Source organism: Bufo gargarizans, chromosome 4 (assembly GCF_014858855.1).
Source record: "Bufo gargarizans isolate SCDJY-AF-19 chromosome 4, ASM1485885v1, whole genome shotgun sequence".
Lineage (NCBI taxonomy): Eukaryota > Metazoa > Chordata > Amphibia > Anura > Bufonidae > Bufo > Bufo gargarizans.
The window spans coordinates 202,237,934-202,310,022 of record NC_058083.1 but is presented as its reverse complement, the minus strand read 5'-3'; the positions used below and the strand labels follow the sequence as shown (position 1 = coordinate 202,310,022).

The 72,089-nt window shown below is 45.6% G+C and overlaps 1 protein-coding gene across 1 annotated transcript; it reads right to left on the bottom strand.

Annotated features, from left to right (window-relative positions):
- Positions 1 to 41,087: 41,087 nt before the first annotated feature.
- LOC122936230 (transcription initiation factor TFIID subunit 1-like) lies at positions 41,088 to 60,191 on the bottom strand. Its single transcript, XM_044292326.1, has 2 exons — positions 59,697 to 60,191; positions 41,088 to 42,770 (listed from the first exon to the last, which is right to left on the bottom strand). The coding sequence occupies exons 1-2, from the start codon at positions 59,834 to 59,836 to the stop codon at positions 41,747 to 41,749; spliced, it is 1,164 nt and encodes a 387-aa protein (XP_044148261.1). The 5' UTR covers positions 59,837 to 60,191; the 3' UTR covers positions 41,088 to 41,746.
- Between the last annotated feature and the right edge of the window lie 11,898 nt (positions 60,192 to 72,089).

Here is a 72,089-nt window from a genome sequence, read left to right as displayed (position 1 = left end):
CGCATCGCAACTGGAAGCAAGTGCGGATGCAATGCGTTTTTCACTAATGGTTGCAAGGAGATGCTGTTTGTAAACCTTCGGTTTTTTATCACGTGAAAAACGCATCAAAACGCATTGCAACCGCGCGGAAAAAACTGAACTGAACACAATCGCAGACAAAACTGACTGAACTTGCTTGCAAAATGGTGCGAGTTTCACTGAGCGCACCCTGAACGCATCTGGACCTAATCCGTCACACTCGTGTGAAAGGGGCCTTAGCTTTTTAAGAACAAAAATAGCCATTTTAGCCAACATGGCACGCTATGGGATACAGGTAGAGTTTCTGCTGCCCACATAGAAAGTCTGGGGTTTATATCCCCACAAAGGACTTCCAGCCCCGACTGCAGTACCGCCTGTACTGCCATCACGGTGGCCCTGCTCAGGGCTTTGGGCAACATTGCAACTACATTTATCTTGAGATCTGGCCATTGTGGCTGCTACTAGAGTAAGATCTGCTTGTTTTACTAAAAGGCAAAGGAAGAGACCAGATGTAGGTGTGGGTAACCACACATGCCAAGCCATGTCCACCCATGACAGCTAATGGCCATGCGTTTTTGCTATCCAGATACCACAGTTGGGCACGCCACGTGCCATATTCAGCCAACCACACTATCTGGTCTTGTTAACGACTATTTACAGCCTGTGACCTCTAACTTCCAAATTGAGAATGCCTTAATTGACATTGGGAGTCTGCAGTCTTTGTTATCTCTGCTAATATAACATTTGCTATTGACGTGCGTGCATGGTAATAAGGTGTAACCTACCATAAATCTATGAAACCTGTGCAAATAGCTGATATACAAATGTCAATATAAATGGGAAGGGTGCCTAAGCTTCCATTACCATGGTTTTAACCCCTTAAAGATGCAGCCTAGTTTGGTACTTATGGCTTGGATTTTTCTTATTTTTGACCTCCAAATTTCAAAAGCCAAATTTTTCAATTTTTTTCCCCATTTACATAGCCATCTGACACTGCATCCCTGCAGATCAGTTGTTCACCAAAAGTCAGCACCGGAACTATACAGTTATATCATAGAACCAAAACAAGAAAAAGGCCTTGCTATAATGCCATAGTATAGGGCAAACGGGAAAACAACCGTCTAAACCTAAGCAGAACATCCAGGGTTTTCTGCTGACTCTTCAAACCTTTTTTTGTTATCTTAAATATTAAATATTCTGATAATCATGATTTGTTTATTATAATGAAATAAAATATATATTTTTAAATACATTGGGCATTCATTTGTTTGTTAGACAACACTTTAGGTTTATACAGTTATATCCACCTTGTAGTCAAAGGAACTGAAATCAGTAGGAGCAGCACTGGAGTAGGGAACTCCCTGCGCTACAAAGTTGATGGTGCTGGGTATATCCGGCGCTAAATTCTGTCAGTGGAACTACACCCAATCTGCTGATTAAGAGGGGTGCAGTGTGTCAGACCCATTCCAATCAGCTGTGATGGTCTATCCTGATGATAGGCCATCACTTAGTAAAGGCTGGACAGACCCTTTAAAAAGGGTGTCTTGTATCAGTTTTGTAAGCATCCACAGAACAAATGTGGCAAGTGGTGGTACCATCTGGATATAGAGGAGCAAGTTTGAAAATAGCTCCATATATACTAGATCATCTGAGTAGGAATAAAACTGTCAAGTGGCCATTTTTTTGTGAAACATGTCAGAAATACCAGTTCTCCAGGGAACAAGAAATGTAAATTGGTTCCTACCCCTGTAGTTGATAGTATACCTCTTTTGAAAGGATAGCTTTGGCTATTGTTGATCCTCTTGGAAAAAGTAAAAAAGGAACCAAAATATTCTTGTTATACAGAATTTTATGACACATTATCCAGTAGCTATTCCTTTAAGAACTGTCACTGCAAAAATAATTTCAGAACAATGGCATGAGTTGTCCTTTTTTGATTGAATACAGGGAGGATCCCCCTTTGAGTTGTTCTATCAGAGGTGACCAAGAGGACCACTGGATGCGATGAGAAAAGCTTAACCCCCCAAAAAAAAAAAATTAGCTCAACTTTGTAATTTCTAGGGAAGAATGAGTTGGCGGATTTTGTGGAAAACAACTTGACAGAGACATTGTTATGTCTGTATATTGCTATAATAAATCTATTAAAGAGAGTGTTTTTTGCCAGGTGATAAGGCTCTATTATTACTGCCAACTGAGAACAAATTGCTAGCAAGATAGCAGGGACTTTCTAAAGTCTTGTGTCAAACTGGTCCTGCTGATTATGAGCTTTCTGCGACTTCAGGAATAGAAACTTATTCCTGTTAATCTACTTAAAATGGGTTCATAGGCCAACTGTAGACATAGACCTGTACCATCCTATCAGAAGGACAACAAAAAATTCTTGAGCAGGCTTAAGGTGGACTTACACATACCAATGAGCAGCAGAAGCTTTCCTTCCAGACAGTCGGCTGAAGTGGAGGTGAAGTTTAGGGCTGATATGATTACTCGATTGAATCGAGTAATTCGACACACAAAAAAATCCTCGATGCAGTAAGCGCGCACTTTGACCCAATGATGTGTGACGTCAGGATGATAGTGCAGCACGTGGAGAATAAGATGGAGGAGCTATGGAACTGTACACCTACAGGAGAGGTAAGTATTTTATTTAACTGGTGCTGGGGACATGGCTAAGAGGGGCAGCTGGTGGCAATGTAGGGCAAGCTGGTGACTCTGGGGGGCAAGATGGGGGCACTGGGGGACAGCTGGTGCCACTGGGGTGGGGAGCCTGATAGCACTGAGGGGGCTGCTGATGGCAATGGGGGGCTGCTGATGTTACTGGATGGAACCTGATGGCATGGGGGGGCAGCTGATGGCACGTGGGGGGGGGGGGGCTGATAAGTTTTTATAAAGAAAAACATTCTTTTAATTAGTTTTTTGTTATTAGAGTACTCAATTAATCGTTGGATTAATCGATAGAATACTCGATTACAACAATCGTTAATAGCTGCGGCCCTAGGGAAGTGCTACATTTACATGCAGTGATCACTAAAGATGAGAGAATTTATCAAAAATTTCGATTCGGGCGATTCGTCAAATTTTTCCAATTTTTTTTTTATTCGATCTGAATTAATTCGAAAATCAGCTATTTTCCAGCTGCAGGGAGCATGTATCTCGGTATAGATCAATGTGCATTGTTGAAACATGCATAGCTAGTCCGCTGTGGTAATGAAACAGTTACTGTGCATCAGAATGACAGAGAGGTGACAGGCATCACTCTTAGAGCTCATACACACAACCGTATATATATTTTGCGTTCCACAAAACACAGATCCACAAAAAATCTGTGTGACATCTGTATTGCATCATTATTATTTTTTTTGCAGATCCATTCTAACAATGCCTATCCTTGTTCGCAAAATGGACAAGAATGAGACATGTTATATCTTTTTTGCAGAACGGCCACTTGGCCATGTCTGCAAAACACAGATCCGCAAAAAAATATGGATGTCGTCTGTGTGACATCTGTTTTTTCTCCTTTTTTTTTTTTTTTCGGAGCCGCAAAAAAAACGGAAAGGACACAGAAAAAGAATACCGTCGTGTGCATGAGCCCTAAGAGTGATACTTGTCACCTGCCTGTCATAGAACATGGGGCCTGTATGCAGAACCATTCACCCCACAAAATCAGTAGTTTCAGACCCCTACTTCACCCCAATTACAGAATCTAGGATTAACGGATTTACTTGTGTATAAAAGAACGTGAACCCCACAAAATCAGTATTATCAGACCACTATTTCACCCCAATAGCAGAATCAAGGATTAATGGGATTACTTATGTATAAAAGAATGTGAACAACCTGAAATCAGTAGCATTTAGTTAGTGCAGCGAGGTGTAATAGAATAGCTTCTCTATTAGCCAAGCCTTACACTGTTAAATTGGCCCCTGCTCTCCCCCTATAGTGTGGATAATGCCTCCCTATTGTATATCCCTACACTATCTCTAAGCTGTCCCAGAACTGCTTAAAAGTCATATTTTGTGAATAAAGTATTTTCTAATCACTGTCCCTAGTGCCTGTAACTTCTCTCCCTGCACTAAGTTCACTGGAAAAAGGCGGAGACTGGGCAGGATGAGGTATGTGACATCACAGCTGCTGCTGATTGGCTGGCTGCACTGCATTATGAGTGATCCCTCCTTCCCGGGCTTCCTACTTTCACTTTGTAACACGTGCAGTTGCCATTTTAGAGTTTCACTCATTCATCAGGTGTATTGCTGTACCTTTAAACAGGCAGATTGTCAGGAACAAGGGTTTCGCAGAAATGTTCGTTCCCGATAATCTGTCTGATTTTTACTGATAGACGTAGTGCTATTTTTTTTGCACTAACTACCTGCACTCAAGGGCTCACAAATTGTTCTATGTAAACTGAGTGTGCCTTATCAAAAAATACATTTTTTTTTTGGATACGTGCAAAAATAATTAAGAAAGGTAATAACTAAAAGAAGGCAAGATAGGGTTAAATAGCCAGGTCTCCTTTTTCTCTGTAAGGCGGGGGTCAGTATAATCGGCGGTTCTCATAAATCACTCCAGCCTATAGCTGTTTTCCCTGTCAATCCCTAGTCTCAGGTTAGGGAAGCCTAGCATGGCTGTATGTTGGAGCAACTGCCCTGAAAAGAGCGACCCCCAGTTTTAGGAGACCTCAGGCCTGGTCTACAACGTAACCCTCACATTCTTTCGTTCAAGTGTTTCTTGCTGGATTGCTTCTGTTAGATTGCTTCTACGTGTTTCACCTATTATATAGGACTCCTCAGGAAGCGATGTGTCTAGTCTCAGCATAAGAATAAGGCAGTGGCAATGTGACCTCTACATCATCATCATTCCTTTTTTTTTTTTTTTTACCCTAGAAGATTTTTTTTTTCTATGTTTTATTTAAAATATTTTTATTGAGTTGAGTTTCAATACACAAATTGGAGGATCCAGTTCCTCCTGAAAATAACATGTAATAAACATATCAACAGTAAAGTTTAAGTAACTCTAGATCTCTGTTATGGTTCTTTATGTAGCTTAGTCTGAAAAGTCCGTTACATCGGTCTTGAGCGAGTAATGGAGCTTAGATTAAAGGGATCTGAAAGGATATCTCTGGGAAATAGTGCTGATGAGGAATGATCTGATGAAGGATAATCTAGTGTAGAATGATCTGGAGCAGTATGATCTGGAGCAGGGACAGCGCAGGACCAAAGTGTTGCCAGGTAGGGAGTCATGTTGGAATTTGAGATGCCCAGTTTCTAAGTGAGTCATTGTTCTCTGAAGACCTTCCATTTATTCCAAACAATATTGAACTTTTGGATTGAGCGCATTTCCCATGCCGAGATCTCCTCAAGCCTGTATAGCTGATCAACTTTAAGAGACCATTGTTCGACTGATGGGAGGTCCACAGAGAGCCAACATCTCGGTATCAAAAACTTAGCTGCCATGATCAGATATCTAAACACAGCTGTAGGTCAGGGCTGTTGTGAGTGGATGCGTAAAAGTTAAGAAGGGTGGACTCAGGAGAAGTTTGAATCGTGGTCCTACATATTTGGTTGCATATTTGGAAAATCTGCTCCCACCATTTGTTGATACTAGGGCATGCCCACCAAATATGGAGGAAGGTGCCCCTTTCCTTCAGACACCACCAACAAGTGTCGGAGGCAGACGTCGAGAATCTGTAAGTCTTGTCTGGAGTTTTATACAATCTTATAACCATTTTCTTGGAATCTTACGCCTCTTGATGATTTGTGGGGGGAGGAAAGGATATATTCAATTTCTGAATTAGTTAAAGTGACATTTAGGTCTTTTTCCCATTGTCTAATAAAGGCTGGGGTAACCTTGATGGGGGGGATTCTGAGTTTTTCGTAGATTTGTGATATGAGTTTTTGAGGCTTTTGGTGGCTACTAATTAAGCTCTCAAACCATACCTGAGGTCTATAGAGGTCATTGAGACTCACGTTTTGGGAGAGATAGGCTTTTAAGAAGTGTAGAGAATTAATATACGGATAGTGGACCCCTATTTTTTGACCTAGGCATTCCAGTGTGGGAACCTGAGAGTCCAAGAGGAGTTCATGTATCCCTATAGAGGAATGCCTAATTGTAAGAGGGAGGCTACCGTATAGAGCTTTGGGGGTTAAGTTTAGGACATCTAAATCCTGGGGGATTGAGTACTGTGTTTTTTGGACCCAGTCCCAAGCAGAGAGAGTGGTTTTCACAAGCGGAGTGGCTTGGGTAAGGGCCAAGTGGGTCGTTTTGGAGCCCAAGAGTATGGCTCTAAATGAGGTGCCTAACATGTGTTGTTCCATATTCACCTATGATTTGTTAAGCGGAGCTCTCAACCAATCTACTACTCTGGCACGGAGGTTTGCCCTGCCATATAGATCGGGGTCCCGCAGTGCAATACCACCTAGGTTTTTGGGGCGGCTCAGGGTGTCGTATGAGAGTCGGGCTTTCTATTTATTCCAAACAAAGGATCTGAAGATAGATCTGAGGGACTTGTAGAAGGATTTAGGGATTGGGATGGGAAGGACCTGTTGGAGGTAAGTTAGTTTTGGTAGAACTAGGGACGTTAGAATATTTTTCCTTCCAAACCACGATAACATGGGAAATTCTAGGTTATTTAATATTTCTGGAATATTTTTTAGAAGGGGGGCATAGTTAAGAGAGAAAAGTTGGTTCGGGTCAGGGCTGATTTTCACGCCTAAGTATGTTAAATGGGGTGAGGACCAATTGAATGGGGAGCTTTGTTCTATTTTTTTCCTATGAGGGGTGGGAATGCCTAGGCTTATGATCAGAGATTTGTTGTGGTTAACTCTAAAGTTGGAGAGGGAACTGTAGATCTCTAGATGATGATACATTTTGGGGAGGGCTATATCTGGGTTGCTCGTAATGACAAGCAGGTCATCTGCAAATGCAGCAGTTTTGTGATCCTGATCTCCTAGAGTTAGTCCCTTAATCTCTTTGTCTAATCTGATTGCCTGAAGGAGCGACTCTAGTGTTAAAACAAATAAAAGAGGGGATAGGGGGCATCCCTGTCTGGTTCCATTTTTTATAAGGAAAGGGTCTAAGATTTTGTTGTTTACCGTGATGGATGCTGAAGCATTAGTGTACATTGCATCTATTGCTGACAGAAATGCGGTTGGGAAATTTTGGGTTATTAATGTCTGTTTCATAAAGGAACATTTCACTCTGTCAAAGGCCTTTTCAGCATCAGTACTGAGAAGGACCAGAGGAATGTTTTTGCATTTTTCATAATATTAAATGTTTAAGACTCTAGTTGTGTCTTTTCCTTCTATACCTTTTACGAAGCCTACTTGGTCCCTGTGTGTCAGGAGGGGTAGGAGTTTTGCTAATCTGTTAGCCATTAATTTGGCCAAAAGTTTGAGGTCCATATTGAGGAGTGAGATAGGTCTGTAATTTTGGCATAAGGTGTGGTCTTTGCCTTCCTTTGGGATGAGTGTGATATGAGCTTTGGTCATATCAATGGAGAGGGAGTTACCTTCCAACGTGGAGTTGAAAACTTTGACCAGATGGGGGCTTAGGATGTCTAAAAATGTGGCGTAGTAGGCAATTGGGAGACCATCAGGCCCTGGGCTTTTCCCTTTGGGAGATTGTTGGATAGCTTCTCAGAGGTCTTTGGAAGTAAAGGGAATAGTTCAGTTTTGTTTTCCAGTTTCAGATAGAGTACTGAGGTTTAGCTTGTCAAGATAGTTTGTGAGGGAAAATATGGGTTTGTCAATATTAGGGTTTGGGTTTGTAGAGTATATATTATATAAAGATTCATAGAAGCTTCTGAAGTGTTTAGCTATTTGTTGAGGATCACAAGTTTGAAGACCTGTAGGGTCTCTAAGTTTGTGGACATAGTTTATTAAGTCTTTTCTTCTTTAATCTTTGCATTACAAATTTAGAGGCTTTATTGCCATGTGCAAATATTTATATAAGGTAGAACTTCGCAGATAATGAGTTGAAAAGGTTTTTGATAGTGGTCTTATAAGCGGTTAGTTTGGTTAGGTGAAGCTGTAATAGTGATTGTTTATGTAGTTTTTCAAGGTGTCTGAAATTATTATGTAGATCTTCAATTTGTTTTTGTTTTTGTTTTTTTCTTTTTTAATGTGGGAACCCATACTAATCAGGTAACCTCTTATGAAGGCTTTGTGGGCGTCTCATAGAGTTTGGGGTGATATTTCAGGGTGTCGTTGAGAGTGAAGTAGTCTGACAGTAATTGCTGCAAGCAGGATTTGGTGTCTGGGAAGCCTAAGAGTTGTTCATTTAGACGCCAGGTCTTATGTGTGTGTGTTTATGTTGTCCAATTTGTCCTTTTAACATTAAGAATCTCCCCTCCGTATCTCTCTTCTGATCTAATAATTGAAAAGGAAAACCTCTTTGAAAGCCTATACTGACTCCTTTGGAATTAGATGAAGGGGAGCCACAGTGAAACCATTGGGAGTTGTAGGAATGATCGAGGTTTGGAAAAATGATTAATTTTCAGGTGTGTTTCCTGCAGAAATAACACGTTAGCTCTGTCTCTTCTCAGGACCCTGAAAATTTGGCTCCTTTTAGAAGGAGAGTTGAAGCCTTTTACATTATAAGAGGCTATTTTCACGTCAGTCATTGGGTATCTTTAGTGAGGAGAGACAAGCCAAGGCGGCTAAGCATGAGATGTTGAGGTATAAAAGTGACGGGGTGATACTTATCATTTTGAAGATGTGATTAGGGAGTTCCAGATCTTCCTTTGTTGCGTCCGTCCTGCTCCAGATGATGTGAATGTGCCCTAGAGTAGCAGAGATAACAGAAATAATAAAAAAAAAACATAAACTTAAAGCTAAACATTAACTTAGGGTAGTCTGGGGCATTGACTACCAGTGAAGTCATTAGGGGGATAGGGTGGTCCAAAAATCTTTGGCCAGCCCATCTCTTACTCAAACTTAGAGTGGTTATTGGACTGGGGTATCAGACAGGCCCAATATGTCCGGTCTGAGGCCCAGGTCCCTGGCCCTTGGGGAAAATGAGCAGCCCCCTGTCATGGGGGGATATCCATTTTCAAACCAAATGTGTGGGGGGAGGGGAAATCAGTGGTTAGAGGGTGGAGGTAAAGGGTGTAAAGGGGATAAGGGGGGAGGAAGGGGGAGAAAAGAAAGAGGGAGGGGTTTGAGGGTGTTGAGAATGGTTTGAAAAATTAGTGGGATCTTGTCTGGATATTGTAATAGAGCATTGAGGAGGTGAATGTCCAAATAGTATGGATATGTTGAGGGGTCTCTTCAGATGTTTTTCTTCTTTCTTTTAGGAATCTTGATAGATGGAGTCATCCAGTTTAAAGGAAAGCTTGGTGTGACCACTTCAGAAAGTGTCTCAGGCGAGACGTTGTGCTAAAGGTGTGTTTTTCTTCTTTTGTCACTGGGACTTCAGGGTGAAAGTCCAGCAATAAGGCACGTTGTGGAATCTGAGCCAATCTGTTAAGGTTTTAACCGCTTTGCGCTTTTTCAGGGTCGCATGTGCCAGGTCTTGGTAGATGTTAATCTTATTATTTGCAAAAAAGCACCTCTGATGACTCCCGTGCTTTAGACATTACTGCTTCCTTTTCCTGGAAGTTAGGAAATCGACAGATAATGTTTCTCCGTCCGCGGTTCTCCTGATCTTCCAGAGCAGTATGGATCACGTTCAGGTATGTTTGGCATTTATGTAGGTTGGAGAAGGTAGCGTGGTGGAAATCAACGATGGCCGATTGAGTCAACTCCAGGGCCTCTATTCTGGTCCCTACATGCCGGATGTCCTGGCGGAGGGAGGAAAGTTCATTAAGAACCGGTTCCATGGCTTTTGTCAGAGCCACCTTGAGGAATTTTCTGGAGATCGGGAGGCTTTGTTTTCTACCCGCCTCTTCTGCTTCGCCGTCTCTCTCCCCTGTTTCAGTCCCTTCCTCTTCCTTCCCGTCCTCATTGCGATCTCGCTCCCTGCTCCTGCCTCTAGGCGAAACTAGGTACACGAGACCAAGCCAGTATATAGATAACATTACTGACAAGTCCTACACATTATCTAATATACCTGCTGGCCCCACAACCTCTTTTTTAGCCCAACTACACACAAACATCCCCTACCAACTGAGGAACAAAACCCAGGGGGAACAGCAACATAACAAATCAAGACAAAAGATTCAAAATTATTAACCTCTCCTTACACCCAATCACTGCTTCTGATATACTCTCCTAAATAGAGGACTATCCTTTGTACCAACGGTACGATTTTACTGTTTTGAGTGGAATAAAGTCATTGCACTCTTTATAAGAAAGCTGCTCAGGCATAAACACTTTTTTCTACAAGACAAAAAAAAGTGTGGGGAGATGAATATGGATGTACAGGATCTCCAGACAACAAAAACACTGATGGATTTGGAAAGCGCCTGACTGTATAGGGAGGGTGCTTAGGGACTGATGGTCCCCCCCCCCCCCACCTTTTCCCCTTAGGGGCATTCAGGAATCTGGCCCCGTCTCAGTAATGGTTAAGTAGGTTGCAGATTAGGGTCATTGAGGGTTAATCCCTGGGGATCCTCCTTAGACAGGATGGGGGCGGTGCAGGAAATCCTGAAGGTCACATATACCTCCTCTCTGTCCTGGTCACTTCCTCTTGCAAGTGGAAGCAGATTGGTATGTACATACCCCTTTGCTCTGTCCACACCAGGAGTCCACAGGTGGTTCTGCCCTTTGGGCTGCTCCCTGGTGAGTTACATGAGGAGGGGAGGGTTAGCTGTGCTCTGTTAGAGCAGCCTGAGCTCTACCCTGCCATCCTCCTCCCCTGTGCCTGCTTCTGGGGCTTTGTGGAGCTGCTGCTGCGGTGTGCATGCGGCTCCAGCGCTTCAGCGAAGGTCCGGCGGTCTGCTCGCCGTTCCTCCTCCCCCTCTCCCCCCCGACTCTTATTATCCCCCAGCTTCCCGCGTGTGTGCGCCGTTTCTTTTGACCCATCCTTTGATGTCTGTGGCGCTGCGCTGTGTCTCCGCCCCCCCTTCCCAGCTTCTGTTCCATGGCGTTAGGGCTAAGCATGACGGGCGGGATTGTTTGTCTCCCTGGTAATGTAGGGCAGTATGGGGTCCTCACCTTCCCCCCCTGCTGCTTTGGACTGCCTTCTTTAGCTCCCATGGCGCAAGCTAGGTCGCTTCACCTAGCCCAGCCCCCTTCCCCTGCAGCGTTTACCGGGTCCCGTACTGGGCACCGCTGGGCAGGCGAGTTTTTTATATGTGGTGCTTGTTTTAGCTTCCCCCAGTCTCCTGTCCAGTATTATAGATTAACCCCTCGCGCTTGCCATGTCCGATTGTGGTGCACCTGTGCCTATGGCTTCTCAGGGGTATTCCTACGGTCCCAGCTTTGTGATCAGAGCCCCTTCCGTACTATGAGACTCTCTGGGTCTTATTTGTAGTCCATTATGGCGACCCCCCCCTCCTTCCTCCCCTTCACGCAGGCACAGGTGTGTTTTTTTCTTCCCTTAGGTTGCCTGGAGGCATGGCCATAATGGATTCCACATGCGCCAGTCCCGTCGCCGTTCCTGGGTTTCAGGGAAAAATGGGCGCTCCAGATCCTCAGGTGGCGCTTATCATCGTCTTTAGGACGGATGTCAGGCGCATCGGAGGAGTCTGGTTATACAATCACCGTATCGAGGCTGTTGCCTGACCGTCACTCCAGGGCTCGGCCTGGTCGCTGCAGCCCGTACCCGCTCCTTTGGAGGTTCCGTCCCTCTCCGTGACTGGTGAGTACTGCGGGGAGGATGGTTCTTGTGCAGAGTTAGAATCACTGGTAGAGGCGGTGTCCCTGCCTTACTACAAATATAAAAAAAAAAAAAAAATTACAAATCTCGATGGCCGCTCAATGGCTTCAGGGTGGGTTTACAGAGCCTGTAGGTTACCCGCACATATTTTCTTGGAGATTGGGCGACTCTGGTGCAGCCCTGAACAACAGGATATCATTAGTAGAGTTGAGCGAACACCTGGATGTTCGGGTTCGAGAAGTTCGGCCGAACTTCCCGGAAATGTTCGGGTTCGGGATCCGAACCCGATCCGAACTTCGTCCCGAACCCGAACCCCATTGAAGTCAATGGGGACCCGAACTTTTCGGCACTAAAACGGCTGTAAAACAGCCCAGGAAAGGGCTAGAGGGCTGCAAAAGGCAGCAACATGTAGGTAAATCCCCTGCAAACAAATGTGGATAGGGAAATGAATTAAAATAAAAATTAAATAAATAAAAATTAACCAAAATCAATTGGAGAGAGGTCCCATAGCAGAGAATCTGGCTTCCCGTCACCCACCACTGGAACAGTCCATTCTCAGATATTTAGGCCCCGGCACCCAGGCAGAGGAGAGAGGTCCCGTAACAGAGAATCTGGCTTCATGTCAGCAGAGAATCAGTCTGCATGTCATAGCAGAGAATCAGGCTTCACGTCACCCACCACTGCAACAGTCCATTTTCATAAATTTAGGCCCAGCACCCAGGCAGGGGAGAGAGGTCCCGTAACAGAGGATCTGGCTTCATGTCAGCAGAGAATCAGTCTGCATGTCATAGCAGAGAATCAGGCTTCACGTCAGCCACCACTGCAACAGTCCATTGTCATAAATTTAGGCCCAGCACCCAGGCAGAGGAGAGAGGTCCCGTAACAGACAATCTGGCTTCATGTCAGCAGAGAATCAGTCTGCATGTCATAGCAGAGAATCAGGCTTCACGTCACCCACCACTGCAACAGTCCATTGTCATAAATTTAGGCCCAGCACCCAGGCAGAGGAGAGAGGTCCCGTAACAGAGAATCTGGCTTCATGTCAGCAGAGAATCAGTCTTCATGTCATAGCAGAGAATCAGGCTTCACGTCACCCACCACTGCAACAGTCCATTGTCATATATTTAGGCCCAGCACCCAGGCAGAGGAGAGAGGTCCCGTAACAGACAATCTGGCTTCATGTCAGCAGAGAATTAGTCTGCATGTCATAGCAGAGAATGAGGCTTCACGTCAGCCACCACTGCAACAGTCCATTGGCATATATTTAGGCCCAGCACCCAGGCAGAGGAGAGAGGTCCCGTAACAGACAATCTGGCTTCATGTCAGCAGAGAATTAGTCTGCATGTCATAGCAGAGAATGAGGCTTCACGTCAGCCACCACTGCAACAGTCCATTGGCATATATTTAGGCCCAGCACCCAGGCAGAGGAGAGAGGTCCTGTAACAGACAATCTGGCTTCATGTCAGCAGAGAATCAGTCTGCATGTCATAGCAGAGAATCAGGCTTCACGTCACCCACCACTGCAACAGTCCATTGTCATAAATTTAGGCCCAGCACCCAGGCAGAGGAGAGAGGTCCCGTAACAGACAATCTGGCTTCATGTCAGCAGAGAATCAGTCTTCATATCATAGCAGAGAATCAGGCTTCACGTCAGCCACCAGTGCAACAGTCCATTGGCATATATTTAGGCCCAGCACACAGGCAGAGGAGAGAGGTCCCGTAACAGAGGATCTGGCTTCATGTCAGCAGAGAATTAGTCTGCATGTCATAGCAGAGAATGAGGCTTCACGTCAGTCACCACTGCAACAGTCCATTGGCATATATTTAGGCCCAGCACCCAGGCAGAGGAGAGAGGTCCTGTAACAGACAATCTGGCTTCATGTCAGCAGAGAATCAGTCTGCATGTCATAGCAGAGAATCAGGCTTCACGTCACCCACCACTGCAACAGTCCATTGTCATAAATTTAGGCCCAGCACCCAGGCAGAGGAGAGAGGTCCCGTAACAGACAATCTGGCTTCATGTCAGCAGAGAATCAGTCTTCATATCATAGCAGAGAATCAGGCTTCACGTCAGCCACCAGTGCAACAGTCCATTGGCATATATTTAGGCCCAGCACACAGGCAGAGGAGAGAGGTCCCGTAACAGAGGATCTGGCTTCATGTCAGCAGAGAATTAGTCTGCATGTCATAGCAGAGAATGAGGCTTCACGTCAGCCACCACTGCAACAGTCCATTGGCATATATTTAGGCCCAGCACCCAGGCAGAGGAGAGAGGTCCCGTAACAGACAATCTGGCTTCATGTCAGCAGAGAATCAGTCTGCATGTCATAGCAGAGAATCAGGCTTCACGTCACCCACCACTGCAACAGTCCATTGTCATAAATTTAGGCCCAGCACCCAGGCAGAGGAGAGAGGTCCCGTAACAGACAATCTGGCTTCATGTCAGCAGAGAATTAGTCTGCATGTCATAGCAGAGAATGAGGCTTCACGTCAGCCACCACTGCAACAGTCCATTGGCATATATTTAGGCCCAGCACCCAGGCAGAGGAGAGAGGTCCCGTAACAGACAATCTGTCTTCATGTCAGCAGAGAATTAGTCTGCATGTCATAGCAGAGAATGAGGCTTCACATCAGCCACCACTGCAACAGTCCATTGGCATATATTTAGGCCCAGCACCCAGGCAGAGGAGAGAGGTCCCGTAACAGACAATCTGGCTTCATGTCAGCAGAGAATCAGTCTGCATGTCATAGCAGAGAATCAGGCTTCACGTCACCCACCACTGCAACAGTCCATTGTCATAAATTTAGGCCCAGCACCCAGGCAGAGGAGAGAGGTCCCGTAACAGACAATCTGGCTTCATGTCAGCAGAGAATCAGTCTTCATATCATAGCAGAGAATCAGGCTTCACGTCAGCCACCACTGCAACAGTCCATTGTCATATATTTAGGCCCAGCACCCAGGCAGAGGAGAGAGGTCCCGTAACAGACAATCTGTCTTCATGTCAGCAGAGAATTAGTCTGCATGTCATAGCAGAGAATGAGGCTTCACGTCAGCCACCACTGCAACAGTCCATTGGCATATATTTAGGCCCAGCACCCAGGCAGAGGAGAGAGGTCCCGTAACAGACAATCTGGCTTCATGTCAGCAGAGAATCAGTCTGCATGTCATAGCAGAGAATCAGGCTTCACGTCACCCACCACTGCAACAGTCCATTGTCATAAATTTAGGCCCAGCACCCAGGCAGAGGAGAGAGGTCCCGTAACAGACAATCTGGCTTCATGTCAGCAGAGAATCAGTCTTCATATCATAGCAGAGAATCAGGCTTCACGTCAGCCACCACTGCAACAGTCCATTGTCATATATTTAGGCCCAGCACCCAGGCAGAGGAGAGAGGTCCCGTAACAGACAATCTGTCTACATGTCAGCAGAGAATTAGTCTGCATGTCATAGCAGACAATGAGGCTTCACGTCAGCCACCACTGCAACAGTCCATTGGCATATATTTAGGCCCAGCACCCAGGCAGAGGAGAGAGGTCCCGTAACAGACAATCTGGCTTCATGTCAGCAGAGAATCAGTCTGCATGTCATAGCAGAAAATCAGGCTTCACGTCAGCCACCACTGCAACAGTCCATTGTCAGATATTTAGGCCCAGCACCCAGGCAGAGGAGAGAGGTCCCGTAACAGAGGATCTGGCTTCATGTCAGCAGAGAATTAGTCTGCATGTCATAGCAGAGAATCAGGCTTCACGTCACCCAACATTGGAACAGTCATTGGCATATATTTAGGCCCTGGCACCCAGACAGAGGAGAGGTTCATTCAACTTTGGGTAGCCTCGCAATATAATGGTAAAATGAAAATAAAAATAGGATTGAATGAAGAAGTGCCCTGGAGTCCAATAATATATGGTTAAGGGGAGGTAGTTTATGTCTAATTAACACACACCACCAGGCCGGGCTTGAGGCTCACCGACAGCAACCACTCGTCGGTCTGTTGTTCTATACCCCGCCACAACTCCTGTGCGGTGTGGGGCCTGTCCCCCAAACATATGAGTTTCAGAATGGCCTGCTGACATTTACCCCGGGCTGTGCTGAAGTTGGTGGTGAAGGTGTGTGGCTGACTGGATGAGCAGGTGGAAGAAGAGGAGGAGGAAGCCGAGAAGGAGGAGGTGGCAACAGGAGGCAAAGAATGTTGCCCTGCGATCCTTGGCGGCGGAAGGACATGCGCCAAACAGCTCTCCGCCTGGGGCCCAGCTGCCACTACATTTACCCAGTGTGCAGTTAGGGAGATATAGCGTCCCTGGCCGTGCTTACTGGTCCACGTATCTGTGGTTAGGTGGACCTTGCTACAGATGGCGTTGCGCAGTGCACACTTGATTTTATCGGATACTTGGTTGTGCAGGGAAGGCACGGCTCTCTTGGAGAAGTAGTGGCGGCTGGGAACAACATACTGTGGGACAGCAAGCGACATGAGCTGTTTGAAGCTGTCTGTGTCCACCAGCCTAAATGACAGCATTTCATAGGCCAGTAGTTTAGAAATGCTGGCATTCAGGGCCAGGGATCGAGGGTGGCTAGGTGGGAATTTACGCTTTCTCTCAAATGTTTGTGAGATGGAGAGCTGAACGCTGGCGTGTGACATGGTTGAGACGCTTGGTGACGGAGGTGGTGGTGGTGGTGTTGGTGGTACATCCCCTGTTTGCTGGGCGGCAGGTGCCAACGTTCCTCCAGAGGCGGAGGAAGAGGCCGAGGCGGCAGCAGCAGAAGAGGCCGAGGCGGCAGCAGCAGAAGAGGTAGCAGGGGGAGCCTGAGTGACTTCCTTGGTTTTAAGGTGTTTACTCCACTGCAGTTCATGCTTTGCATGCAGGTGCCTGGTCATGCAGGTTGTGCTCAGGTTCAGAACGTTAATGCCTCGCTTCAGGCTCTGATGGCACAGCGTGCAAACCACTCGGGTCTTGTCGTCAGCACATTGTTTGAAGAAGTGCCATGCCAGGGAACTCCTTGAAGCTGCCTTTGGGGTGCTCGGTCCCAGATGGCGGCGGTCAGTAGCAGGCGGAGTCTCTTGGCGGCGGGTGTTCTGCTTTTGCCCACTGCTCCCTCTTTTGCTACGCTGTTGGCTCGGTCTCACCACTGCCTCTTCCTCCGAACTGTGAAAGTCAGTGGCACGACCTTCATTCCATGTGGGGTCTAGGACCTCATCGTCCCCTGCATCGTCTTCCACCCAGTCTTGATCCCTGACCTCCTGTTCAGTCTGCACACTGCAGAAAGACGCAGCAGTTGGCACCTGTGTTTCGTCATCATCAGAGACGTGCTGAGGTGGTATTCCTATGTCCTCATCATCAGGAAACATAAGTGGTTGTGCGTCAGTGCATTCTATGTCTTTCACCGCTGGGGAAGGGCTAGGTGGATGCCCTTGGGAAACCCTGCCAGCGGAGTCTTCAAACAGCATAAGAGACTGCTGCATAACTTGAGGCTGAGACAGTTTCCCTGGTATGCATGGGGGTGATGTGACAGACTGATGGGGTTGGTTTTCAGGCGCCATCTGTGCGCTTTCTGCAGAAGACTGGGTGGGAGATAATGTGAACGTGCTGGATCCACTGTCGGCCACCCAATTGACTAATGCCTGTACCTGCTCAGGCCTTACCATCCTTAGAACGGCATTGGGCCCCACCATATATCGCTGTAAATTCTGGCGGCTACTGGGACCTGAGGTAGTTGGTACACTAGGACGTGTGGATGTGGCAGAACGGCCACGTCCTCTCCCAGCACCAGAGGGTCCACTAACACCACCACGACCATGTCCACGTCCGCGTCCCTTACTAGATGTTTTCCTCATTGTTATGGTTCACCACAACAACAAAAATATTATTTGGCCCAATGTATTGTATTCAAATTCAGCAGGATATAAATTTGAGGCCTAGTATTTAGGCGCTGGGTGACCGGTATGGATTTAGTGACAGAATTAGACTTGGAAATGCACAGTAGCGTGTGTGTGAAGTTATTCTGAATGACCCTATGTGCACCTTGAATATTATATACCCTTTTAGGGATAGATTTCAAATAGCTCTGATATAGCAGAAACCACTAAATTATGAAATTGCTAAATTGGGAATTGTATTTCAACCCAGAACAAAAAATGTGCTTTGACAGACACTAAATGACTTTCCCATCCACAACAGGACAGCGGTAACGAGAGATTTAGCGGGATATAAATTTGAGGCCTAGTATTTAGGCGCTGGGTGACCGGTATGGATTTACTCACAGAATTAGACTTGGAAATGCACAGTAGCGTGTGTGTGAAGTTATTCTGAATGACCCTATGTGCACCTTGAATATTATATACCCTTTTAGGGATAGATTTCAAATAGCTCTGATATAGCAGAAACCACTAAATTATGAAATTGCTAAATTGGGAATTGTATTTCAACCCAGAACAAAAAATGTGCTTTGACGGACACTAAATAACTTTCCCATCCACAACAGGACAGCGGTAACGAGAGATTTAGCGGGATATAAATTTGAGGCCTAGTATTTAGGCGCTGGGTGACCGGTATGGATTTAGTGACAGAATTAGACTTGGAAATGCACAGTAGCGTGTGTGTGAAGTTATTCTGAATGACCCTATGTGCACCTTGAATATTATATACCCTTTTAGGGATAGATTTCAAATAGCTCTGATATAGCAGAAACCACTAAATTATGAAATTGCTAAATTGGGAATTGTATTTCAACCCAGAACAAAAAATGTGCTTTGACGGACACTAAATAACTTTCCCATCCACAACAGGACAGCGGTAACGAGAGATTTAGCGGGATATAAATTTGAGGCCTAGTATTTAGGCGCTGGGTGACCGGTATGGATTTAGTGACAGAATTAGACTTGGAAATGCACAGTAGCGTGTGTGTGAAGTTATTCTGAATGACCCTATGTGCACCTTGAATATTATATACCCTTTTAGGGATAGATTTCAAATAGCTCTGATATAGCAGAAACCACTAAATTATGAAATTGCTAAATTGGGAATTGTATTTCAACCCAGAACAAAAAATGTGCTTTGACAGACACTAAATGACTTTCCCATCCACAACAGGACAGCGGTAACGAGAGATTTAGCGGGATATAAATTTGAGGCCTAGTATTTAGGCGCTGGGTGACCGGTATGGATTTACTCACAGAATTAGACTTGGAAATGCACAGTAGCGTGTGTGTGAAGTTATTCTGAATGACCCTATGTGCACCTTGAATATTATATACCCTTTTAGGGATAGATTTCAAATAGCTCTGATATAGCAGAAACCACTAAATTATGAAATTGCTAAATTGGGAATTGTATTTCAACCCAGAACAAAAAATGTGCTTTGACGGACACTAAATAACTTTCCCATCCACAACAGGACAGCGGTAACGAGAGATTTAGCGGGATATAAATTTGAGGCCTAGTATTTAGGCGCTGGGTGACCGGTATGGATTTAGTGACAGAATTAGACTTGGAAATGCACAGTAGCGTGTGTGTGAAGTTATTCTGAATGACCCTATGTGCACCTTGAATATTATATACCCTTTTAGGGATAGATTTCAAATAGCTCTGATATAGCAGAAACCACTAAATTATGAAATTGCTAAATTGGGAATTGTATTTCAACCCAGAACAAAAAATGTGCTTTGACGGACACTAAATAACTTTCCCATCCACAACAGGACAGCGGTAACGAGAGATTTAGCGGGATATAAATTTGAGGCCTAGTATTTAGGCGCTGGGTGACCGGTATGGATTTAGTGACAGAATTAGACTTGGAAATGCACAGTAGCGTGTGTGTGAAGTTATTCTGAATGACCCTATGTGCACCTTGAATATTATATACCCTTTTAGGGATAGATTTCAAATAGCTCTGATATAGCAGAAACCACTAAATTATGAAATTGCTAAATTGGGAATTGTATTTCAACCCAGAATCAAAAATGTGCTTTGACAGACACTAAATAACTTTCCCATCCACAACAGGACAGCGGTAACGAGAGATTTAGCGGGATATAAATTTGAGGCCTAGTATTTAGGCGCTGGGTGACCGGTATGGATTTACTCACAGAATTAGACTTGGAAATGCACAGTAGCGTGTGTGTGAAGTTATTCTGAATGACCCTATGTGCACCTTGAATATTATATACCCTTTTAGGGATAGATTTCAAATAGCTCTGATATAGCAGAAACCACTAAATTATGAAATTGCTAAATTGGGAATTGTATTTCAACCCAGAACAAAAAATGTGCTTTGACGGACACTAAATAACTTTCCCAGCCACAACAGTACAGCGGTAACGACAGATTTAGCAGGATATAAATTTGAGGCCTAGTATTTAGGCACTGGGTGACTGGTATGGATTTACTAACAGAATTAGACTTGGAAATGCACAGTAGCGTGTGTGTGAAGTTATTCTGAATGACCCTATGTGCACCTTGAATATTATATACCCTTTTAGGGATAGATTTCAAATAGCTCTGATATAGCAGAAACCACTAAATTATGAAATTTCTAAATTGGGAATTGTATTTCAACCCAGAACAAAAAATGTGCTTTGACGGACACTAAATAACTTTCCCATCCACAACAGGACAGCGGTAACGAGAGATTTAGCGGGATATAAATTTGAGGCCTAGTATTTAGGCGCTGGGTGACCGGTATGGATTTACTAACAGAATTAGACTTGGAAATGCACAGTAGCGTGTGTGTGAAGTTATTCTGAATGACCCTATGTGCACCTTGAATATTATATACCCTTTTAGGGATAGATTTCAAATAGCTCTGATATAGCAGAAACCACTAAATTATGAAATTGCTAAATTGGGAATTGTATTTCAACCCAGAACAAAAAATGTGCTTTGACGGACACTAAATAACTTTCCCAGCCACAACAGTACAGCGGTAACGACAGATTTAGCAGGATATAAATTTGAGGCCTAGTATTTAGGCGCTGGGTGACCGGTATGGATTTACTAACAGAATTAGACTTGGAAATGCACAGTAGTGTGTGTGTGAAGTTATTCTGAATGACCCTATGTGCACCTTGAATATTATATACCCTTTTAGGGATAGATTTCAAATAGCTCTGATATAGCAGAAACCACTAAATTATGAAATTGCTAAATTGGGAATTGCATTTCAACCCAGAACAAAAAATGTGCTTTGACGGACACTAAATAACTTGCCCAGCCACAACAGTACAGCTGTAACGACAGATTTAGCGGGATATAGATTTGAGGCCTAGTATTTAGGCGCTGGGTGACCGGTATGGATTTAGTGACAGAATTAGACTGGGATATGGCCAAAAAATAACCACACTATTGCTGGTTAAATGCACTTGGTGTGACAGCTTGACCAACCACACTACTGAGGGTTAAATGCACTTGGTGACGGGCGCAGCTTGCCCCTGATGTAGTATATGGCCAAAAAATGAACAGATGCAACACGCCAGACCTGCAGGGTATGACGAAGTGAGGTCACAGTTATGGGCAATCGAGGGTACTCACTATATTTGAAGAACCCTGGGCAGGCGCGTGGCAGTGAAGGAGAGGTAGACACAGTTCCTCTGGGGCACGCTCTGTAGATAGGGACCAGGCCTGATGGTAGTTGAGGTGCCCTGGATGTTACAGGTATTTTGTGTGCCTGGGGCAAGGTCCCTGTAGTATTCGTGACGCCAGTGCCTTTGGCCGGTGGCACGCCGGTCGGTGGTTGGAAAGATAACGGTACACAAGTATGCAGTGAACCAAACATAAACTTTACTGGACAATCCAACTTTGTACAGCAGGGAGTAGTATAGTCTTCAGATTACAGTTCCACAAAAGGGGCTTATTCACAAGTATGGCAGGCAATAGACATGCAAGTTACACTGAGGGTAAATTCCACAAGCACTCCGCAGCAGGTTGCACTTATACACTGTCCTTTATAGAACTCCTACTCTGGCTTGATAATTCCCAAGGCCCGGATGCCTAAAAGGGTGGCTTATATCCTTGGTTACCTCCTTCCTCAGGTATTATGCTGCTTGCAATGGTTCCTAGGTTCCTCTGCCTATCAGGGGCACTTGGCTTACCCTGGGACGGCTCCTCCTATCAGGTGGATAACTGTCGGTTTCTCCCAGGAGGTTGAATCCTGCAACTGGGGTATCTCTTCAGAGCTAACTTAGGCTCTCTTGTTCTTCAGGCAGGCTGGAACTTCTCAACAGCCTCCTGGACATCACTAGCAGCCAGGGCTATCCAGCTGCATGTCAGGAGCAGGCTTACTGGCCTCTGTCTTCTCAGACTCCTGACTCTGCACTCTCTCTCCCTGTCTGGGCCTGGACATTTATACTAGGGGCTCCCTATCTCCCTCTAGTGTCTGGGATGTCTAACTACACCCAGCTAGGCCTGCTGCTGCATTAGACAGGGGTACATTGCATCTAACAACACAGTAAAACATACATTAAATGCAGAATAAAATATGACATTTCTGTTCCTTGTAAGTAAGAGTAATGCGCACACCAATTGACCCTTGTGTAGTGCCCACCCATACCTAGTGGGACACTACACAGACTATTGCTGGTTAAATGCACTTGGTGACGGGCGCAGCTTGCCCCTGATTTAGTATATGGCCAAAAAATGAACAGACTATTGCTGGTTAAATGCACTTGGTGTGACAGCTTCACCCTGATGTAGGCTTTAGCCAAAAAACAACCACACCATTGAGGGTTAAATGCACTTGGTGACAGGCGCAGCTTGCCCCTGATGTAGTATATGGCCAAAAAATGAACAGACTATTGCTGGTTAAATGCACTTGGTGTCACAGCTTGACCAACCACACTACTGAGGGTTAAATGCACTTGGTGACGGGCGCAGCTTGCCCCTGATGTAGTATATGGCCAAAAAATGAACAGACTATTGCTGGTTAAATGCACTTGGTGACGGGCGCAGCTTGCCCCTGATTTAGTACATGGCCAAAAAATGAACAGACTATTGCTGGTTAAATGCACTTGGTGTGATAGCTTGACCAACCACACTACTGAGGGTTAAATGCACTTGGTGACGGGCGCAGCTTGCCCCTGATGTAGTATATGGCCAAAAAATGAACAGACTATTGCTGGTTAAATGCACTTGGTGACGGGCGCAGCTTGCCCCTGATTTAGTATATGGCCAAAAAATGAACAGACTATTGCTGGTTAAATGCACTTGGTGTGATAGCTTGACCAACCACACTACTGAGGGTTAAATGCACTTGGTCACGGGCGCAGCTTGCCCCTGATGTAGTATATGGCCAAAAAATAAACAGACTATTGCTGGTTAAATGCACTTGGTGTGACAGCTTCACCCTGATGTAGGCTTTAGCCAAAAAACAACCACACCATTGAGGGTTAAATGCACTTGGTGACAGGCGCAGCTTGCCCCTGATGTAGTATATGGCCAAAAAATAAACAGACTATTGCTGGTTAAATGCACTTGGTGTGACAGCTTCACCCTGATGTAGGCTTTAGCCAAAAAACAACCACACCATTGAGGGTTAAATGCACTTGGTCGCAGCTTGGATGCACTTGGTCGCAGCACCGCACAAGACACAAAATGGCCGCCGATCACCCCAGAAAAAAGTGACTGACAAACGGTCTGGGCAGCCTAAAAACAGTGAGCAATTGAGTATCAGCAGCTCAATGATGCACAGCTGCAGATCGATCGATTAATCAAGTCCTTTGGAGGAGTTAATCTGCCTAATCTCGCCCTACTGTCGCAGCCGCAACCTCTCCCTACGCTAATCAGAGCAGAGTGACGGGCGGCGCTATGTGACTCCAGCTTAAATAGAGGCTGGGTCACATGGTGCTCTGGCCAATCACAGCCATGCCAATAGTAGGCATGGCTGTGACGGCCTCTTGGGGCAAGTAGTATGACGCTTGTTGATTGGCTGCTTTGCAACCTTTCAAAAAGCGTCACAAAAGCGCCAAGAAAGCGACGAACACTGAACCCGAACCCGGACTTTTACGAAAATGTCCGGGTTCGGGTCCGTGTCACGGACACCCCAAAATTCGGTACGAACCCGAACTATACAGTTCGAGTTCGCTCATCCCTAATCATTAGCATATATGGAGGTTTTCTCTGTTTATACGATAAAATAAAGAATAAAAGAGAAAATTACTAACCGAATTAATATATTCTAGGCATTAAAATATACGAAGGGTGTTATATAAAAAAAAAAAATGATAAATAAATGGAACTGAGTATATATGTATATATCTAGGTATTATAAAAAAAAAAAAAAAGAACATTAAAAAATTAGAATAAAACGGGATTAAAAAGAATGAAATGATACTAATAATAAATGATTTAACAATGTAATTTTATGGATATAAAAAAAAAATTGAATATATATTACGATGTATAACAGAAAATAAAATAAAAAATATAATAAAAAGAATGAATAAATACATATGTAAATACATAATCAGGTTTGATCAATGTATATATTTATTATGTATGTTTATATTCTCCTGCATGAGACGCCTTGCTTCTATCTTGTGTCTTGTTTATTGGCTAGCCTTTTTTGCGGATGTTGTTCAGGATAGATCAGTCCTGCCGGGTGTTCTCCCAATTTCCCTTTCAGCATGGAGTGTGGTAGTTTAAAAAAAATATAAAAAATATAAAAAATAATAATAATAATAAAGTTATGCTCCTATCTGTGGGCACTAGGCCGTGTGTATATAAAAAACTAAAACTAAAATATAAGCGTTTTATTTGGGCTTTCAATTATGACATACAGGGCATGGTTAGTACGTATATACGGAGGCGAGATGCAGTAATAGTAAATTAATCCCTCTAGCATTCAGCTCTATAGCCCGTGGCTATGGACCTTCCTTTAATGTTAATGGTTGTGAGTTCATATCATCACAGCCGCAATTACGGTTTTCTCTTTCTGCAGTCTATGGTACTGGTCCGCCGGCCCAAGGTTCCGTTGGTTTGGTTGATACCTAGTCCAGCTGGGTTGGTTGCCCTGAGGGCGGTATTAGTAACTGGTGCCACATGGTTTGCACGATGCAGGGCTGCCCCTTGTTGAGTGGATATTGTGGGATCAGTAGTCGCAGGTATAACTAAATGGTAAGCCAGGAGCGGATAACCAGGTCCGTTCGTAGACATCGCTCAGGGTAGAGCCTTGATACAACACCATTCATGGAGTTACACAGTTAAACTGCAGCCTTGATCTAAGTTTTGATGCGCGTCAGACCCACTGACGGGTCCTCTTGACAGGACTTCACAGGTCGGCATGGTGACCCTCCAAGCATTATTTTCATTGTACGGTAGGCGATAAGGGTATAGTTAGGGAGTATTTAGTTTGGATAGCCATGTCCCGTCTCATTCAGCCTTCTGTTCTGGCTGAGTGATATTTTCTCCAAGGTGTTTGTCTCTTCATTCAAGGCCGCACTGCGCAGGGGGTTGTTATTCCAGAATTTTTATATGGGGTAATAGTACTCGGGATTGGGGTCCGTCTATACATGCGATCCAGTTAATATAAAGGGGTGGGTACCTCCCTTCCGCCTGGTTTCGGTCCAGCTGGTCAGTTCGTTTGGTATTCTGTAATGACTTCACACATGGTGGGGCTCCAATTGTTTTTCCCTTTAGGTTAGGTTTCCCCCAGGCGGTTTGACAATTTGTGGGTGATTCGGGCCGGCGCTCGGGGCGCCCGGGGGGGGGGGGGGGGGGGTTCCAGACTGGTTTGTTCGGGTACGGTAAAATGAAATAAATCTGGTTGCATTTATTATCTATGCTAGCCTGAATAGGCACACCCCTGTTCTCTTTATAGAGCTTTGAGGCTACAATTCTGATTACTCCTACTGGGACACAGCTTTTTTCATCTCCACTGGGACTCACCCATATGATATGGGCTTATTACACTGGGACTTTAATTGTGTGGGACATCTAGGTCTCCAGAGAAATCGAGTATTTATCAATTAAGGATATTGTTTTGTTAGTTGCTTTTTAATTTTATGCGTGTATCTTACCTTCTCCAGAGCAAGGGGTGGCTCTCTTCGTCCAGAGCACCTAGCGTGATCACTCACAGTTTACTCTTTCCAAGTGCACTATGGTTTGACAATTTACCTTGGTCTTTAAAAAAAAAAAAAAAGAAAATAATAAATGATAACAAAAGAGAAAATACTTTTGGATTAAATATAACTATTCTGTGTCTAGTTGTGCGATCCTCTTTTGCGTGTTGTGGCTCGGGCTAATTGTTGTTTCTTTCAGATTTGTGGCGTTTGGCGGTTCGATGGCTGGCTTTCGTATACCTTCTGTGCGGTGCGGTGAGAGGAACGGAGGCTGGTGGACGCTCTTTGGTTTTTCGAGAGGTGGAAGTCTTTTGGACAGGGATCCTGGAATTCAGGTGGTCATAACTCCTTCTGGAGGTGGTTGGTATACAGTTCCGCCGGAGGCGCGGTGAGGCTGGTGACCCGTGCTGTGGTAATGCGCCTTTGTCCATCCCAGAGCTCTGGACCTCATGTGTCCTGACATATGGTTATCCCTTTCTCATCCACCTCCTCAGGCAGAGAGTCCATAGTCTCACTGCTCTTGCTGTAAATAATCCTCTTCTATGTTGTGAAAATACATTCTTACCTCCGGACGCAGAGAATGTTCCCCTTGTCACAGTCACAGTCCTGGGGATGAACAAATGGTGGGAGTGATCTCTGTACTGACCCCTGTTATATTTATACACAGTTGTTAGATCTCCCCTCTGTCGTATTTTTCTACAGTGGATGACCCTTATTTTGCCAATCTGTCAGGGTCCTGTAGTTTCCCCCATTCCAGTCATTACTTTAGTTGCCCTCCTCTGGACCCTCTCTAGTTCTGGACCCTCTCTAGTTCTGCTAGGAAACAGAACTGTACGCAGTACTCCATGTGTGGTCTGCCTAGTGATTTGGAAAGGGGCTGGACTATGCTCTCATCACAGGCCTTATTGGCCTTGGTTTTTAATGGGACCTGATGGTGTCTTCCTTTTGGGTGTTAATTTGGACAATTCCTTTTCTGGCCTGTACGTGAGCTAAAACAGACTCGGTTCTGCTGGGTGGTGGTCGGAGCCCCGTTGGGAGAACGGGCCTCCTCCGTGGCGGCATTTGAGTACAGCGGAGATATGGTGGTAGCAGATGGAGTAACTGCCCACTGGGAGTCCAGCGGTTGGCAGACAGCTCTGATGATTACGGTTTAACTTGCCCGCTGGGAGTCCAGCCTTTGGCATACCATTCCGATATTATGGTTTATTAAAATTTGCCGCTTTAATAAAGAAGCTGTGGCCAATCACCATCCAGCAATAAAGTGATACAGTTGTCGGTGTCTTTTGTTATGGGTCAAGGGGGTATAGGGGCCAAGGGTGAGTTAAAGGTGGTATCCCCTCCCCCTGTTTCCCTGGATACCAGCAGTCTACTAACAGAGGGGGGGGGGGGGGGAATGATTTGAGGGTCCCTTCATGAATCTGAAACTAAAAAGTGACCAAATGCCACCATCACTGCCTGATTCTCATAGCTCAATTTTCCAGAAATTAGTCCTAAAAGACATGGAAAAAATTACTCCTAAACTTAAGGATCCAGGAAGCTTGAGTTATGATGAATCTGTGGCTCTGATGAAACTAGAGCAAGATAAAAAAATATCGTGATAAAACCCGCTGACGAAAGGGGGAACGTGGTGGTAATGGACCTTCAGATATATGCCAAGATGTGCATGGACATCCTGAATGACACCAACTCATATAGGATCCTTGATCGGAATCCTGGTCCAGTTTTCCTCGAAGAGTTAAAAGGGATCCATAAAAAGGTGTCTCAGACAAAAAATTATTCACCAACATGAATTTGACTTTTACCAGACTACACCACAACAGCGACATTTTATTCCCTACCTAAGATACATAAGGGTGTTTCGCCACTTAAGGACCGTCCGATTGTATCCGGAGTAGGAAGCATCAGACAAAATGTTGGTATATATGTCGACCACATCATTAGACCATTTGTGGAAACTCTTCCCTCTTACATATGGGACACATCAGATCTCCTTCTGAGACTGGAGGGGGTGTATCTCGATGATGAGACTATTCTGGCATCCATTGACGTGTAGGCCCTGTATAATTTCATTCAACACCATCTGGGACTGAGAGCAGTGGGAAGTTTTTTATCCACAAGAGATGTGGCTTTATCGACACACAATCAATTTGTACTGGACCTCTTGGAGTTCAACCTAATGCACAATTTTTTCATCTTTAATAACTGATACTACCACCAGCTCAGGGGTACAGCGATGGGTAGCCCCTGTGTGCCGGCATACGCAAATTTACTCCTGGGCTGGTGGAAAGCTAACTGTTTCTGGTCAGATGATCTCAGCCATTGGTATGACAAAATCAGCCTATGGCTGAGATTCATCGATGATATGTTTGGGCTATGCAAGGGGATTCAGGACTTCTTCAACAAGTTTGTGTAGACTATCAATAAGAATGAATTAGACCTGAGATTTACATTGGTCTGTGACTCCAACACACTCCCTTTCCTTGATGGGCAAATACAGAGAGGACAGAATAATCCAATCAGCACTTCTATATTCCGTAAATCCACAGCAACAAATAGTCTCCTGAGATGGGAGAGCTCACACCCTTACTCGCTACGTAAAGGGATTCTGAAAGCACAGTACATGAGAGTACAACGTAACTGTTTAAATATGTCCAACTTTAAGAAACAGGCAAATGATCTAAGGGCAAGGTTCAGAGAAAGAGGATACCCAGATGGGGTCCTCAGAACCGCCTTTGAGTCAGCATGTGCGTCCAAGAGAGAAACACTGCTAATCCCCAAAAAATCTGAAAACACACAGAAACAACCAATAAGAATTATCGGTATGTTAGATAACACACATGAACGTGTTAGACAGATTATAACAAAACACTGGGACATACTATGTGATGACCCAGATCTTCGGGACGTGATTCGGCCGTACCCTCAGATTGCGTACATGAAGGGATAGAGTCTGAGGGACAGATTGGTCCATTACCACTATCAGCCTCCAGTAAGAGAAGGAGAATGGCTAAAACGATGCCCAAAAGGCATGTTCAGGTGTGGAAAATGTGTGGCATGCAGCCAAGCAAGGGTAATAAAAGAGTTTACATGCTCGAAGACAGGCACTGCATATAAAATCAAGGATTTTATTAATTGTAAGACAACAGGGATTGTCTACCTGGCACAATGTAGTTGTCCACTAGACTACATTGGGAAAACTAAAAGGGAACTGAGAAGACGCATCCGGGACCACTACAATGATAAAAAAGGACACGTCTGTGGCAAGACACATGACTATGATACATGGAGGGGACACAAACTGCATTAAATTCATTGGAATTGAGCATATTCTGCAGATGCAAAGAGGAGGTGACTTGGATAATAGGTTCCTGAGAATAGAGGCAAGATGGATTATTACAATGCAATGCACTGTACCAAATTGACTGAATGAGATGCTATCCATTAAGCCATTCCTATAATCCTGTCTGCATGAGTGTATGAACTAAGGGGAGATAGAATATGGAGACTACCCCCTTCTCTATTATTAAATAGGTAGGAATAAAAGTATACAAACCAAAATGACAAGGTGGCATTAGCAGGAGGTGCTCAAACCCACATGCAGTCGTGCATATATACAGGGGAGCAAATCCTGCACTTGTGGCCCGTTGCTAATGGCGATCCCCAGCAAAATGCATACGGTGGAGGATGCCCACGGCGAACCACAAGTACCACAATAGACATCTCACACAAGGTAACCAGTGCGGATGTCATAATCAATATAACAATATAACACAACAATAACAAATACAGGTGCACTCTGCAGTCTCACTAAACCCTCAAACTGATTTTAAAATTGAGAGATTAGTCAACATGTGCTACGGTGTAGAACATGTCTAAGCCCGGGCACCACGTCAAGGTTTCTCAAGTAGCCCGAGACCTAACACTCTCCTACCTGAGCCGTATGGGCGATACCAGGAGCCAGTGGGCAAATTACAGGAGCATGAGGCCGACTCACAAACAGCTCACCAGTTACCTCCAGCATGTAACCATGCTTGCAATGGGAGGAGGGAGGAGTCTGCGAGTCCCACTCAAGACTGACTGATATGGCCCAGGCCTCACAGGTGCACCTAAATGTGGCCTGTAGATGGAAAACAGGCACATTTAAATTGGAGTTTATACACCTCCAGGAATCTATATATACAAACCAAAAAGACAAGGTGGCATTAGCAGGAGGTGCTCAAACCCACATGCAGTCGTGCATATATACAGGGGAGCAAATCCTGCACTTGTGGCTCATCTACAGGCCACATTTAGGTGCACCTGTGAGGCCTGGGCCATATCAGTCAGTCTTGAGTGGGACTCGCAGACTCCTCCCTCCTCCCATTGCAAGCATGGCTACATGCTGGAGGTAACTGGTGAGCTGTCTGTGAGTCGGCCTCCTGCTCCTGTAATTTGCCCACTGGCTCCTGGTATTGCCCATACGGCTCAGGTAGGAGAGTGTTAGGTCCCAGGCTACTTGAGAAACCTTGACGTGGTGCCCAGGCTTAGACATGTTCTACACCGTAGCACATGTTGACTAATCTCTCAATTTTAAAATCAGTTTGAGGGTTTAGTGAGACTGCAGAGTGCACCTGTATTTGTTATTGTTGAGGAATAAAAGTATGTTCCTTTAAAACATAACAACAGTACTTAATACCCCTATAAAAACCACATGTGGAACTATAAATTTGCAAATACATTACTGACTAAATATCACCAATGTCCCCCAAAAATATATGAACTGATGAGGCGGCCAGGTGGGCTGCTTATCTGATGTGAGTGATGTTGTGCAGGAATGGGCAATAGTGAGTACTCCTGCGCTGTCCATATACCTGGAATCGCTCTGATGATTTGATCAGAGGTGAATTTGATAGCGGGAGCACAGGCCGGGGACGCATCGGAAGGTCCCCATGACAACAGACCCTCCCCCCTGTGCGTCATGTCCGCCTAGAGGCAGGAGCAGAGAGCCAGATCGCAATGAGGACGGCACTTCCGAATCCACCCCTGCCCACCCAGGGAAAGGGGAGGATTTATCTCTTTAAAAGGAAGGTGATGTAGAGGTCACTGCCCTATTCTTATGCTGAGACTAGACACATCGCTTCCTGATGAGTCCTATATGTTAGGCGAAACGCGCAGAAGCAATCTAGCAGAAACACTTGAACAAGAGAACGTGAGGGTTACGTTGTAGACAAGGCCTGAGGTGTCCTGAGGCTGGGGCTCAAACTTTTCAGGGCGGGTGCTCCGACATACAGCCATGCTAGGCTTCTCTAACCTGAGACTAGGCATTGACAGGGAAAGCAGCTATAGGCTGGAGTCATTTATGAGAACCGCCAGTTATACTGACCCCCGCCTGACACAGAGAAAAAGGAGACCCTATCTTGCCTTCTTTTAGTTATTGCCTTTCTTAATGATTTTTAAACGTATCCAAATGAAAGTTATATTTTATCTTTTGATAAGGCACACTCCGTTTACATAGAATAATCTGTCTGAATATTGCACCAGGTAAATCCACCTTCAGTTTATATTTTCTCCAAGACATTAAGATGATCAAAATAAGGATTTGGTATTTCAGCATACATATCCCAGCATGTGATTGACACTGGTAATGCCAAATCTACAAGGTTCCAGAAGACTCCAAGGGGTTGTCTTTTTTTAAATCCTTAGGGCGGGTAGCCAGGCTTCTAAAACAAAACAATTTTAACTCACCTGCTAAAGGTCCCTTCATTCCAAAGCTGGGGGTCCGTTCCCCTGGGTTTTAGATCCCTGTCAGACTGGCAGTGATGATCTCACATCCACTGTTCATGAGACCACTCGCCAATCACTGGCCTCAGCGATCACTTGTACATAAACGGCCTTTGATCACTGAGGCCAGTGATTGGCTGCTTGGATTTCCTGTATGCAAAACCATGACAGACATAAAGGACCTCGGTATACCATCACACAACTCTTTATATACTAATGGCAACAGCACGTGTCTAGATGTGGTGGCTTTTGGTGAGTGCCCGTCTTCTATCCCTTTCCATCAGGTGACCAAGAAGTCCAGAATAGTTAAATGTAAGACCACATTCCACAAATGCAATTCAATCTGTCAATTTATTAATCCGGCCAAAAAAAGTGTATCATATATAGCTGCACTAGCAACGTTTCAGGCCTATTGGCTATTTGGCCATTTTTTAAGCTGAGAAACACAAAAACATACATATATAACATATGCGAGATTTCATATATGGCACATAGCATTAGTGCTATAAACAGTATTTACCTGAGAGGTATATATGAACAATATGGAGCAACAGCCAAAATGGCTTTGCATTAGGCTATATTAAAGGGGTTCTCCAGCCTTTTAATATTGATGACCTATCCAGAGAACCCCTTTAAGAATTACAGTGATAATACAAATTATTAACATGCTTCCCTGATGATCAGCACATCCAGCAGCAGACACACACATTGCGCTGCTGGATGTGTTTTTGTCAAAATATATTGGTGGATTTTATCATATCAGATTGAGGGCTTAGTCCATATATAATGCTTGTATCTTTTGTGTTAGTGCATTATTATCTCTTGTTTTCTGTGATTTCTTTCCCCATAAAAATTTATTTATCATATTGTGCAGGATGTTTTCATCAGGATGTTGTTTTTATTTACCTTTCAGTGATTTTTGTTTCAGCGCTCCTCCCACACAAATGGTAGCGCGATGTGCGGCCTGAGCGCCAGAGATTAGCAGAAGAGTGAAACAGGGAGCAGACGCCGCAGACCCCCCCCCCCCCCCCCTCCTCCTCCTCCCCAATATGTCTCTCCTGAAAGAATTGCATACTGTGGATTGTTATAGCATATACTACTGTACATATTGTGGGGTGCTGTACTGTATACTGTAGGGTACTGCATACTGTGCAGTGCTATACTGTATACTGCATGGGGTATTATAGCATATACTGCATACTGTGAGGCACTATACTGCATACTGTGGGGTGCTATACTGTATATGGCATACTCTGGGGTACTGCATACTGTGGAGTGCTATACTGCATACTTTAGGATACTACTGTACATACTGTGGGGTTATACTATATATTGTATACTGTGGAGTGTTGTACACTATACACTGTGAGGGGCTGGGGGTGTTATACAAACCGGATTCCAAAAAAGGTGGGACACTAAACAAATTGTGAATAAAAACTGAATGCAATGATGTGGGGATGGCAAATGTCAATATTTTATTTGTAATAGAACGTAGATGACAGATCAAACGTTTAATCCGAGTAAATGTATCATTTTAAAGGAAAAATACGTTGATTGAAATTTTCACGGTGTCAACAAATTCCCCAAAAAGTAGGGACAAGTAGCAATAAGAGGCTGGAAAAAGTAAATTTGAGCATAACGAAGAGCTGGAAGACCAATTAACACTAATTAGGTCAATTGGCAACATGATTGGGTATAAAAAGAGCTTCTCAGAGTGGCAGTGTCTCTCAGAAGCCAAGATGGGTAGAGGATCACCAATTCCCACAATGTTGCGCAGAAAGATAGTGGAGCAATATCAGAAAGGTGTTACCCAGCGAAAAATTGCAAAGACTTTGCATCTATCATCATCAACTGTGCATAACATCATCCGAAGATTCTGAGAATCTGGAACAATCTCTGTGCGTAAGGGTCAAGGCCGTAAAACCATACTGGATGCCCGTGATCTCCGGGCCCTTAAACGACACTGCACCACAAACAGGAATGCTACTGTAAAGGAAACCACAGAATGGGCTCAGGAATACTTCCAGAAACCATTGTCAGTGAACAGAATCCACCGTGCCATCCGCCGTTGCCAGCTGAAACTCTACAGTGCAAAGAAGAAGCCATTTCTAAGCAAGACCCACAAGCTCAGGCGTTTTCACTGGGCCAGGGATCATTTAAAATGGAGTGTGGCAAAATGGAAGACTGTTCTGTGGTCAGACGAGTCACGATTTGAAGTTCTTTTTGGAAATCTGGGACGCCATGTCATCCGGACCAAAGAGGGCAAGGACAACCCAAGTTGTTATCAACGCTCAGTTCAGAAGCCTGCATCTCTGATGGTATGGGGTTGCATGAGTGCGTGTGGCATGGGCAGCTTGCATGTCTGGAAAGGCACCATCAATGCAGAAAAATATATTCAGGTTCTAGAACAACATATGCTCCCATCCAGACGTCATCTCTTTCAGGAAAGACCCTGCATTTTTCAACAAGATAATGCCAGACCACATTCTGCATCAATCACAACATCATGGCTGTGTAGGAGAAGGATCCGGGTACTGAAATGGCCAGTCTGCAGTCCAGATCTTTCACCTATAGAGAACATTTGGCGCATCATAAAGAGGAAGGTGCAACAAAGAAGGCCCAAGACGATTGAACAGTTAGAGGCCTGTATTAGACAAGAATGGGAGAGCATTCCTATTTCTAAACTTGAGAAACTGGTCTCCTCGGTCCCCAGACGTCTGTTGAGTGTTGTAAGAAGAAGGGGAGATGCCACACAGTGGTGAAAATGGCCTTGTCCCAACTTTTTGTGGATTTGTTGACACCATGAAATTCTGATTAAACATATTTTTCCCTTAAAATGGTACATTTTCTCAGTTTAAACTTTTGTTCCGTGATTTATGTTCTATTCTGAATAGAACTGTGGCATCTCCACATCATTGCATTCAGTTTTTATTCACGATTTGTATAGTGTCCCAACTTTTTTGGAATCCGGTTTGTACTATATACGGCATACTGTGGGGTGTTATACTGTATTCTGTGGAGTGTTGTACACTATACACTGTGAGGGGCTGGGGGTGTTATATTATATATACTGTATACTGTGGAGTGTTGTACACTATACACTGTGAGAGGCTGGGGGCGATATACTATATACAGTATACTGTGAGGTGTTATACTTAATACTGTGGAGTGTTGTACACTATACATTGTGAGGGGCTGGGGGTGTTATATTATATATACTGTATACTGTGGAGTGTTGTACACTATACACTGTGAGAGGCTGGGGGTGTTATACTATATACGGCATACTGTGGGGTGGTATACTGTATACTGTGGAGTGTTGTACACTATACACTGTGAGAGGCTGGGGGCGATATACTATATACAGTATACTGTGAGGTGTTATACTTAATACTGTGGAGTGTTGTACACTATACATTGTGAGGGGCTGGGGGTGTTATATTATATATACTGTATACTGTGGAGTGTTGTACACTATACACTGTGAGAGGCTGGGGGTGTTATACTATATACAGTATACTGTGGGGTGTTATACTGTATTCTGTGGAGTGTTGTACACTATACACTGTGAGAGGCTGGGGGCGATATACTATATACAGTATACTGTGAGGTGTTATACTTAATACTGTGGAGTGTTGTACACTATACACTGTGAGAGGCTGGGGGCGATATACTATATACAGTATACTGTGAGGTGTTATACTTAATACTGTGGAGTGTTGTACACTATACATTGTGAGGGGCTGGGGGTGTTATTCTATATACGGCATACTGTGGGGTGTTATACTTAATACTGTGGAGTGTTGTACACTATACACTGTGAAAGGCTGGGGATGTTATACTATATACTGTATACTGTGGAGTGTTGTACACTATACACTGTGAGAGGCTGGGGGCGATATACTATATACAGTATACTGTGAGGTGTTATACTTAATACTGTGGAGTGTTGTACACTATACACTGTGAGAGGCTGGGGGCGATATACTATATACAGTATACTGTGAGGTGTTATACTTAATACTGTGGAGTGTTGTACACTATACATTGTGAGGGGCTGGGGGTGTTATTCTATATACGGCATACTGTGGGGTGTTATACTTAATACTGTGGAGTGTTGTACACTATACACTGTGAAAGGCTGGGGATGTTATACTATATACTGTATACTGTGGAGTGTTGTACACTATACACTGTGAGAGGCTGGGGGCGATATACTATATACAGTATACTGTGAGGTGTTATACTTAATACTGTGGAGTGTTGTACACTATACACTGTGAGAGGCTGGGGGCGATATACTATATACAGTATACTGTGAGGTGTTATACTTAATACTGTGGAGTGTTGTACACTATACACTGTGAGAGGCTGGGGGCGATATACTATATACAGTATACTGTGAGGTGTTATACTTAATACTGTGGAGTGTTGTACACTATACATTGTGAGGGGCTGGGGGTGTTATTCTATATACGGCATACTGTGGGGTGTTATACTTAATACTGTGGAGTGTTGTACACTATACACTGTGAAAGGCTGGGGATGTTATACTATATACTGTATACTGTGGAGTGTTGTACACTATACACTGTGAGAGGCTGGGGGCGATATACTATATACAGTATACTGTGAGGTGTTATACTTAATACTGTGGAGTGTTGTACACTATACACTGTGAGAGGCTGGGGGCGATATACTATATACAGTATACTGTGAGGTGTTATACTTAATACTGTGAAGTGTTGTACACTATACACTGTGAGAGGCTGGGGGCGATATACTATATACAGTATACTGTGAGGTGTTATACTTAATACTGTGGAGTGCTGTACACTATACATTGTGAGGGGCTGGGGGTGTTATTCTATATACGGCATACTGTGGGGTGTTATACTTAATACTGTGGAGTGTTGTACACTATACACTGTGAAAGGCTGGGGATGTTATACTATATACTGTATACTGTGGAGTGTTGTACACTATACACTGTGAGAGGCTGGGGGCGATATACTATATACAGTATACTGTGAGGTGTTATACTTAATACTGTGGAGTGTTGTACACTATACACTGTGAGAGGCTGGGGGCGATATACTATATACAGTATACTGTGAGGTGTTATACTTAATACTGTGGAGTGTTGTACACTATACATTGTGAGGGGCTGGGGGTGTTATTCTATATACGGCATACTGTGGGGTGGTATACTGTATACTGTGGAGTGTTGTACACTATACACTGTGAGAGGCTGGAGGTGTTATACTATTTACGGCATACTGTGGGGTGGTATACTGTATACTGTGGAGTGTTGTACACTATACACTGTGAGAGGCTGGGGATGTTATACTATATACTGCATACTGTGGAGTGTTGTACACTATACACTGTGAGAGGCTGGAGGTGTTATACTATATACGGCATACTGTGGGGTGTTATACTGTATACTGTGGAGTGTTGTACACTATACACTGTGAGAGGCTGGAGGTGTTATACTATATACGGCATACTGTGGGGTTGTATACTGTATACTGTGGAGTGTTGTACACTATACACTGTGAGAGGCTGGAGGTGTTATACTATATACGGCATACTGTGAGGTATTATACTGAATACTGTGGAGTGTTGTACACTATACACTGTGAGAGGCTGGGGGGTGTTATACTATATACGGCATACTGTGGAGTGTTGTACACTATACACTGTGAGAGGCTGGGGGTGTTATACTATATAAAGTATATTGTGGGGCATTATACTGTAAACTATGGAGTGTTGTACACTATACACTGTGAGGGGCTGGGGTGTTATACTATATACAGTATACTGTGAGGTATTATACTGAATACTGTGTAGTGTTGTACGTGCAACGGGCGCCTTTCCCTAGGGCCCTCTATGTAATGCGATCCAGGTAAATGAATGCTGAGTAGTATAGTGCGGCCTAAAATGTCCCTTTATGTGTCACGGTGCTCCTACCTGGATATGGCTGGACCCCAGGCTTTGGCTCTAAAGCAATAAATAGGGGGAATAATTGAGGGATAAAATAATAACTTGAGTCCAGACCTTGAGATGAAGTTCAATGGCCGCTTTACTTTGCATAAACATTCTCCAAAACAGTTTACAGACTTTGTCTTGGTCCCAGCAGGATTTAGCATTAAAACTGGCAGGCAAACTCGACTCATCTACATCTGTTTCTCTCTGGCTCTGCTGTACTGACAGGCTGACTGTATGACTTTGTTTCTTTTTGACTGATGCACCTTCTCTCTGTAGTATGACTCTTAAGTTATGCCAGGGAACTATGCTCCTGGCTTCTGAGGATTCAAACTTTGGTCTCCATGGCCAGCAGAGCTTAGGGTGCTCTGGCTGGCGTGGGCACGGCCAGCAGAGACGTGCCCTGCATACCTTTCCCAAAGCATGGCGTAAGCTAGACTAACTAGAACTGCTCCCCACTCCCCACCCTTTCTGCAGAAAGTAGGACTAGCCCACTCCTCTCCAGAGGGGGGTTAGAATGAAATGGAAGGTTCCATTCTATCTAAGATAGCTCTGCCAGAAACGCTGCCACCTGCTGGTGAACTATGTACATTACATGAACAGTTACATATTAGCATTATTAGGAATGCACAGTGTGGAGGACCTGGAAATAAATGCATAAGATGACATGAGGTTAGACCATTAAAGACAGTAGCAAGGTGCAGAAGTGGTAACACCACTCTGGGGTGTTACTTACACTATACACTATCAGGGACTGGGGGTGTTATACTATATACTGCATACTGTGGGGTGTTATACTGTATACTGTGGAGTGTTGCACACTACACACTATCATATATACACTATATATGCGTTATAGTTTTCTTTAATATTTACCAGAAAAAAATAAACATGGGTCGGAACGTGAAAGGCGGGGTGGTTGGGGCAAATGGAGGAAGGGAGCCCCAGATGAGTAAACAGCTCCAGGCCTATGATGCACCTAATCTACGATAGATGTGAAGGAGCTTCGCATATCTTATAATCATATTCAACCTGGATATTGTAGGGTAGACAGACAATAAGGCCAGATGGAACTGACTGATAGCCCTAACTCGGATATCATGCACCGATGTGATTAGAAGCTGCCATGAAGCTCATTCACATACAGCATAGCAAACTCCTATCATTTTAAAATGGTTTTAGAGTAAAATATTGAGGACCTGTTCTCAGGATTCTGATTGGTTGGGGTTCAACTATGCTGCAGCCCCCATAACAGCTAACCAAGAACAATGCCGTACCTTGTATCATGGCTGTGCTATATATCTGAGCTCAGGCATTTTCACTTGAATGGGAATGAGTTGTGCCTAGATCACATGACAAATGAACCTGATGGCCTAGGAAGAGACTGGAGTGCCATAGCCGCTGATTGGTGGGGGCGCCAGGAGTTGCATCCCCATCGATCAGATATTGACGACCTATGGTGAGGATAGCTCATTGATATGTATATCCTGGAAAGCTCCTTTAATTGGTCGTAGGTCTACTGTATGTTCACCTGCTGCAGATTTGTAGCAGAAATTTCCATGACTGTCCTGTACATCTGAATGGGGTTTGCAAAAACATTCAGATGTACAGTAGGCAACCAGTTTTCAGTGGCAGAAAACTGCAACAAGTCTGCAAAATGTGAACACAGCCTGGATCATATATGCCAATCTGACATTGAACAACTCTGATACTGGGCACGTTCTGTGCTTCTAGGTATACACTTCAAAATGAGACTGATCTATAAGCTGTGTAAGGGCTTCTTCACACTATTTCCTCAGCATAGTTGAATGCTTGTAAAACAAAACAAAAATTCTACATTTTTTTTTTTTAGGCTACATGCACACGACCGTATGTGTTTTGCGGGCCGCAAATTGTGGATGACGTTCCATATGGCATCCGTTTTTTTGCGGATCCTTTTTTTTTTGCGGATCCATTGTAATAATGCCTATACTTGTCCGCAAACTAGAAAAAAATAGGACATGCACTATTTTTGTTGCGGGGCAACGGAACGGACATACTGATGCAGACAGCACGCGGTGTGCTGCCCGCGTTTTTTGCGGACCCATTGAAATGAATGGGTCCACATCCTATCTGCAAAAAAAACATAACGGACACCGAAACAAACAACGTTTGTGTGCATGTAGCCTTAGTTTCTGAATTTTTTAACTTGTTGGATTTTGCACATCCATGTTTTTTGGCTATTTTTCAAGTCCTATAGAGAAACTTATCCCCTGGAAAAAAACACAATATTCAAAGCATGTTGTATTTTGAAATAAAAATAAAAATGACAGAACCCAAATACGCTGTGTATGTAGACTTAGGGATCTTTCACACTAAGGCTACATGCACACGACTGTGGTGTGTTTTGCGGTCCGCAAATCACGGACCCGCAAAACACGGATGGCGTCCGCGCGCGTTCCGCAATTTGCGGAATGGCACGGACAGCCTTTAATATAACTGCCTGTTAGGACATGTTATTTTTTTATTTATTTTTTGCGGGGCCACGGAACGGAGCAACGGATGCGGACAGCACACGGAGTGCTATCCGCATCTTTTGTGGCCCTATTGAAGTGAATAAGTTAGCATCCGAGCCGCCAAAAGTGCGGCTCGAATGCAGGCCAAAACAACGGCCTTGTGCATGAGGCCTAACATAGTTTTGGTTCGCATCTAATCCGCATTTTTTTATGGGTCGGATGCTGATCCATTCAGATAAATGGTACCGCAAAATTTGCAGACAGCACACCATTGTTCCAGTCCGTTGCATCCATAAAAATCTAGAACATGTCCTATTCTTGTCTGTATTACGGTAAAGGATCGGATATTTCTATTGTGAGCCGGTCATTCTGTTCTGCAAAATGTGGAATGCAGACGGCCGGTATCCGTGTTTTGCAGATCCAGAATTTGTGGACCGCATAACAGACAACGGTCATGTGCATACGTTTTGCTATATACTTAAGACTAACAAATGGCTGCAGCGTTTTTACCTACAAATGCCATAAAAAAAGCCAATGAAAATGCCATGAAAAATGGAACGAAGTGTGAATCCAGCCTTGGGCATAATAAATAAATACAATCAATGCTGCATTTTCTGTATCCTATTAAGGGCGCGTTCACACGACCGTGTGAAGCCCGTGCCCGTATTGCGGACCGCATTTGCGGATCCGCAATACACGGGTCCCGTTCCGTGTGCTTTACACATCACGGATGTGGACGCATTCATTTCAATGGGTCTGCAAATCCGGAGATGCGGAACGGAACCACGAAACAGAACACTACGGAAGCACTACGGAGTGCTTTCTGAGGTTCCGTTTCGTGCTTCCACACCGCGAAAAGATAGAGCTTGCTCTATCTTTTTGCGGAAGGGAGGGATCGCGGACCCGCTCAAGTGAATGGGGCCACAATCCCTATGCGGCTGCGACACAGCAGGTGCCTGTGCTTAGCGGACCGCAATTTGCGGTCCACAGCACGGGCACAGGCTTCACACGGTCGTGTGAACAAGCCCTAATGTGAATAAAACATAAAAGTCAAAATGTCTTTTAATTCGCAAAATTAAAACAAGGGTTAGGAAACACAAAAATAAAAGGTAACTTTTTATACGGCAGAAGTTATCTAGTAAGAAATGATTATACAGCAGTGACCTCTCATGTCATCAAATAACCACGGTGGTAATATTTCTGGTGTCAGACATGTCTCTCACGGCCAGAGGGGTTACATAGAATTAGAAAAACAAGCATGCTTTCTTCCAGAAACTTCTATACCTTTCTGGGGCTGAGTTAAAATACCACACACAACCTGTAAACGGGTGTGGTGCTGTTTTTGGAAAATGCAGCCATTTTTCCTGAACTTGGACCACCCCTTTAACTGCCAATCAATGAATTTCACTTTAGGATAAAACAATGTACTTCTCGTCAAGTCTAGGCCACAAAGCGACATTTTTATTAGTCACTGTTGTTTCATTTAAATAATATTTCTATGTGTTCTTCCACTAAAAGTGTTGTCCATGGTACGAGTTCTACTTTTTTTTACCCCCAGAAACACTCAAGTCCATGATTGTATCTGGTATTGTAGTTCAGCTCCATTTAAGTAAAGGAAACTTGACTGCAATACCAGACACAGACACTGGATATGAGTGGTGCTGTTTCAGGGGGGAAAAATGCAGAAACTTACAGGATGACACAGCAGTTTGATAATGAGTTAGAATCTAAACTATCTTGGTCAGATCGATTAGTATTTCTATTATTCCAAAACGAGCAGCAATTTGATAATGACTTGAAATCAAAACCATCTTGGTTAGATCGATGAGTATTTCTATTATTCCAAAACAAGCAGCAATTTGATAATGGCTTGGTATCTAAACTATCTTGGTCATTTTGAATACTTTGATGAGCATTCTGATGGGTATCCTGATGAGCATCCTGATGGGTATCCTGATGAGCATCCTGATGGGTATCCTGATGGGTATCCTGATGAGCATCCTGATGGGTATCCTGATGGGTATCCTGATGAGCATCCTGATGGGTATCCTGATGAGCATCCTGATGGGTATCCTGATGAGCATCCTGATGAGCATCCTGATGGGTATCCTGATGGGTATCCTGATGAGCATCCTGATGGGTATCCTGATGGGTATCCTGATGAGCATCCTGATGAGCATCCTGATGAGCATCCTGATGGGTATCCTGATGAGCATCCTGATGGGTATCCTGATGAGCATCCTGATGAGCATCCTGATGGGTATCCTGATGGGTATCCTGAAAATAGTTCCATCCCATTCTGTAAGAATTCATTCCTCTTTCCCAATCAACCACACGAAAAGGTGGTTGGGTTTCTCCAAAACCTTCATTCCTATTGCCGTTTTTGGTGCATATCCCATGTTCACATCCCTCACAATTGCTGCTATCATGTGGACCATCTTGTCTTCCATCTGAGATGAAGCTCTTAGATGGCAGTTCTTTTTTAGGGGTGTTGTAAATTCTCTCGCTTATCCTGTTAACAAGCATGCCCATGGCAATCTCTATGTTTTCAGGCATGAACATAGGATGCTCATAATATCCATCGGTACATATTTTACACTTTTGCTTGAAGATGTGCATCTTGACCTGCCTTGAGTTTCTCTGAGACTTTATCTGAAATAAGATGTGAACTTTTGAAGAAGCCCAACATCGACCGCATAGTTGGCAACAGAACCTAAAAAAAAGGGTTTACAGACAAACTTGTAATTATTTCTTTCAACCATTTAATTGTTAAATCACCTGCAAGCAATCCTCCATTAGTTTAGATATATCTAAAGAACCTGCATAACAAATAGTGTCCTCCTGGTGCAAATGCAAAACAAGGCCTCCACCTGCCATGCGTTATTTATAATAGTGGTGTCTACTTATTGAACCTCATCAGACAACAGGGGCCCAGATGCACTCGAGAGCCCCCTACTTCTGCTTCTGGACATAGAACCATTGCATTTCCTAAAAGCTGCCACTAAAAGTTTTTTTTTTTTTATATATAGTTGTCATTTAGTTCAAAATAACAGTAGCTGTATGAATCCATTTGCACTGAGCTGCCACTAGTGTTCTCTGTAGGCAGCCAAAGTTTTATCATGTACTATATAAAGGAAAGCAGGGGATATGGAACTGCATGTGGGAGAGTTATCAATTGCTGTATTTAAAGGAAATCTGTCACCAGGATAATCGCTATTGAAGTAAAGCAATGGCCTAATAGCACTTAGTACCTTATTTCCAGATGTGCCTTTGTTCCAGCAATAGATATTTTTATAGTCTGAAAATCCAGTTTATTTGGTATGCAAATGAGCCAGTAAGGTGCCCAGAGGGGCGTCATTCTTGCAGAAAGGAGCCCAGGTATGCCTCCTGCCACAATGTGTCCACCCACCCCTTCTACATCACATTCAAGCCATAACGCTCCCCCCCTTTTCCCTGCTCCCATCATGAGGGCGGGCTTGGGCACTAGCAGGAGGCATGCCTGGGCTCCTTCCTGCAAGAATGACGCCCCTGTGGGCACCTTACTGGCTCATTTGCATACCAAATAAATTGGATTTTCAGAAGATAGAAAACATCTATTGCTGGAACAAAGGCACATCTGGAAATAAGGTACTAAGTGCTATTAGGCCATGGCTTTACTTCAATAGTGATTATTCTGGTGACAGATTTCCTTTAAACCGTATATTTTGTCCGCATCTGATCCAAATTTTGTGCAGGTCAGATGCAGATTTATTCGCTTTGATGAGACCGCAAAAGATGAAGACAGCACACCGTGTGCTGTCCAAATCCATTTGTCTGTTTTGTCGCATCCGGAAAAATATAGAACGCGTCCTATCCTTGACCACATTACGGACAAGGATAGGACTGTTCTATTATGGGACTGATGTTCCATTCAGCAAAACGAGGAACGCACAGGACTGGTATCTGTGCTTTGTGGATCCACAATTTGCAGACCGCAAAACAGGCAACGGTCGTGTGCATGAGCCCTTACAGTACATGGTCTGAGAATGTATCCTTTGAAAATTGTTGCATGCTACTTTATATACACTAGAGGGCAACAGAACATCTGAGAGACTGTTTTGTGATTTATTTGTTTCTACTTGTTTATATGTGTATGGTGTTTTTGTTATATTGTGCATATACACTGCCTGTCCAAAAAATAAAGTCACCACCTGGATTTAACTAAGTAAATAGTAATGAGCCTCCTATTGGATATTTACTGCATGAGCGATTATCTTTCAGCTGGAAGGATAGTGGGGACCCATCGTATTTGAGGAAGAAATGTGGCGGAAAAAAAAATCCTGAATGATCGTGATCGGCGATCACTTAAAGGGGTATTATCATCTTAATGATCACTGTTAAATCTGTTAATGATTTAAAGGGGTTATCCCACTTTGCGTTTTTATACTTACCTGCTGCCACCGCGCGTTCACTTCCTGGATTCTGGCTGGGGGCGGGCTTTCTCTTGATTGAAGTCTTCTCCCGGCCGCGCATGCGCAATGGTGACTTATTTCTGGCCAGTATAGTACAGAGCCGGCGAGCGCGTTCGCAGCTCTGTACTATTCTGGCCGGGAAGAAGTCACGTCGCGCATGCGCGGCAGCGTGCGTGTTCAGAACAGCGAGCGGCCCGGCCAGGGAGAAAAGAAGGAGTCTTCTGGGCAAGCGCGACCATCGGGATTTTGGAGAAGAGCGGAGGTCGTAACCAGGGGAGACTGAGTCACAACAATCAGGTAAGTGGGGATGAATTTTATCCTAATCAGTGGGAATTTGTTAATAAAGTACATTTACAAAAATGATCACTGTCAAATCATTAACAGATTTAACAGTGATCATTATGATGGGATAACCCCTTTAAAGGGCTTCTGTCACCCCACTAAAGTGATTTTTTTTTTTTGGGCTAGTGAAATTAGTTATATTGCGATATATGACAATATAATTGTGTTACTTACTTTGATCCAGCAGTTTCTGCAAAAAACGAAGTTTTAATATATGTAAATTCGGTCTCTACCAGCAAGTAGGGCGGCTACTTGCTGCTAGCTGCTGCAGAAATCCGCCCCCTCGTCGTGTTGATTGACAGGGCCAGCCGGGATCTCCTCTTCCGGCCAGCCCTGTCGGCATTTCAAAAATCGCGCGCCTCTGTTGATTCGGCGCAGGCGCTCTGAGATGAGGAGGCTCGTCTCCTCAGCACTCCCTCAGTGCGCCTGCGCCGATGACGTCTTCTATTTCGGTGATGTCATCGGCGCAGGCGCACTGAGGGAGTTCTGAGGAGACGAGCCTCCTCATCTCAGAGCGCCTGCGCCGAATCAACAGAGGCGCGCGATTTTTGAAATGCCGACAGGGCTGGCCGGAGGAGGCTGGCCCTGTCAATCAACACGATGAGGGGGCGGATTTCTGCAGCAGCTAGCAGCAAGTAGTCGCCCTACTTGCTGGTAGAGACCGAATTTACATATATTAAAACTTCGTTTTTTGCAGAAACTGCTGGATCAAAGTAAGTAACACAATTATATTGTCATATATCGCAATATAACTGAATTTCACTAGCCCAAAAAAAAAAAATCACTTTAGTGGGGTGACAGAAGCCCTTTAACAGTGATCATTTTTCTAAATATATTTTATTAACAAATCCCCACCCCTTAGAAAAAAATAAACCTATACTTACCTGACTGTTGTCTTCCGTCTCCCCTGGTTACGGCCGCGGCTCTTCTCAGGAATCGCGGTGGCCGCGCGCGCGCAGACGACTTCTTTTCTTCTCCCGGCCGCGCGCTGTACTGAACGCGCACGCCAAGGCCACACATGCGCTATGGTGATTTCTTCCTGACCAGTATAGTATACTTGCCAGGAAGAAGTCACCAGGGCGCATGCGCGGACTCGGCGTGCGCGTTCAGTACAGCGTGTGGCCTGGCCGGGAGAAGACTTTAATCAAGATAGAGCCCGCCCCCTGCCGAGTGCCGAAACCAGGAAGTGGACAGCGCGCCGGGAGCAGGTAACTATTAAACGGCGTGTTGAGAATACCCCTTTAAACATTTGGTGAAATCAAATCGAAGAAAAACAACAGTAGAACTCAGGGCTATTGTCATGGAACCATGAACCAGACGTACAACAAGAGATAAGTGGAAAATAAGAAGGTTTTATTGAAAAGCAAGCCGTAAGCAAAAGTCCAAACGGATGGCTAAACCGAAGCAGGGTCTTGCGGAGACAGAGGTCAGGAACCAGAAGGGTAGTCAGACGAAGCCAGGATCAGGAACCAACGGGGTAGTCAGACGAAGCCAGGATCAGGAACCAACGGGGTAGTCAGACGAGGCCAGGATCAGGAACCAGAAGCAGCAGCAGTCTTAGAAGCATGTGAACACAGGAGGACCAAGCAAGGAACTGAAGCCACAGACCGCCTATATATATGAGCTAGGCATCCAGCTCCTCCCAGTGGGAAGGAGAAGCCGCAGGGTGGGAGGCTACAAGAAACCCAGAAACCAAGATGGCCGCCAGCACATGTCAAACAAAGGAGAGTAGTAAGAAGGTAAGACCATGACAGTACCTTCCCCTCAAGGGCCCCTCCTCCGCGGAGTAAGGAACGGTTTCTGAGGGAAGCGTGCGTGGAAGGCTCGGAGCAAAGCAGGAGCATGGACATCTGCGGAGGGAACCCAGGAACGCTCCTCTGGACCATAACCACGCCAATGGACCAAAAACTGCAACCGACCGCGGACCAGGCGTGAGTCCAGTATATTGCTCACCTCATATTCCTCACGATTGCCCACTTGGACCGGACGGGGCCGAGGAACCGAGGAAGTGAAACGATTACACACCAATGGCTTCAACAGGGAGACATGAAACACGTTGGAGATCCGCATGCCAGGAGGAAGCGCAAGGGCATAGGCTACCAGGTTTACCCTGCGAAGCACTCGGAAGGGACCAACAAAACGAGGCGCCAGCTTGGGAGTGGGCACTCGAAGGTTGAGGTTGCGGGTGGACAACCATACACGGTCTCCGACCTGGTAGGAAGGAGCGGGCGCTCGTCTGCGATCAGCCTGGAGTCTCTGGCGCTGCGCAGAGACCTCAAGGGACCTCTGGATCTGTACCCAAGAAGCACGTAGGACGGAAAGGTGATCCTCCACAGCCGGAATATCCTGGGGAGAGAATACCTCCGGTAACACGGCAGGTTGGAACCCATAATTGGCCATGAAGGGAGACGTCCCAGAGGAAGAGTTCACTGCCGTGTTCCTGGCAAACTCAGCCCAAGGCAGGAGGTCAACCCAATTGTCTTGGTGATCGGAGACATAGCAACGAAGGAATTGCTCCAAGGCCTGATTGGATCGTTCTGCGGCCCCATTGGACTGGGGGTGGTAGGTTGAGGAGAAAGAGAGATGAATCCCCAACTGGGAGCAAAAGGCGCGCCAGAACCTGGACACAAACTGACTCCCCCGATCCGACACAATCTCCTTGGGCAAACCGTGCAACCGGAAGACCTCCCTGGCGAAAATCGTGGCCAACTCTTGTGCAGAGGGTAACTTCTTGAGAGGAACACAGTGGCACATTTTGGAAAACCGATCCACAATCATGAGAATGACCGTATGGCCTCGGGATGCAGGGAGGTCCACAATGAAATCCATCCCCAGGTGTGACCATGGGCGCTCCCCGGTGGCTATGGGTTGCAAAAGGCCCAACGGAAGGTGCCGAGGGGACTTACTCTGGGCACAAACGGAGCATGCCGCTACATATGCGGCGATGTCGGATCGTAGAGAAGGCCACCAGAACAGACGTGAAACAGCCCAGGACAGCTGATTCTTTCCAGGATGCCCCGCGGCCTTGGAGTTATGGTAGGTTCGCAACAACCGAATGCGCAACTCCTCAGGCACAAAACACCTGCCGTTGGGTCTCCCAGAGGGAGCACCAGATTGAGCCGCCAAAATCTGCTCACCCAGGGGAGAGGTCAGGCTGGTGCGAATGGCGGCCAGGATCTGATTCGGAGGTATGACCGAAGTCGGAATCGACTCCTCCCCGGACAGCTCGGAGTACTGCCGTGATAAGGCATCCGCTCTGATGTTCTTGGAACCGGGTAGGTAGGAGACCACGTAATTAAAACGTGACAAGAACAGAGCCCATCTGGCCTGACGTGGTGTCAATCTCTTGGCCTCAGAAAGGTAGGTCAGATTCTTGTGGTCTGTCAGGATGAGAACCGGAACCACCGAACCCTCGAGCAAGTGCCTCCATTCTTTAAGGGCCTGCACGATGGCCAATAACTCCCTGTCACCAATCTGATAGTTGCACTCCGCGGAAGACAGTTTCCGGGAGTAAAACCCACAAGGAAGCAGAGGACCCTCTGGTGTTCTACGCTGAGACAGGAGGGCGCCTACTCCCGTCTCAGACGCGTCCACCTCGAGGACAAAGGGCAACCCAGGGTTGGGATGCGACAGAATCGGAGCCGACACAAAGGCGGACTTTAGAGCCTCAAACGCTCGGATGGCCTCGAGCGGCCAGACCTGGAAATTACTGCCCTTCCTGGTCAGATCCGTGAGCGGCTTTGCTAGCATAGAAAAGTCCCTGATGAACTTCCGATAATAATTGGCGAAGCCCAAAAAGCGCTGCAGGGCACGGAGACCACTGGGCTGGGGCCACTGTAAGACAGCCGAAACCTTCTCAGGATCCATGGAGAACCCCTCAGCGGAAATGATGTAACCTAAGAAGGTTACCTGGGATCGGTGAAATTCGCATTTCTCAAGCTTACCGAACAGCCTGTTCTCTCGTAACCGTTGCAACACTCGTCTGACATCCATAATGTGGGCCTCCATGGATTCAGAATATACCAAGATGTCATCCAAATAGACCACCACACACTGCTGCAACAGGCCACGGAAAACATCGTTGATGAATTCCTGGAAGACTGCGGGCGCATTGCACAACCCAAAGGGCATAACCAAGGATTCATAATGACCGGTCCTGGTGTTAAACGCGGTCTTCCACTCATCGCCCGCCTTGATCCTTACCAGGTTATATGCCGCCCTCAGGTCGAGTTTGGTAAAGACCGTGGCCCCTTTGAGGCGATCGAACAGCTCGGAAATCAAGGGTATCGGGTAAGCGTTCTTGATCGTGATGCGATTGAGACCCCTGTAATCGATGCAAGGCCTCAACTCACCGCCCTTCTTTTTCACAAAGAAAAATCCAGCCCCTGCCGGGGACGAGGATTTGCGAATGTGTCCGCGTGAAAGCGCCTCCCTCACGTACTCCTCCATGGCCTCATTCTCCGCTACCGACAGTGGATAGACTTTGCCACGAGGAGGAACGGCACCAGATTGTAACTCTATGGCACAATCGTATGGGCGGTGCGGAGGTAGGGCAACCGCGCGCACCTTATCGAATACATCCCGGTACTCTTCGTATTCAGGAGGCAACAGAGAGTCCGAGGAAGTACACAGCAACTTGACAGGCCCATGGATGCAACTAGCCCCACACTGCGGTGACCACGAGAGGATCTCGGCCGATCTCCAATCGAAAGTCGGATTATGCTTCTGGAGCCAGGGGTACCCCAAGACCACCGAGTAGTGTGGAGACTAAATCACCTGGAAACAGACCGACTCTCTGTGAACGGCACCAATGGCTATCCCCACTGGAAGGGTCTCATGAGTCACGTGTGGCGGCAGAAGGGGTCTGCCGTCTATCGCCTCAAGAGCCAATGGGGAACCTCGAGGCTGCAGAGGAATGGAATTGGCGGCAGCGAACACACTATCAATGAACAAACCACCAGCACCAGAGTCCACCAACGCCTGGGTCGTCACCGAGCCCCCGACCCAGGAGAGGACAACAGTGATCAGTGGTTTGTCAACACGGGAAACCGGGGACGAGGAGACTCCACCCAAGATCTGCCCCCGACAGGATCTCAGGTGCGAGCGTTTCCCGGACGGTTCGGACATGCCAACCGAAAATGCCCACCGAGACCACAGTACATGCATCGGCCCTCGCGTCTCCGGAGTACCCTCTCCCCCTCGGACAGGCGAGCAAACCCCAGCTGCATGGGTTCACCCCCAGACAAGTCATCCCCAGGAGGCGTGGGAGGAGAGGGAGGCACGGGTGGGACAGCAAACGTAGGCGCCAATCTGTTAGAAGACCTCCGCAGGCTCTCCTTAAAGGAAGGTCTCTCCCTGAGTCTGGTGTCAATCAAAATCAGGAAAGAAATAAGAGACTCGAGCTCCACTGGTAGGTCCTTAGCTGCAACCTCATCCTTCAAGGCATCCGAAAGACCATGAGAGAAAGCAGCGACCAGAGCCTCATTATTCCAGCCCACCTCTGCTGCCAGGGTACGAAACTCAATGGCGTATTCAGCTACGGATCGTGAACCCTGTCTGATGGACATAAGGAGCTTCGCAGCAGAGGCAGCACGAGCCGGCACATCGAATACCTTCCGAAGAGAAGCAACAAAACCGGAAAACTCGGCAACCACCGGATTGTTGTTCTCCCATAAAGGGCTGGCCCAGGCCAAGGCCTTGTCCGAGAGCAGCGAGATCAAGAAGCCCACCTTTGATCTCTCAGTAGGAAAGGCATGTGGCAGCAACTCGAAATAAATGCCCACCTGGTTAAGGAAACCTCGGCACTGAGTTGGCTCTCCCCCAAAGCGCTGTGGAAGGGGGGCAGAACCGGTCATACCCCGAGACACCGCAGGCGCAGCAACAGGTGTCGGGGTAGACTCTGGCGCAACAACCGGAGCGGCAGTAGGAACGGGCCCAGGAGCGACAACCGACCCATCGGCAACGGAAGCGAAATGAGCCGTGCGTTCAAGCAGGGTTTGCAACGCCACAGCGAACCGACCCAACAGGTGATCCTGCTGATCAAGTCTGGCAACCAGCATAGGTAGCGAGGATGGCCCTGTACCGTCAGAATTCATGGCTTGGTCCTAATGTCATGGAACCATGAACCAGACGTACAACAAGAGATAAGTGGAAAATAAGAAGGTTTTATTGAAAAGCAAGCCGTAAGCAAAAGTCCAAACGGATGGCTAAACCGAAGCAGGGTCTTGCGGAGACAGAGTTCAGGAACCAGAAGGGTAGTCAGACGAAGCCAGGATCAGGAACCAACGGGGTAGTCAGACGAAGCCAGGATCAGGAACCAACGGGGTAGTCAGACGAGGCCAGGATCAGGAACCAGAAGCAGCAGCAGTCTTAGAAGCATGTGAACACAGGAGGACCAAGCAAGGAACTGAAGCCACAGACCGCCTATATATATGAGCTAGGCATCCAGCTCCTCCCAGTGGGAAGGAGAAGCCGCAGGGTGGGAGGCTACAAGAAACCCAGAAACCAAGATGGCCGCCAGCACATGTCAAACGAAGGAGAGTAGTAAGAAGGTAAGACCATGACAGCTATGTTTAATAGTGAAAGTAAGAGCATTTCCACACGCACAATGCGAAGGGAACTCAAGGGATTGGGACTGAATAGCTGTGTAGCCGTAAGAAAACCACTAATCAGTAAGGCAAACCAGAAAAAAAGGCTTCAATTTGCTAGCGAGCATAAAGATTGGACTCTGGAGCAATGAAAGGTCATGTGGTCTGATGAGTCCAGATTTACCCTGTTCCAGAGTGATGGGCACATCAGGGTAAGAACAGAGGCAGATGAAGTGATGCACCCATCATACCTAGTGCCTACTGTACAAGCCTGTGGGGGCAGTGCTATGATCTGGGGTTGCTGCAGTTGGTCAGGTCTAGGTTCAGCAACAGTATGTGCTCCAAGAATAAGGTCAGCTGACCACCTGAACATACTGAATGACCAGGTTATTCCATCAATGGATTTTTTCTTCCCTGATGGCACGGGCATATTCAAAGATGACAATGCCAGGATTTATTGGGCTCAAATTTTGAAAGAGTGGTTCAGGGAGCATGAGACATTATTTTCACACATGGATTGGCCACCACAGAGTCCAGACCTTAACCCCATTGAGAATCTTTGGGATGTGCTGGAGAAGGCTTTGTGCAGCGGTCAGACTCTACAATCATCAATGCAAGATCTTGGTGAGAAATTAATGCAACACTGGATGGAAATAAATCTTGTGACATTGCAGAAGCTTATCGAAACTATGCCACAGCGAATGCGTGCCGTAATCAAAGCTAAAGGAGGTCCAACGAAATATTAGCGTGTGTGACCTTTTTTTTTTTGGTGGCGACTTTTTTTTTGTACAGGCAGTGTATAATGCCTTTATGTTGCAGGACATCTGGAAAGTGGGTCGCTATAGCCAGCGGTACCACCAAGCTATGCTGCTGTAAATAGCTGCGGAAGTAACAGACATCATGGCTGTCAGATACAGGGGATATATGTATGTCAGCATAGGCCCAGGAAGAGCCTGATGCTGACTGGAAAGTGTGCATAGCAACACCAATACACTGATCTTAGATAAGCAGTTTGGAAGAGATAACATAGTATCCGTGTTTTGCGAATACGCAATTTGTGGACTGAAAAACGGGCAATGGTCGTGTGCATGAGCCCTTATAAAGAGATAGCCTATCACTAGAATTACTTCATGATCAGTAGGGGGCAACCTCTGGAATCACCGTCGATCTTAAAAACTAAGAGTACTTTCACACTTGCGTTAAACTTTTCCGGTATTGAGTTCTGCCCTGTGGACTCAATACCGGAAAAAAAACTAATCAGTTTTATCCTAATGCATTCTGAATGGAGAGCAATCCAATGGAGAGCATCAAGTCTTCAGTTCAGTTACTGTACGTTTTTTTGGACGGAGAAAATAGCAGCATGCTGCAGTATTTTCTCCTTCCAAAATTCCGGAACACTTGCCAGAATCCAAGATCCGGCATTATTTTCCATTGAAATGCATAAATGCCGGATCCGGCTCCAAGGCGACGGAACTGCCTGCCGGAATCCAACAACGCAAGTGTGAAAGTACCCTAAAGGTCAGCTTTGCTGATTGTTTTTGAACTCCTTCACTGTCTGTCTGCACAGTGGCACCACGGCCACCCGCTGTTCCAAGAGAATTGCAGCACGTGGACATGCAGGAATGGGGACAGCTACAAATTCCTGTGCAGACAGGTAGATAGGACTGCTGAAGTATAAGGAAAAAATACGTGAAGGGCCACAATTGTGAGGGGCCCATAGATCATAAAATGTGGACATATCCTAGTGATAGGTACTTTAAAAAACTGGGAATACCCTTTTATTAGATCTTCCCCACGTCTCAAAACCAGAACCTCAACATATATATATATATATATATATATATATATACACACACACTCACCTAAAGAATTATTAGGAACACCTGTTGCATTTCTCATTAATGCGATTATCTAGTCAACCAATCACATGGCAGTTGCTTCAATGCATGTAGGGTTGTGGTCCTGGTCAAGACAATCTCCTGAACTCCAAACTGAATGTCAGAATGGGAAAGAAAGGTAGGCTACAATAGCAGAAGACCCCATCGGGTACCACTCATCTCCACTACAAATAGGAAAAAGAGGCTACAATTTGCACAAGCTCACCAAAATTGGACTGTTGAAGACTGGAAAAATGTTGCCTGGTCTGATGAGTCTCGATTTCTGTTGAGACATTCCAATGGTAGAGTCCGAATTTGGCGTAAACAGAATGAGAACATGTATCCATCATGCCTTGTTACCACTCTGCAGGCTGGTGGTGGTGGTGTAATGGTGTGGGGGATGTTTTCTGGGCACACTTTAGGCCCCTTAGTGCCAATTGGCCATGGTTTAAATACCACGGGCTACCTGAGCATTGTTTCTGACCATGTCCATCCCTTCATGACCACCATGTACTCATCCTCTGATGGCTACTTCAGCAGGATAATGCACCATGTCACAAAGCTCGAATCATTTCTAATTGGTTTCTTGAACATGACAATGAGTTCACTGTACTAAAATGGCCCCCACAGTCACTAGATCTCAACCCAATAGAGCATCTTTGGGATGTGGTGGAACGGGAGCTTCGTGCCCTGGATGTGCATCCCTTAAATCTCCATCAACTGCAAGATGCTATCCTATCAATATGGGCCAACATTTCTAAAGAATGCTATCAGCACCTTGTTTAATCGATGCCACGTAGAATTAAGGCAGTTCTGAAGGCAAAAGGGGGTCCATAGTATGGTGTTTCTAATAATTCTTTAGGTGAGTGTATATATGTATACACTATGTGCAGAATTATTAGGCAAATAAGTATTTTGACCACATCATCAGGTGTGCATAATTATTAGGCAACTTCCTTTCCTTTGGCAAAATGGGTCAAAAGAAGGACTTGACAGGCTCAGAAAAGTCAAAAATAGTGAGATATCTTGCAGAGGGATGCAGCACTCTTAAAATTGCAAAGCTTCTGAAGCGTGATCATCGAACAATCAAGCGTTTCATTCAAAATAGTCAACAGGGTCGCAAGAAGCGTGTGGAAAAACCAAGGCGCAAAATAACTGCCCATGAACTGAGAAAAGTCAAGCGTGCAGCTGCCAAGATGCCACTTGCCACCAGTTTGGCCATATTTCAGAGCTGCAACATCACTGGAGTGCCCAAAAGCACAAGGTGTGCAATACTCAGAGACATGGCCAAGGTAAGAAAGGCTGAAAGACGACCACTGAACAAGACACACAAGCTGAAACGTCAAGACTGGGCCAAGAAATATCTCAAGACTGATTTTTCTAAGGTTTTATGGACTGATGAAATGAGAGTGAGTCTTGATGGGCCAGATGGCTGGATTGGTAAAGGGCAGAGAGCTCCAGTCCGACTCAGACGCCAGCAAGGTGGAGGTGGAGTACTGGTTTGGGCTGGTACCATCAAAGATGAGCTTGTGGGGCCTTTTTGGGTTGAGGATGGAGTCAAGCTCAACTCCCAGTCCTACTGCCAGTTTCTGGAAGACACCTTCTTCAAGCAGTGGTACAGGAAGAAGTCTGCAAGGTAAGAAAAACATGATTTTCATGCAGGACAATGCTCCATCACACGCGTCCAAGTACTCCACAGCGTGGCTGGCAAGAAAGGGTATAAAAGAAGAAAATCTAATGACATGGCCTCCTTGTTCACCTGATCTGAACCCCATTGAGAACCTGTGGTCCATCATCAAATGTGAGATTTACAAGGAGGGAAAACAGTACACCTCTCTGAACAGTGTCTGGGAGGCTGTGGTTGCTGCTGCACGCAATGTTGATGGTGAACAGATCAAAACACTGACAGAATCCATGGATGGCAGGCTTTTGAGTGTCCTTGCAAAGAAAGGTGGCTATATTGGTCACTGATTTGTTTTTGTTTTGTTTTTTGAATGTCAGAAATGTATATTTGTGAATGTTGAGATGTTATATTGGTTTCACTGGTAAAAATAAATAATTGAAATGGGTATATATTTGTTTTTTGTTAAGTTGCCTAATAATTATGTACAGTAATAGTCACCTGCACACACAAATATCCCCCTAAAATACAAACCGGATTCCAAAAAAGTTGGGACACTAAACAAATTGTGAATAAAAACTGAATGCAATGATGTGGAGATGGCAAATGTCAATATTTTATTTGTACTAGAACGTAGATGACAGATCAAACGTTTAATCCGAGTAAATGTATCATTTTAAAGGAAAAATACGTTGATTCAAATTTTCACGGTGTCAACAAATCCCCAAAAAGTTGGGACAAGTAGCAATAAGAGGCTGGAAAAAGTAAATTTGAGCATAACAAAGAGCTGGAAGACCAATTAACACTAATTAGGTCAATTGGCAACATGATTGGGTATAAAAAGAGCTTCTCAGAGTGGCAGTGTCTCTCAGAAGCCAAGATGGGTAGAGGATCACCAATTCCCACAATGTTGCGCAGAAAGATAGTGTAGCAATATCAGAAAGATGTTACCCAGTGAAAAATTGCAAAGACTTTGCATCTATCATCATCAACTGTGCATAACATCATCCGAAGATTCAGAGAATCTGGAACAATCTCTGTGCGTAAGGGTCAAGGCCGTAAAACCATACTGGATGCCTGTGATCTCCGGGCCCTTAAACGACACTGCACCACAAACAGGAATGCTACTGTAAAGGAAATCACAGAATGGGCTGAGGAATACTTCCAGAAACCATTGTCAGTGAACACAATCCACTGTGTCATCTGCCGTTGCCAGCTGAACCTCTACAGTGCAAAGAAGAAGCCATTTCTAAGCAAGATCCACAAGCTCAGGCGTTTTCACTGGGCCAGGGATCATTTAAAATGGAGTGTGGCAAAATGGAAGACTGTTCTGTGGTCAGACGAGTCACGATTCAAAGTTCTTTTTGGAAATCTGGGACGCCATGTCATCCGGACCAAAGAGGACAAGGACAACCTAAGTTGTTATCAACGCTCAGTTCAGAAGCCTGCATCTCTGATGGTATGGGGTTGCATGAGTGCGTGTGGCATGGGCAGCTTGCATGTCTGGAAAGGCACCATCAATGCAGAAAAATATATTCAGGTTCTAGAACAACATATGCTCCCATCCAGACGTCATCTCTTTCAGGGAAGACCCTGCATTTTTCAACAAGATATTGCCAGACCACATTCTGCATCAATCACAACATGGCTGCGTAGGAGAAGGATCCGGGTACTGAAATGGCCAGTCTGCAGTCCAGATCTTTCACCTATAGAGAACATTTGGCGCATCATAAAGAGGAAGGTGCAACAAAGAAGGCCCAAGACGATTGAACAGTTAGAGGCCTGTATTAGACAAGAATGAGAGAGCATTCCTATTTCTAAACTTGAGAAACTGGTCTCCTCGGTCCCCAGACGTCTGTTGAGTGTTGTAAGAAGAAGGGGAGATTCCACACAGTGGTGAAAATGGCCTTGTCCCAACTTTTTGGGGATTTGTTGACACCATGAAATTCTGATTCAACATATTTTTCCATTAAAATGGTAAATTTTCTCAGTTTAAACTTTTGTTCCGTGATTTATGTTCTATTCTGAATAAAATATTAGAAGTTGGCACCTCCACATCATTGCATTCAGTTTTTATTCACGATTTGGATAGTGTCCCAACTTTTTTGGAATCCAGTTTGTAGCTAAAACTAAAAACAAACTAAAAACTACTTCCAAAAATATTCAGCTTTGATATTAATGAGTTTTTTGGGTTCATTGAGAACATGGTTGTTGTTCAATAATAAAATTAATCCTCAAAAATACAACTTGCCTAATAATTCTGCACTCCCTGTGTACATATATATATATATATATATACATATGAGAGAGAGAGAGATCCGCTCCATCCTCCACACTTTCTGCCACCAGCGTACTCCTCAATAGGCAGTGCTGCTAGCATTCAGTTGTCAGGACAAGACTGGGCATCCTGGTTCAGCAAGCAGCAGCCAATCAGAGGTGCGCTGATGTCACCAGTCATGTGACATTGCACAGGTCGCATGACCAGGATGTGTTGCCTATTTAAATAGGCAGACTGCTGGCCACAAGTTGCCTGTGATCACTGTTATCTTCCTGGATTGCCTCGCTAGCCTTAGGGCTCATGCACACGACCGTGCAACTTGCGGAACGGAATGGGCGGCCCATGATAGAAATACCTATTCTTGTCCATAAAACGGACAAGAATAGGACATGTTATATTCTTTTGCGGGGCCACGGAACAAAGCAACTGATGCAGACAACACATGGAGTGATGTCTGTCCACATCCAAACCGCAAAAAATGCAGCTCGGTGTCATACCCCACTCTGACGATGTGCGGAGGTCGGCCAGGATAGCAGCACGAGTTTAGTGTTTGTTTTGGAGCCGTGCTGGATCCGCCTCTCATCAGGTGCACTGGGTGGGGTCATTAGTTTAAATAGCATACCAGCCCAGTGCTCTGAGCGGATTATACTAATCATTGTGGTCTTGGAAGCTAGAAGGGAAAGTTGTCTGTCTGTTCCAGCTCTGGAAGATAAGTGCTATTTCTAGTTTCGTTGTTTTGTGTCACCTCTCCCATCCAGGTTCTGTACGAGCAGGCTGCTCCTATTTCCCCTCTTCACCATCTCAGGGAATTCAGGGTTTTGTCAGCCCAGGCACGAGGACACATCATACCTACCTTAAAGGTCTGCATGTGGGCTGAGCAGTGCAGGGAAAGAGGTCAGGGATTAGCTAGGAGGTGACCCTTCCCCTGTCTCTCGCCCAGAGCCTGGTTTGTGGGTTTTCTGTGTGTCTGAGTGCATGCCTGCCGTGACACTCAGATGCAGACCCAAACAGTAGTGTGCATAAGCCCTTATTCTGCGTTATTACCTACTGGATTCTCAACCTCTAATTTGGTCCTTGAACTTTGCCTGAAGATTTGTACTCTGATATTTCTTCCTGGTTTGAACCCTGGCTTGATATTGTATAAGATCTGTCTATTTCTGGTTTTCCATGTCTGTTCTACTGGTATTGACTTTGGCATGGTTCTGTCTCTGTTTTGTGGTCCATAATTTGGTTTGTTTTTGTCTCTCCTGGTTTTGACCTGGCTTGTCAGTTTCTGTTATACGCCAGTTTTTTCCTCCTGGTTCTCCCTCCCACATGGACCCCTGCAGTCCCTTTCCTGCATTTAGGAAGGGACCGCCACCCAGTTGTGGGCCGCTGTCTAGGGCATAATATGCAATTAGATAGGGACATGGCGAAAGAGTAGTTCAGGGTACACTGCTCCCGTTGTGACACATGCCTTGCTTCGTTTTCTTAACTAAAATGATGATGTGCCCATATACTATATGTGACAGCCAATCACAGGCCTCAGTGTTCTTGTGCCATACACCACTGAGGCCATTAATTGGCTGCAGTGGTTGCGTCATGTTTTTGGCTACATCGGTGGGGAGACTCAGAACGATGGCACTGTAACGGAGGGGAATCTGAATGGTAACTGTAAAATCTTCTCTGCAAGAAAAAAAAATATTAACTGCCAGAAATATTCTGGACAAAATGGATGCATTCTTACTTTTAGGGTGCTTCCACTGCTTTTGAAAGAGTTTTCTCATTTGCAAGAAATGAAATGAAGCTTTTTTGGGGTGGTCTTTTCCTACTTTTTTCGTTTTTAGATTTTTTTAGACAATGAAAAAAAACTGTTTTGCCATTAGCTTATAGAGTTTTTATTTGCACCTGATTTTGAGGCAGAAATAATCAGGAGCTACAGTATATCTAATACAAAATCAGCTTGTTTTACAAGCTGATTTTGGAGGCAGATGAGATGTTTGCATTACACGCTGTTGTTGGAGCAGATTTTTGTCAGCCTGTTTGAACAAATCAGGGTTGTCAATAGGAGGCAGATATAAGGTGGGGTTTTTTTTTGTTTTGTTTTGTTTTGCAATTCTGAAGTGGAAAAATCCTCCAAATCAGCTGCAAATAAATTCTGCTTTAATTGCCCCTAGGATGTATTAAAACAGTTGTATATGAGTTGTCTTTCCAAAATACAGAATGTGCTCCCAACATAGATCATAACACAATTTTGTTGCAGATATTTCCACAAAAGAAAATTAGTTTCAACCACCTGACTGGAACCCCATTCAAATGCATAGAGCTGATTTTCTGTCACAACATAATCCGCAGCGTGTAAATGCACCCTTACTGTTCTCGACAACAGATGTGCAGACATAGCATAGCACATAGCGCATGTCATATACCATGTTAGTGCACCTTTTGAAAGATTATTCAGCATGATGAAAGAGAGGAAAGTTTTGAATACTATGTTACTATACCTGGCAAATGAGTATACGATATACTGTAACCAGCCCTGATGCTTCTGGAAATTTTCTTCGATATCCAAACTCCAGCATTGTAGGATTCCTCTGATGAATATTTCATTCCGAAAAGCTTCTTTCCAAGCGTCTTCGTCCATCTTTCATGGTATTCATGGACTGAAAAGCTGTAATGTGTACTCTTACCCTCTCTCCAGTAGTGACGTGTCTGTTATTCTCAAGAAATGAAGCTATCATATTTAGCAGAGATAAAGGAAATGGTGCTCACAATGTTAGTATGTCTGTACTGTGTGCAGCGTAAAAGATGTGGGATTAAGGAGGCTCACCTATTGCTAATTACAGCTTTTTGTTATTTTAGTAGTAGGTACAACCAATTCATGAGTTTTGAGTTCCAGTCAAGTTTGAGAAGAAGAACAGCTGTGATTCAATGACTGGGTGAATCAGGTACACGTACAGTATATACAGGGGTGCAAACTGCCAAATAATACAAGCAAATGATCCTTAATTAATCAATGTCTCAAATACCATGCTTTTCTAGGCTCTGGAGCCCCTTCCTCAGGTAGCAGAGACACTTTATTAAGTACAAGGACATTACATTTTGTAAACCAAAATGGCACCATGCAGCCAATTACCCATTCCCCTAGGCGGGAATAGGATGAATAAACAAAAATAAAAGATATTACATATTATACGTACTTTAAATCTAGGTCCATAGAAAACATACTGTACATATGTGAAACAAAAATCTGATTTCGAAGTACTAAAACATTGTTAGGAGTGAGACTGATCAGGAGAAGTGCAGAAGGTGTTCATGGTCCTCTGATAGCAAGAATATGGCAGTAAACATTCCTAAGAGAAGAGGGATAACTCTTAAAAGTGTTGTCCCTATGGACATTTATGGCAAATTGCGAGGATAGGCACTAATATAGACATAGAGAATATACACACTACTCACAAAAAGTTAGGGATATTTGGGTTTCGGGGGAAATTTAGGGAAAACTTAAAAAGTTCACACTACAGTGATATTTTATCAGGAAAAGGGGGCATTTAAAGTAGAAGCATGCAATGGGGATTTCCTCATCTCAAACAATTTATTGAAACAAAAGCCAACAATAGTGGTGGGTATACCCCCACAAAAATGTCAATGTCTCAAAAACTTGTCATATGGCCTTGAGCATCAATTACAGCTTGACAACATCTCATGTTGGTAACAAGTCGACTTAGGCTAGGTCTATACGACGACATTTTGTTGCACTAATGTCGCGCAACAATTTTTATAATGGCAGTCCATGGTGTCCCACTGCAACATGCAACATGCTGCGACTGCGACGTAACAGTCACAGAAAATCCATTCGAGATAGATTTTTCTGCGACTGTCGCGTCGCAGTCGCAGCATGTCGCATGTTGCAGTGCGACACCATAGACTGCCATTATAAAAATTTTCGCGCGACATTAGTGCAACAAAATGTTGCACGACAAAGTTTGCGCCCCATCTGTCGCGCAACTTTTTGTTGCGCAACAAATGTCATCGTGTAGACCTAGCCTTATTGTCTGCTGAGGCATAGCATTCCACTTGAAGGGCGGCCCTCAGGTCATTGAGGTTCTGGGGTACAGAGTTACGAGCCTCTACACGGCGACTTAGCTGATCCCATAGGTTTTCAATGGGATTCAGGTCTGGAGAAAGTGCAGGCCACTCCATTTGAGGTACCCCAGTCTCCAGCAATCGTTCCCTAATGATGTGACCTCGATAACATAATGAATCCAGTCATTGTGCCTCTGCATAAATAACACAGGCCTAATTTCATCTTCATGGACAACAATGTGCCAGCTCATTTAGGTTGCATCATTAGGGGCCGGCTGCAGACTGGGGTACGTCAAATGGAGTGGCCTGCACTTTCTACAGACCTGAATCCCATTGAAAACCTATGGGATCAGCTAAGTCGCCGTGTAGAGGCTCATAAGTCTTTACCCTAGATGCACATTCAAGTTCTGCGCCATTGGATGAGTGCATGCATACTGTTGTCTCGTTCACCTCAGTAACCGATTGCTGGCAAAACACGTGATTCAGAGACGCGTCAGAAGCAATAGGTGAAGGGAAGGAATGACAGCTTCTGCTGAGGTTGTTCTGCTGTGTTACCATGTGCTGTGCCATTTCATAGTTCCCATCTCTCTTCGGTTCTTTGGTATTTGAATCTGTATCTACCCTGCACCCTTTCTCCTAGTCCTTTAGTCCTGGTTGTTCCTAGGATCCTGGTCTGGACTTCATATGCTTTTAGTTCTGATTTCCTGTTTTTTCCTGTGCCCTTTGTCCTAAGTCTCAGGTTTTTATTGTCAGCCATTAATCTCAGTGATAAAAAATCGAAACCTGGTGCATACTAAAAAAAATATTCACTCTGTGTGTATTCTAATCCTCACTCCAACATTACAAGTGTAATTTAGACCTAAAGGCGCTTTTAAGCCTCATTCACATGTCCGTGTCCATTCTCAAATCCGTGAGAAGGTGGTCCGTGATGCATCCGTGAAGCTGTCTGTGTCCTTTTTTTGCTGTCCGTGTGTCATCCGTGTTTCACTGATACTGCACAGTTGAAAAAAAAAATTCAAAGCATCTTTTCCTAATGATCCGTGCAACACGGATGGCATCCGTGTTGCATCTGTGGCCTTCATGGACCCATAGACTATAAGGGCTGTTTCACTCGAGCGGACCCCTCGTGTGTTATCCGCAGCATGAATGAGAGCCAAGCTGCGATTTGGACAGCAGAGACATGGAGCATTAACATGATTGATAAGGATCGCATCCCCATTAACTTGAATGGGTCCGAGATCCCTCCATTCCGCAAAAAGAAGCACGGAACGGAACCTCAGAAAGCACTCCGTCGTGCTTCCGTAGTGTTCCTTTCCGTGGTTCCGTTCCGCACCTTTCCGCATTGAAATGATGCGGAATGGCCACGGAACGGGACTTGTGTATTGCGGATCCGCAAATGCGGTCCACAATACGGGCACGGGCTTCACACGGTCATGTGAATAAGCCCTCACACAAACGTTTTTTGCGTTCCGCATACGGGCTGTTTTTTTCGTTCCGTATACGGTCTGTATGTTTTGCGGATCCGCAATTTGCTGCAATACAGTTGCGGATGTGTGAATGAACCCTAACTAGTAGTCAGGAACAGGCTGAGGTCAAAGTCCAGAAAGGCAACGGTGAGCATACTGTAACCCCTGCAGTACTGAACCTGAGGTCAGATACACTGAACTAAGCTCCTGTTCACACAGAGACACCAGACAGACACATAGCGAGTCGAGCAATGGACACAGGCCACCAGTGTAAGGGAAGGTTCACATCACCGTTATGGATTCCGTTTTTGTTTTCCGTTATAACACGGTTATAACTAGGGATGAGCGAATCGACTTCAGATGAAACCTCCGAAGTCAGTTCGCATAAAACTTTGTTCCAATACTGTTCGGAGCAGGAGCTCCATACAGTATTAGAATGTATTGGCTCCGGTGAGCCGAAGTCATTGCTTCACGAAGTCTCATGAGACGTCGGGTAATAACTTCATAAATTAATTTGTACTGTGAAAAACCATTTCCCGAACTCGGATTTGGTTCCAAGTGGTATTTTACAGCACAAATATATTTATGAAGTCATTACCCGAAGTCTCGCAAGTCTGGCTCATCAGAGCTAATACATTCTAATACTGTATGGAGCTCCTGCTTCGTACAGTATTGAAACAAAGTTTAAGCGAATCAACTTTGGCGGTTTTATTCGAAATCGATTCCCTTATGCCTAGTTATAATAGAAAATAACGGAATCCATAAGACGGAAGTCAAAATGGAAGCCTTTAAGAGGCATTCCGTTTTGATCCGTTATAATAGAAGTCTATGGGAATCATAACGGATGTGTCTGGTTCCAGTTATGCAAGACGGAAAACAAAGTCCTGTCGACAGGACTTTTTTTTTCCGTTCCGCATAACAGAAACCAGACGGATCCGTTATGATTCCCATAGACTTCTATTATGACGCGCGCACCACATATCAGACTGATAAGGGGGAAGCTCCACCCCTAGGTGGAATTGGAGACGTCACGGCCACCAACCAGAGGTGCGCGCGCTCACAGCCTTACTAGCGCCAGACGCCGCACCACACACTACCAGTGTGGTCACATCTTACAGCCTACTTGTCGCTACTTACCTAAGCTCCTGATGATACAATTTAGTTGAAACATGTTGAGCAATATAATTCTACTAGTATACTATACTTATCTCTAGGTTTAAAAATCTAGCGCTTTGGTTGCTCCAGGGATATGTTACCTGGGGAGCACGTTGCATATATGCCTCCAGCAATAACTGCAGCGCTGTTGATGCGCTCTGCAGATAATAGCTGCGAGTCCTTATACGAGGGTTGTAGGGATCCAGAGCACTCTGGTACTAGTGTACGCCACGTTATTATGATCCGTGGATGAAATCACAGCCGTCCAATTGGACATTTGGGCCTTACTGTCTGGTACTAGAGTGCAACCCCTATTAGGTACCACATAGGTGCTGCTACCGAGCACATGGTATCCAAGATTAACGATGCGATGGCAAATGCTGAACATTAGCACTTTATTTCTAGCGTTATAGGGACTTGTCTGATATACCAGTGAATGCAGTCAGATTTTGGACGCTAGTACCATTGCCTCTGGCTTTCTCTGACTTGCACTCCTTTTACGTTCCCTAGGGGATACTCTAGTTCACACCAATACCTGGGGATCCTATCATTACCCTTATTTCCATTCTCCTGAACGTGCAACCTCCCGACACCTACGGGGGCTTGCACTACCTACAGATGTTATTTTGTCTGGAGGGCTCCAGATGTTTGTCAAACAGCCTGTATTCGGGTGGCACCCTATTTTTAGTAACAATTATCCATAAAGATTTATTATTTTCCTTTTAGCGTCTATACAGGCAGTGATACATTCTTAATAGTAGACGTACACCCTTTTATATGTTTAACGTGAATTGTGGCTGCAGACAAGAATAGGACTTGCTCTATCTTTTTTGCGGGGCCACGGAGCTGTCACTTCAACAATTTTTTAATGTGTAGGGGAAGTGTTAGGAGTATTTTTGTAATTTTTTTTTTAGGTGATTTTGCTTTTGTTTTGTTTTATTTAGAAAAACCTACCTCCGAAGTAGTCCTTTAGCTACACTCTCGAAATGAGCATTGCCAAGGAAAATCTGTCTTCAATCTTCAGCATAGTACAGAACTGTCCACTAAAGATGGTCTGCGCTCACTGTTAGGGCTCATGCACACGAAGGTATGTGTTCCGTTCACTGCATTGGGGCCGCAATTTGCAGTCCCCAATGCACGGAGAACGTTCGTGAGGCCTCCAGGACAGATCCAGACCCATTCAGCTTGAATAGGTCCGCATCCCTCCGTTCCACAAAAAGATAGGACCTGTTCTATCTTTTTGCGGAACGGAAGAACGGAACGGAACCCCACAGAAGCACTCCATAGTGCTTCCGTGGGGTTCCTTTCAGTGCTTCCGTTCCGCAACTCCGGATTTGCAGACCCAAGTAAATGGGTCCGCATCCGTGATGCAGAATGCACACGGAACGGTGTCTGTTTATTGCGGATCTGCATATCCGCAATACGGAAACGGAACACATAAGTTCGTGTGCTTGAGCCCTTACATGCAGAAGGAGCCTGCGGGTTCAGCCGCCAGTCTAATGTGTGTGGGGAGATCCCGACTCACCTCAGACAGATGATGTCAGAGAAGAGAAGGATCAAGCAAAGTGAATATTTTTATTTGATACTATTTTTCTCCTCGGGAGATAAGCCGCCAACAGAGGGGTCTGGCAGCAGCTTTCTCCTCAGCTGAACTGAACATGGAGGTATATGGGGGTCTTGTGAGGGAGCTAGGTGAAATAGTTGTTGGCCAAACGATTACCCAGCTGACAGCTATTCAATGCTCCCACAGTTGTGCAACACGCCAGACCTGCAGGGTATAGCGAGGTGAGGTCACGGTTATGGGCAATCGAGGGTTGCTCACTGTATTGGAGAACCCTGGGCAGGCGCGTGGCAGTGAAGGAGAGGTAGACACGGTTCCTCTGGGGCACACTCTGTATGTAGGGACCAGGCCTGATGGTGGATGAGGTGCCCTGGATGTTACAGGTATTTTGAGTGCCTGGGGCAAGGTCCCTTTTGGATTCGTGACGCCAGTGCCTTTGACGGTGGCACACCGGTTGATAGTTGGAATAAGTGAGGCACACAGATGGTATAGTGAACCAAACGTTGTTTTACTAAACAGTCCAACTTTGTACATGCAGGTGGTACACAGTCTCTTAGATCACAGATTCACAAGCAGGCTTAATTCACAAGATGGCAGGTATTGATTATGCAAGATACTCAGAGGGTAAATCCACAAATGCTCTCAGAATCAGGTTGTACCTTTCCTCAGAAATAGCGTACACTGTTCTTTCTAGAACTCCTGTCTGGCTTTCTATCCCAAGGCCCGGATGCCTAAATGGTGGCTTAAATCCTTGGTAAATATCTCTTCCTCTGGTATTAATTAAGTCCTTGCTTTACTTTCTAATGCATCTGCCCATCAGGGTTACTTATCTTTCCCTGGGATTTCCTTACTTGTCTGTTGAAGGACTGTGGGTTTCTCCCAGGAGGTTCCGTCCTGCCACTGGGGTGTCTCTACTGAGCTAATCCTAGCCTCAGGAGCTTCAGGTGGACGAAGTAACTCCTCTAGTCCCCTGGAATGAACTAACTCTCCCCTGTCTGGGCCTTCCTATATATAACTAGGGCTCTCCAGCCCCCTCTAACGTCCGGGAGGCTAAACTACAGCCTGACAGACCTGACACCCAGCTAATACAGGGAAAAACATGCACATGACATTCAATGCAATGAAACACATTAACCTGTGCAGTGCCCACCTTTACCTAGTGGGACACTACATACCCCCACGCTATAACGTTGTCCGTCCTCGGCGCAACATGGAGGGTCCGCCCATCTGGAAGCGGCAACCTGAAAGACAGATGAGAACATGCACATACAGTATTCACCACATTAACAATATAACAGTGGGCAAACAGGATCACTGAAAGGAGTGGTGACAAGGGGCGTCGTTCTCTTCTCTCAGGATAATGTGAGGGAGCAGGGGCGCTGACCTGGTGCAGCGTATCAGTGATACCAGGATAGTCCATAAGTGCAAATTGTCCATAATAGAAAAGTTGTAGTCCATAGAAAATGTAAAAACATTAAATAACAATTCTTGGAGGCTCAAAGAACAAACATGAGTCCGTACCCAGGCTTACAAAGGTCAAACAGGGGTTTCCCGTGAGGGGCTACCTGGGCCCATAATGTAGTCCCCAAACCTCACAGGTGGGTGCCCCCTGGTAGAACAGGTAGACCTTCTTACTGACAGGGATTCTTCCTGCCTGGATTCAGGAAGGTCAGAGGAGCCCCCCGCCTCTGGAGCTTCTTCAGGAGCTCTCTGGGGTAAGGTGTCCTGAGGCTGAGGGCTAACAGGGACAGGAGCAGGAACCAATAAATTCAACCACGGCGTGAGGGCCCAGTGGAGCGGCTCTTTATCATGGATCAAGTTCTCCACAGCCTGCATAGGGTCCATAGGTGGAGCTGGCAACTCTTCCTCGGTAGGCTCAGGCTCCATCTCCTCTGCCGCTGGTTCTCCTTCTACACAGGGCTTGAGGCGGTTCCTGTGAACAACTTGGGGACCTTTTCCTTCCCTGGAGACCTGGTAAATGTGGGCCGCAGCATTGGGTATGGCAGTAATAAGGTAGGGAATCCTTTCCCATTTGCTGTCCAACTTGCTGGTCCGGTGGTTGTTTTTCAACCATACCTTGTCTCCCAGAGCCAGGGGTCCCGCATCCGTTCCTGGACAATCTCCTTAGCATTAAGAAGACGCCTTTGGTGCTCCACTACCCAATCAGTCTTGGGCAGTGGGTTGATCTCATCCGGCACCCGTACCCCTAGGGAGTGGTCCGCAGGCAATCTCCCTTGTCGGACGAACATCAAATAGAACGGGGTGTAACCGGTGGAACAATGGATGGTGTTGTAAGTGTACATAAGCTGCGGCAACAGAGTAGGCCAATCTCCCCTCGTCTCAGGGGGTACTGCTCTCAGCATTTCAATGAGAGTCTTATTCATTTTCTCACAGAGTCCGTTACCTTGCGGATGATAAGCGGTGGTCCGGACCTTCTGGCAGTTGTGTAGCAGGCACATCTCATGAAACAGCTGGGACTCAAACGAAGACCCTTGATCGGTGAGGATGCTTTCTGGGCAGCCGTAGGGCAGCAGGAAATGCTTCCAGAACGCCTCCGCTGTGGTCTTGGCTGTCAGGTCTTTCACAGGCACTGCTACGACAAACTTAGTGAAGTGATCAATTATAGTCATGGCATATGTATACCCTGAGCGACTCGGCTCTAACTTTACATGATCAATGGCAACAAGTTCTAAAGGAGTCTTACTTACAATAGGATGGAGAGGCGCCCTCTGGTCATGGCGTTTAGTCCGCCCCACAGCACAGGCAGTGCATTCTCGGCACCATTTCTCAATATCTTCTCTCATCCCGATCCAATAGAATCTTCTGCGAATGGTGGCCTCAGTCTTTTGCACACCGAAGTGTCCGGACTGGTTGTGGTACATATCCAGCACCAGGCTGGCATCCCGACGTGGCAGGAGAATTTGATACACTCTATCATAGGACACTGGATCCAGACTCCTTCTGAGCAACAGGCCCTTTTGAAGGAATAGTTGGTGGCGATGTCTCCACAGTCTCACTAGCTCTGGGTCTGCACTCTTCCTGCGGATCCTCTCAGGGATTTTTCCACTGGTAAGGAAGTCAAGCAGTTCACCGAGGACTCTACTTTCGGACTGGAGCTTAATCCATCTTTCTTGATCGCCTCTGGACTCAGGACCATCTGATGAGGAAGGGTCAGCAGCAGGGGAATCTTCAGTACGTATATTATCCTGCTGGGTAAATTTATTATAGAACGCTGGCATCTCCACCTCTTCCCAGGCATCTTTCGGTTCATCTGGGGCTTCTGTAGTGGGGAGTCGTGACAGAGCATCAGCGTTATCATTGGAGCGGCCTGCCCGGTACTTCACAGTAAAATCATAGTTGGCCAGGCGGGAGGCCCATCTTTGCTCCAGTGCCCCTAATTTGGCTGTATTCAGATGCGCCAGGGGATTATTATCTGTGAAGGCAACAAACGGTGTGGCAGCGAGATAGTCCTTAAACTTTTCGGTCACAGCCCACACTAAGGCAAGAAACTCCAGCTTGAAAGAACTGTAATTCTGGTTGTTCTTCTCAGCTCCCTTCAGGGATCTGCTGGCGTAGGCAATCACCCTTTCTTTGTTATCTTGCACTTGAGCCAACACGGCCCCCAGGCCTCTTTTACTGGCATCTGTGTAGAGGTGGAATGGCTTCTGATAATCTGGGTAACCCAGAACAGGGGGTTCAGTCAACTTCTTCTTTAGGAGTTGGAAGGCAATTTCCCGCTCTTCATTCCATTCAACAGGAATAGGAGTCTTTTGGCTCTTCTTCGGATGCCCCCTCAAGAGTTCCTGGATGGGATCCGCAATTTGTGCGAAATGCGGGATGAAACGCCTATAATACCCTGAAAAACTGAGAAAGCTTCTCACCTCTTTCACGGTTGTTGGAGTAGGCCAGTTACGGGGCCATGGGTGCCTGCCAGTACCCACTGGTTAAGTCCAAGGTGGAGAAATAGGCTGATGACCCCAGGGCAGTCAAGGACTCCTCAATGCGTGGCAATGGATATGCATCTTTGTGGGTGATTTGATTAATTTTCCTGTAATCCACGCAGAACCTTATGCTGCCATCTTTTTTCCGGACAAGTACTAGGGGCGCAGCCCAGGGACTATGACTGTCCCGGATTATATTAGAGTCTTTCATCTCTTGTATCATCTCTTTCACAGACTGATAGGTAGTAGGTGGTATGGGTCTGTGCCTCTCCTTAATAGGAGGGTGAGAGCCAGTGGGTATGGTGTGTTTGATCACACTGACCTCTCCATAGTCCGTGGAGTGTTTGCTGAAAGCTTGGTGGTGCTCCTTCACCAGCTTCAGGACTCCCTCTAGTTGCTCCTTTGGGGTGGATTCGTCCCCCACATGTAGTTCTTCCCACCAGGATGCCGTTGGGGTGCTGCTGTTCTGCGCGGTCTGGAACGCCTCCGCGGCAGGCAGACGGATCACATCCTGGAAAGACACATGGAAAAGCTGAGCAACGGGGCAGTGTTTAAAGAGAGTAACGGGATGATCACCAAAGTTGATTAAACGAACAGGCACTTTACCTTGAGACACGGTCACCAGGCTCTTGGCTGTCCGTAAGAAGGGATGATCCTTAATAGGAATAGGTTCCACTAGGGCTTGATAGTCCTGGCCCTGGATCCCTAATACAGCACGGCACCACAGGATGATCTGGGAGTTTGGAGGCAAAATTACCGGCCGGTTATCCCGGATCCGGACAGTGCAAATTTCTCCTTTCTTGTTGGCGAACCTTTGTTGAGCACACAGCACGCTAATAGTTTTTTGAATAACTCTTCTGGAAGCAGGTGAGGCGGACGATATGGTTTGATTCAATGCTTCAAGCACTTCGGAGTAACAATTTTTAAGAACATTAGTCCCTAAGATCACAGGGTGTCCTCCTTTATCTCCTGCTTGTACCACAATCACGCCTTGCTGTGGCAGGGTGGCTTCTCCCACCTGAAGGGTAGGTTCCCAATACCCATGCACTTTCACTGGCTTACCGTCGCTAGCGATGATATCTAGCCAGGACTCTGGTGGCTGGGTGAGGAGACTTGGATCCCAGAACTTGTCAAAGGCAGGCCGTTGAATGGTGGTGACCTGTGACCCAGTGTCCAACAGGGCTTTAAAAGGTATCCCGTTGATACATATATTAATTTTCGGACGGGATCCTACATACTTAGGCATCCAGCTTGGATCCTTTGGACCTACTGTTCTACCTCCCGAGGGGCGGTCCTCTGCCTCAGGGGTTACTCGTTTAACTGCCAGCACATTGATTCAGTATGTCCATATTTCTTGCAGTGGTGGCAGACAGGCTGTTTTCTGCTTCTGGGCCGGTACTTCGGTCGCCCATCAGGCTCTTTTGGATATACATCTCCATATGCAGGTGGGAGCCTTGGAGGAAAAGGACCTTCATCTTCTAGTAACAATGGTCTCTCCCACTCCTCTATTTTCTTGCACACCTTCTCTAGACTTAGAGTAAGATAGTTCACTTGCTCCATTAGTGCTGCCACTACATCCGTGACTGGAGCTTGGGTGGCTTGACCGACTCCTGCAGACCCCACATTAACAGTCTTTAGCTGGAAAGCCTGGGGTTCAGGGAAAGCTGCTGGCCCTGGAGCAGGGTTCTGGCCTAGTATGCTGATGGCCAATTCTTTAAAATCCAGAAATGCACAGTGGGGGTGTTGAGCTGACAACATCCGTAGCTGGCCCTTTAAATGCTCAGTACTTATGCCTGCAATGAATTGCTCTCTAAGAGTCCGGTCCTGGTCCTCGGCTTCTTTAGGATCCACTTGGACTACAGTTCTCAGCGTCTCCTGTAAGGACAGGGCAAAATCAGGGAGCGACTCTCCAGGCTGCTGCTTTCTGCTGAAGAAACGCATTTTAACTTCTGACACCGTTCTGGCCTCAAATGTGGTGCCCAAACGTTCAAAGATCTGTTCCAGGCTACTTTTCTCAGAACAGGGCCATGACATTACTTCCCTGCGGGCGGCCCCTTCTAACTGCGCTAAGAGGATCTCCATTTGTTGCTCAGCAGTTATGGGATAAAGCCGGAACAAGGCCAGTATCTGCTCCCTGAAGTCTTTTAACTTGTGGGCTTCCCGTGAATAACGTGGGAACCAGGGGGCCCCGAAATAGTACGGCATGGTTAGCGGCATCAGGCTGGGCGGTGCTGCGGCGGCAGGGGCCCTAGAGTCGGCTGCGGGTACTTCAGCAGGCACGACTGGGGCTGCCTGTCCGATTTCCTCAGCTGCGGACATGGCGTTGCTAGGTGGGTATGGCCCTTTAAATGTAGCGGAGTGGACCGGAGCGGCAATGGCAGTAGCTTGAACTTTTTTTTTTTTCAGACAAGTCTTTGGTTACTAGCGGGGGTCCCTCCGATGCCCTGGCAGGGTCGGGAAGCTTCCGGTAAGGTAAGCGGAGAAGCCGGCAAAAGTTTTTAAAGTCTGTACTTACTCCGGTGGTGCTCGCTCCAGGTCTCGCGAGATGCACAGCTACGGGTGTCGGACGTCCTGCGTACCGCGTCAGCAGGTGGGCGCGGCCTCTCGTAGCTCCGGGACTCAGGTAGGCGGCGTTCTTCTTCCTTGTTGGCTGGGCGATGGCTCCGCCCGATTCTTTTCGCGCCAAAG

What these genes read in the sequence shown, in the direction of transcription:
- LOC122936230 (XM_044292326.1), bottom strand. Translation starts at nt 59,836, where the DNA reads ATGGACGAAGACGCTTGGAAAGAAGCTTTTCGGAATGAAATATTCATC. An exon ending in ATCGTATACTCATTTGCCAG is followed by an intron (nt 42,771 to 59,696) that starts GTATAGTAACAT and finishes CCTTTTTTTTAG; the next exon opens with GTTCTGTTGCCAACTATGCG.